The sequence below is a fragment of the Bidens hawaiensis genome, unplaced genomic scaffold (genome assembly GCF_021521415.1).
Source record: "Bidens hawaiensis isolate Kalapana, Puna unplaced genomic scaffold, B.hawaiensis_p1.1 tig00012418_1, whole genome shotgun sequence".
Lineage (NCBI taxonomy): Eukaryota > Viridiplantae > Streptophyta > Magnoliopsida > Asterales > Asteraceae > Bidens > Bidens hawaiensis.
In genome coordinates, this window is record NW_027492014.1 from 489,115 (window position 1) to 561,203 (window position 72,089).

A 72,089-nucleotide genomic window follows, 5' to 3' on the forward strand; every position below is an offset into this window, starting at 1 on the left:
TATCAATCTATCTTTTAATCAAATAACTAATTACCTACATTATAATGATTCAAAATATGCAGGTATTTATCTCAATATATTCAAAATTTTAATATCTTTAATGAAATCAAGTCTACTTGTTTATAAATCAATATATACACTTTGAGTGTAGAAGATAAATGTGGTAAAATTCAAAAAAACGATATTTATAGGCCTAATAATAAAGACAAGAAGAAATTATGAATGAATAGCAATTTTATTCACATGTATCTAATCAACCTCCATAGAGCCATGGAGTTTTCATCAATCTCTTTCGAAACTATAATACAAAAGCGTTTTTTTATTTATGTTAATTTTATATATGGTGTTCTTCTTTTATATATGTCCTTCATAATGGTTATCAACTTTTGTTAGAATTTGCTATTTTATTAAAATATATAATTACAACTTATAAATCACCAGGTGCATCTTTAATCATTTAATTTCTATACCTTAATTGTATTCTTTCGAAGCATCCCATGCATCACACGGGTTCTAAAGCTAGTTTAGTATAAAGAAAAAACACAACACCATAAAGCATATATAAGGAAAACAAAAACAAAACTATAAATAATAATTAAGTAGAGGAGAAAAGAAAAGAAAGTTAGTACCACCTAGGAAGGTCATTCCTGCTTTAATGAGGTTATGAGTTTAAATCCTATAGAAAGCAAAATCTAGTCGCCAAAAAAAGTACCACCTAGGAAGAATGACAAACAAAAGATGACACCAAGGCAAAGGTAATTATGAAGACTATACGCTTTCTAAATATCTCTAAATTTTATCCGACGTCTACAAGAATGGTTATGATTGATCATGTTATTATGAAGGTGAAAGTCTAACAAATCATGTTTAATCCGCTCATCTAGGTCTGTTTGTTTGCATGCTTCTTAGCGGGTGTAAATGTTACAATAGCTTCGATTCATCCAAGTGGTTTCTTGGATCCGGTATTGATCGAAATAAAAGATTCCCATAACTTCTTGGACCTAAAACTGTAGCACATGACCCGACCATTGATGCAATGTCTGTCTGTGAAAGTTCATTGATTATGAGCTACTGTTTGGTCCCATTATAACTCATTAGAAGTTACCATGATGAGAAGACCATATGTTAGCCAAATTCTTAGGTTTTATATTTATGAACTAACCATGCACGTTTGTTGTTCTTGTATTTGACTAATTTAAAGTTTAGATATTCAAAAGGAATTATAAATGCGTCTCGTCATTTGACACGTTGACAACACCTACAACTATTCCTATAAACTTTTTCCCGTCAGTTCATTTTATTCACAAACCTCCTTACGTTTCCACATCGTCATACTTTAACTTTAGAATTTAAATGGGCCGTAACGTATCAAGGAGAAACCACCCAAGAGCCCAATGGACTTACATTTAGGGCCATCATCAAACAAGCCCAACAACATTACAACCCAAACGAATGTACTAATGTACTATATTGATGATACGTATAGGCGTATAGCCATTTAGAGTTGCACATTCCGGTTAACCGAAAACCGGTTTTCTTCCTAACCGGTTTTTTTTGGCGGCAAATAACCGGTTAGACCGATTAATCGGGTCGGGTACTAACCGGTTTTGAAAAATTAATAAAAAAATGAAATCGGTTAACCGGTCGGTTATTAATCGGTTAAAAACTGGTTTTTTATAAAATAATAAAAAAAAATCGGTTAACCGGTTTTGAAATCAAGAATATAAACCGGTTACTAACCGGCGGTTAGGATCAGTTAGTAACCGGTTAGGATCCGACTGGTTAGTAACCGGTTAGCTTTTCGGTTAGGAACCGGTTAACCGGTTAGTGTGTGCATCTCTATAGCCATTAGCCACAATGTCCAAAGTTAATTACCAAAATCTGTAGTACGTCTAACTCAGAATTAATTTTACAACAGTCATATAAAGTATCCCCTAACTTTTTTCTATAACAAGTATATAAAGCAGTTATGAAATTATCCATTTCATTCTTTTTTCTCTCTACTCCATCATTAAAACGTAACCAAAAACTACAACTTCGGTTTTCAAAATTGTAGAAACCACTAGGGTTTGGATTTTCGGTGGGTCTTTGACTTGGGTTTAGTTCGGTTTCGATTTTTTTATTTGAGCTTAAAAGTTTTGGATTGAAAAGGTTTCGCCCCAAATATTGAATTTGGGCCCAAATCAATTTGTTAACTAATAACTAATTGACTATTACAATTTACATATTTTGAGCTAAAATAATTAAAAAAGCGTATGTCATTTAAATTAGGGGCGAAAATTCATGACATGATCCAAAACCTGAGACGAAAAAATATAGGTTTTGAGTCGGCTTACACGACCCGTTAACAAATGGGTTGACCTGTTAACCTGTTTAAAAATTTTAGAGAAGTTAATATTTGCAGTTTTAGAGATAAGATAGTGTTAAAATTTAAGTTTAATTCTTAGTTTTTTTTTAATTTTGAATAAATATCTATTAACTTTTAAAAGTAAAAGTAATTTTTTAGTTTTTTTTCTTGCCAATGAATTTATGGTGAAGTGGTAAGGAAGACACTTTGTGTTCTAAGTGACCCATGTTTGATTCATTCCCTCACTATTTAGTTTCATATGCATCTGGTGATTATGTGAGACTGGGTGAACAGGTGCCAATCGCCAATTTGATCAGTGAATTGAGCGAGTTTTACCTAGGGCTGTCATAACATGTCGGACACGACACGATAAGACACGACACGATAAAACACGATGACCTGTGATACTAAACACAAACACAATACGATAACTAATCGTGTTATTTTTTCCAAACACGAACACGATCCTGTTTAGTAACAGGTTAACCTGTTAGACCTGTTAATGGACCTGTTTAAAGACACAATGAATAATGCATGTGTAATGAAACAAAAATTTTTAAAATGAGCATAAAAATCTTAATTAATACATAATCTATGACATTTTGAAACAAAAACCACAAATTAATAACATACTTGAAGCAAAAAAACCACAAATCTTTAACATACTTGAAACAAAAAACCATAGAAGAAAATCATAACATCCATTAAAAATATAATATCCGGTTTTGACGGGCATGAGTGAAATGTTGTATGTAAATATGACTTAAGGTTTAGGACTTTAGAAGTATATATATATATTATAAATTAAAAATATACGCAGGTTACTAACAGGTTAACAGGTCTTTAACCTGCTAAGACACGAATTTAAACATGTCTTAAACAGGTTGACCTGTTTAAGACACGAAACCTGTTAAGCTCAAACCCAAACCTGTTAAAACCCGTGTCGTGTCGTGCCGTGTTAACATGTCCGTGTCATAAATTGACAACCCTAGTTTTACCTTACCGCAATGTTTTGCCTTCGAGCAAGTATTCATGGGCGTTAGCTTAAGATATGCATCAACTTCGTTGTCTTCTCTGTCGTCTTCTCTGGTTTCCGGCAACGTGGTGTTGGTGAATCAATGGTGGAATGCGGTGGATTCAAACTTTTTCCAAATCTCACGTAGGAGATGGTATTCTAGGAGGCGGTTTGGTATCAAAACTCACAGGTCAGATGGATTTGGTTTTAAATCTCACGAGTGGGGTCAGACATATAACACGTTGCATAATATTAGTGACTAGCGAAAACTCACGTCACGAATCCAAATATCACAGCTCCGTAAGTTTTCAATAAATCATTATTAAAAAGTTCTAAAATTTTCGAATAAAATAGATTTCTCTTTACTATTTTAGCTTATTTTAGGAATTTGCCCAATGTATTTTATTAATTTGAAATGCTTGTTCTCTTATGAATTCTATTCGTTTATTCGTTTAACACGTGGAAACAAAAGACGATAACATTAACATCTCCACGTAGGAAAGACAGACACAAACATATAGAGATAAGACTTTGGTCGTTGAGATCTGGATTTGGATTTAATCTCCATTTTAAGCACTCTTTTTCCTTTCTTCTCTCTCCTCTCACCTGAAAAAAAATAATACCACTTTTACCCCCAACTCGTAAGTCTCTCTCTCTCTCCGTCTAAAATATTTAACTTATTATCATTAATATTAATATTATTACATTTTATGCATCTGTTTTTTTTTTTTTTTTTTTGTAATTTTCTTCATATGAAATTCTAATCCGTATTCATGTGTTTCAAGTTTGTTTGATTTTTTCTTGAATTATTATTAATGTTACATAGTTTTTGTTTACGGATCTGTTTTGATCCATCACCATTTATGCCAGATCTATCTTCCTAAATGTTGAAATCTTATTAATCTTAATATCATATATTTGTTAATTGCTTCACCATGTTCATACTAGATCTTAGAAAATGTGTGTTTTTGGGTCAAGTTGATGGATTTCACAAGAATGTGACCCAATTAATTAATCGGTTACCGGTTAATTTGTTCGGTTAGTTCTTCGGTTTTCGGTTTGGTTAATTTCGGTTGAAAACCAAAATCAAACTTGTGTTGAAATTTTTATTTAGAAATACATTAAATAGATATATAAACATATGAAATGGTGATATTAAAATATGAATGGTTTGGTTTGGTTAACTGATGTAAAAAAAAACCGATGGCTGATTTACCGATTTTCGGTTTGGTTTCGTCAGTTTTTCGTTCGTTATTGTTAAGCCCTAGATGTGCGTTTCCCGTGAAATTGTGGAGCTATTTAGTTGGGTTCGGCAGTCATGTTTTCAAAAACTTGATTTTGCTATTCAAAAAGGGCTGATGGGTGCCGTAGCTTGTTGCCAGTTTGCCTTCTATTTGAACGGAAATGTTAATGTTAGTATATAATATTATGATGGGTTGAATCACAAATTTTGATAATGCTGACGTAGTTTGTTGCCAGTTTGCCTTTTTTTGAACGGAAATGTTAATATTATGATCGGTTGAATCACAAATTTTGATAATGTGGTGTTTTGGTTGCATATGTAGTATTGATGGATGATGATGATGGATTGAGTATTCGAAATTGGGGGTATTATGAGCCTTCATTCAAAGAACATCTTGGATTGCAGTTAATGTCTCCGTTAGGCGACCATCGAGAGTCGAAACCGTTTGGATCTCCCCGTGAAAACCCGATCATGATAAACCCGAACGCCAACAATTACCACCACCAACCGCTGATACCGTCGCATTACATGCGAGATAGTTGGATACAAAGAGAAAGACTTCTTCATATGTATCCCGCAAACTCTAATTTTGATATCGTTCATGACACCTCCGCTTCAGGTTCAGGTAATGTGATGCAGCCGATAGAATCGGATCTTGGATTGAATTTAGACGACATTGGTGGCAATGACGATGACAATGACGGTGACAGTGACGGTTATACTGGTGTCGAGTGTCCACCGAAGAAAAGATCAAGATCGGTGGGGAAAAAACCGAAGAAAGTTAAAGAAAACGGAAACCCGACAGGGCATCGAACAAAGGTTATGAAGTGGAACTTGGACATGGTCATAAACGGTGTCGAAATGGACATAACCGGGATCCCGATACCCGTATGTTCGTGTACAGGAACACCTCAGCCGTGTTACCGATGGGGGTCAGGGGGTGGCAGTCGGCTTGTTGCACCACCACCATTTCAATGTACCCGCTGCCGATGAGCACCAAGCGGCGCGGCGCGAGGATTGCTGGGAGGAAAATGAATCAAGGGGCTTTCAAGAAAGTGTTGGACAAGTTGGCTTCTGATGGTTATGATTTTGCAGATGCAATTGATTTGAAGAGTCATTGGGCTAAACATGGTACCAATAAGTTTGTAACAATTAGATGAACATTTGGGGTTTCATATTTTGTTTTCTTCTTCCATTTATGCAAAAGAAGTATATTTGTTGTTGACTCTTTAACAGTAGATTTATAGTGAAAATTCTACAATAACCCTTTGACTAACACTTTCCAGTTTTAGTCATGGTTTTGAAAAAAAATACCAGAAATAGCCAATTTTTTCCTGCCAGAACAGATGGAATTTCAACACCGTCCGACGGAAGTTGTTGACCCGTAAAATCACGTGGCATTAGAGGTGCGCTAACCGGTTTGGGTTGAAACCGGTTCGGTTTGGTCAACAAAAGTCAAAGCCGGTTTATTATCGGTTTCGGTTCGGGTTGAAACCAGTTTCTTACAATGTTACGATCGGTTTCGGTTCGGGTTTTCACCGGTTTTGGCCGGTTTCGGTTCGGTTAACCGGTTTGAAACCGGTTTTTGGTGGAGAAAATTACAAACCGGTTCCGAACCTACGGTTTTAATCGGTTCCAAACCAGTTTCTACATAATCGGTTTCAAACCAGTCCGGCTTCGGTTCGGATTTTGAATCGGTTCAGTTAACTGTTTATTTGTCCACCTCTACCTTTGACTAACACTTTCTAGTTTTAGTCATGGTTTTGAAAAAAAAGTACCAGAGCCATTTTTTTTCAATCGGATCCGACGGAATTTCAACACCGTCCGACGGAATTTGTTGACCCGTAAAATCGCGCCACATGTTAACGTATTAATTGATCCGATGGAATTTTAATATATCCGACGACGGAATTCATCTCCTACCTATCAAACCTTAAAGCTCCATAACTAACATCCATCTCTATCTTTCTCTTCTCTACAAAATCAAGCAAATTCATGGTATAAATCACTTAGTTTTTCGAGGAGAACACAATCATAGTGTTCAATTTCACTCTAGAACTCGAAATCAAAAACCCCTGAATTGAAAATCTAAGGTTCGACAGACAAGTTAAACAGTCGGGTCTGACAAAAACAAAATCTGCAACGTCAAAGCCGACCTTTTTTGTCGGCTAACACACAGATCCGCCGGATAATTTCGGGAAATGTCGGATCCGCTGTAAAACTAAGGCACATGGCGACTTATGATTGGATGCATTATTCCATCTGATCAGAGATGGTTTATGTCAGATCCGGCGGAATTGTTTGGCCTTTTGTTATTTCTAGAAAGTGTTGGTGAAACTTAATAATCATATAAGAAACACTTTTAATAAAACAACAAAATTGTGTACAATGTCTTGTCAACAAACATGGAGCATGAAAAATGGCAATGATAAGAGAATAAAAATGAATGAAGAATACTTCAAACAAAATTTTGTACAACAAATATTATATAACACGAGACAACGATCACGAGGCTACCGATGCTTTCTCGATTACCGCTCTTCTTTGATCAGCATGTTGTGCGACTCCGTTGGCGAGTGCTTGATAACAAAATCGAGTGTTTGTGAGAGATTCTGGAATCTAGTTGGATCTGATGTTTGGATAACTACAGATTCATAAACAAAATTAATGTTAATGAAACAATAAACTAAAGTTTTTTTAAGAAAAGAATAAACTGCGGTTTTCGTCCCTGTGGTTTGTCCAAATCTGCGGTTTTAGTCCAATAGTTTCAAATCTGCGATTTTTGTCCCAATGGTTTCATTTCCCTTGCAATTAAACCTGATCCCACTAACTGCGTTAAGTCTGATCGTTAAACCCATCAGCGTACCCCTCACGTGAGGGGCAGTTTTGTCCTTTTTTCCCCAAATACACCTCAGCTCCTCACACGAGGGGGCTTGCGAATTAGGGTTGTGGTTTATTTAGAGAGAAAACGGACAAAACTGCCCCTCACGTAAGGGACACGCCGATGGATTTAACCACCAGACTTAACGGTGTTAGTGGTGTTGGGTTTAATTGCAAGTGAAATGAAACCGCAGGGACGAAAATCGCAGATTTAAAACTATTGGACAAAAACCACAGATTCGGACAAACCACAGGGACGAAAACCGCAGTTTACTCTTAAGAAAAATACCTTTCACAGTATCAACGAAGAGAATAAATGGGTCGACGTCATCAATAGGCGAATGTAAGTCTTCGTCATCGCTAAAGTCGTCATCTGAGTCATCGTTATAGTCATCGGTTGACCTGAATACCCTTACCTGAACACAAGTTAGTTGGATGTTACATCATTGCATAACTAAACAAAGTAACAGAAATAAATAAACTATAAGTCTATAACAAACCTGTTCACCGAGCTTTTGAAATCTCGAGCTATTAGCTTCATCACCATCTTCATCATCAAATCCCATTTCCTTATCAGACCCGTCATCATCATCGGTTTGCAAACCACCATTCATGTCGTCGTCGTCATCATCAGTATTATCGTCATCGTCGTCATCCTCAGGAACTTTCTTCTCGGCTTCTGTTCATTTTATTATTATATAACTTAAACCGAAAAACATAAAGGTATATTCATAAACTGGTAGTAAAAAGTAAAAACCTGCTAGTTGATCCTTGTAGGCAGCAAGCAGATCAAGCGTTGCTTTAAAAACACGCTCTAACGCCTCCAATGGCAACTGATCAGCAGAAAGTGAAAGCAAAGAAGTCAACCCCAAACAACAGATTTTCTTATCGGTTTCCCTCTTGAAATTTACCCGCGCACCATTCTTTTTAGTTTGTTGCAACATTTGAAACCAAAGGTTAAAGATCTCGGTAGCCACACCGAGCTTTTGCAGTATATTGAGTGTCAAAGATGGACTGTAGTATAACGCATCAGCAATCTGCACGAAAACGCACACATTATAATTAGCCAAACAAAAAAACATTAAAAAGAAAAAGATAACGCCAGATTTAACTTACAACTTCCATCAAAAGGCACTTTAAAAGCGGGCGTTCGGTTCGGTGCAACCGTTCAACGGTGATTCTAATGAACGGTTCGACCCATTGGTTGACCTGGCCCCTGCAGTTTTGTAGCACTACTGATATAAGCTTCGGTGCAGGTTCAATGTCATTGTCTTCCAAGTTTTTATCATTCATTATCTGGAATAAAACTTATATAAGTATGTAGGCTTACAGAGAATAATCTTTCAATTTTTAAATAAAGAGTAGAAAATTTATACATTCGAAAGCATAGTCCATAAACTTTGTTGGTAGTCAGGCTCCTTGCATGTTAGATAGTGCACCGTACTTCTGGATATGTAGTTGTCCAAAGGCACAAACAAGAATATCTACAATAATAATAATTAAAATAAAAATATTAAAATGTAAAGAAAGAAATTAAAGTTATTAACATACTTGGAAAAAAATCAACAGCCCATTCAGCAAGAGCTTCCATTAATAATGGCCAAAGACTCCACATATCCGTGGATATTGTAGGTGAGAAAAAGGTCATGTATGATACAATTTCCAAAACTTCTTCAAATACCTCTGCAAGAAAACTTATGTTTAAACTGCAAGAAAATGAAAATTAAAAAAGTAAAAAAAAAAAAAAAGGTTACCTTGACCATCGGTAGTAAGCATTCGACGCATGATCGGAAGTAAAGTTGGCTCAAAATGAGCAAAAAGGTGAGGAAGCTGGCTAACTGATTCAAGAATGGTGCTAATAGCACGTAAGCATCCAACGGCTGCTAATGCACCAGGATCATCAGCTTCAGCATCATCAGCTTCGGTTGTGTTGATGCACTTCCAAAATGTAGCAGCCTGTAGCGATAAAACGTTAGTGTGCGCATAAAAAAAAAGTTAAAAAAAAAAAGATTTATATAAAAATGCATCACCAGATTCTGGCATAAGCCGACAGCATATGGTGCCATCTCCTCACCAAACTTGTCAACGATAGTCTCAAGTGTGAACACCAAATCTTCGTTTTCCACTTCATTCATAAGCTTGAAAAATTCTGGGAAAAAAACAATGTGGAAATTAAATAATGAATTAGTTACGCGAATGGTCTTTGTGGTTTGCCATATGGCACGTATAGTCCCGAAGTTTCTAAAAAGTATAGTCCTTACTGTTCACTCAATTGTAACACAGATGGCCTTTGGAGTGGATGAATGTTAACTTTTCCGTTAAATTTGAAAGAAATGACCAAAATACCCTTGTGTAAGAAGATGGAAGGGACCCACTTAATGTTATAACATATATATTCAGGTGTCTTTATTTTACTATATCAGGACCACCCATTTTAATAAAAGTTTAACATCTCGCTTAATTGATATTTTTAGCGACAATGGTATTTTGGTCATTTCTTTGAGATTTAACAGAAAAGTCAACTATCTGTGTTACGGCTGATGAACAGCAGGGACTATACTTAGAATTTTAAAAGGTGGGGACTACGCATGAAACACGAGTAGGGCTATAAACGAACCGAACGTCCAGCGAATGTCCGGCGAACCGTTCGGCAGGAAGTTTGTTTGTGTTCGTCCATTTAATAAATGAACAAACATGAACAAAAAAAATTCCGTTCAGTAAGCTTAACAAACGAACACGAACATAGGCCGCATTCGTTCAATAGCGTTCGTGAACGTTCGGTATTGTTTTTGTTTACGTTCGTCCGGTTATGTGACTTATGTCCGTCCGTTTAAGTTCATGTTTAAATATTCTACTATTAATATTTTTATTTATTGTTTTACTATGTAAACTGTTAAGTTTTTTTGGATATTTTGGGTATAATTCCGAATTTGTGTGGATTTACGATTATTATGCTCGAATTAATATGTCATCGTTTATTTAGTTTGTCTGTTAGTGTCGTTTCCGTTTGTTTGCTAGGGCCTGTTAGGTTTGTTTATGTTTTCTGTCCGCCGGCGTCCAGTTACATCCGATAGTGTTCATTAGTGTCCATTTGTGTTTGTTTACAATATTAACGAAAGGAGACAAACGAACATGAACAAGCTCAATTCCTTAATGTACGAGAACACAGACATGAATTTTTGTTTGGTAGAGTGTTCGTGAACCGTCAGTTTGTCCGACAAAAGCTTAACGGACAAACACGAACAAGGTCTCGTCCAGTTCGGTTCATTTACAGCCCTAAACATGTGCAAACTACAGGCACTATAATTCTATACGTGTAATTAACTACAAAATAATTAAATAAACATATCAGGGATAGGAGTAAATATAAAATTATAAATAGATATGTGTTACGGCTGATGAACAGCAGGGACTATACTTAGAATTTTAAAAGGTGGGGACTACGCATGAAACACGAGTAGGGCTATAAACGAACCGAACGTCCAGCGAATGTCCGGCGAACCGTTCGGCAGGAAGTTTGTTTGTGTTCGTCCATTTAATAAATGAACAAACATGAACAAAAAAATTCCGTTCAGTAAGCTTAACAAACGAACACGAACATAGGCCGCATTCGTTCAATAGCGTTCGTGAACGTTCGGTATTGTTTTTGTTTACGTTCGTCCGGTTATGTGACTTATGTCCGTCCGTTTAAGTTCATGTTTAAATATTCTACTATTAATATTTTTATTTATTGTTTTACTATGTAAACTGTTAAGTTTTTTTGGATATTTTGGGTATAATTCCGAATTTGTGTGGATTTACGATTATTATGCTCGAATTAATATGTCATCGTTTATTTAGTTTGTCTGTTAGTGTCGTTTCCGTTTGTTTGCTAGGGCCTGTTAGGTTTGTTTATGTTTTCTGTCCGCCGGCGTCCAGTTACATCCGATAGTGTTCATTAGTGTCCATTTGTGTTTGTTTACAATATTAACGAAAGGAGACAAACGAACATGAACAAGCTCAATTCCTTAATGTACGAGAACACAGACATGAATTTTTGTTTGGTAGAGTGTTCGTGAACCGTCAGTTTGTCCGACAAAAGCTTAACGGACAAACACGAACAAGGTCTCGTCCAGTTCGGTTCATTTACAGCCCTAAACATGTGCAAACTACAGGCACTATAATTCTATACGTGTAATTAACTACAAAATAATTAAATAAACATATCAGGGATAGGAGTAAATATAAAATTATAAATAGATATGGGTAGTTACATATCATCAAGTAGTTGTGGAAGTAAAGGCCTAATTTCATCAAGATCTGTAAAATATAATATAAATATATAAATGTATTGTCGTTAAACAAACCTTATTTGATGTGTGTTACCTGTGCAGGCTTCAACAAAAGATCTCAATCCAAAAACAGAATCCACACGCACCGGAAGCTCCGGGTCCCGCATTCCAGCAACAACGCTTTGTAATGCTTTGCGAAAATTATTCGGGTCTGAGAATTTAATATGGGCATGTTGTCCTGCAACCTATGCAGCCTAGAATTCAAAAATAAAAATTTTAGTATCGAGTTTTTTACTTTATATTCTTTTCAAAGAATAAATAATATCGAATAATGAAGTTCAGTTTACCTTTGCTCTGATATGGCCCATTGGGTTGTTGAACTCAGGAAAAACATGTTGCACTAGCATGGGCTCGAGCTCAGATTTATATGGTTCAGTGCGTTTCAGTTTATCACTCAGAGTTCCAATTGCAAGAAGTGCACCGTCCTTTTGTCTGTAAGGTTTAATCTCAATCGGTGCTTGCTGGTATCTGATTAAAGAATAACATATTACAAAATTAACAGAATTCTGCATAGAAAATAATAAATATGATACATAGATGACACAACTTACAAGACATACCTATTAAAAATCTCCACAATGAATAATATGAACTTTTGAAGATTTTCTTTTCCACGCTTTCTCACCAACTCAGTCACAAAGTCCACTGCTGCAGTCCTAGAACTGTACAGATCTTCAATAATGTCTGCAAAAAACAAAGTGTTAACAAAATAAATATTGACAGCCAGATAATAAAAATATTGATGACTCAGTGACTCACCATAACCCTTTCTCACATACTCGTGTGGATCTTCGTCCCAAAGCTTTTGATCGGTGTCATTGAAACACATAAGTGGAAATATTATCTCAAAAAGAACCACATCAAGCCTCGTTTGAAGTAGACCATATGTAGTATTCTTTGAAAGACTGCATGCAAATTTATTGAATTTACTACAACGTCATTAAATGTAAATAAAAAATATTATAATTACCTATTAGATAAATACTGCAAACTCAGGTTAATGAGTCTGTCAGGTAAGTAACCACCAACGCGGACCGCATTTAACAAATTCAGATGGCATTCCAAAATTTTCCCAGCATAGTTTTTCTGAAAGTGCTGTGCAAAAGCTTTGCTTTCAGGGCTTTGCAATTTTAAATCCCCAAATTTGCAGCAAAGAAAAGTCAACTTTACATAGTCAAAAGGTCAAAACTTTCAAAAACGTTTATAAAGCTCACCGAGTATAGAGACGGTTCAATATATGAGCGGTCCACTTTTTCACCTTCCACCATCCCCATGACTTACGTAACTCTGGGTCAACGGGTTGGCCCTCTAATGGAACAGGTCGCTCCAATATGTTTAAGAAAAGTACCATCCAAGCATTGAATACATTTTGATCATACAATTTCTTTGGAATCTCAAGCTGAACAACAACGTCATACAACATATTTCTTATATTACAAATTTACAAGTGTATAAATTGGAACGTGATGTTAATAAACTGAATAATTTAATGATGTAACTTACATAAATGGAAGACCAGAATATTTTGCAGATTAGCTTAATCAAATCTGCAACTTCTATTGATGGATTTCCTATCTGAACAAGCCTGCTAAATATATTGAGTAAATGAGGAAACGTCTCCTCAACTACATGATGAAATGGTGTCCTCTCCTCATCCGACTTGAACCTACAAGTACCATATTATAAGTAAATACATTGCTTCAATACATCTAACAACTTAATGAAAATCTTGAGATTTTAAACAGCATTTCACATACTCGTATTTTCTAGCAAGAATTCGTAGCACAAATAGAGCACCATAAACTTGCTGGTCCTGTAAATTATGCGTCACCCACTGCAAAAGGCCTGGCCATTGCTCAGGATAATCTGCATGTATGATTGTCTTGAGACATTCACCTAACTGTGCCCTGTAATAAACAGAATCGGTTGCTTACTATACAAATATTATGATAGCCATTGGGCAAAAGAAGCAATAGTTAAAGCAACCATTACCTCAACAATGCAGGAACTTGTGCTAGAAAAACAAGTATGTTTTGCCTCACTAAGTCTTTATCACTTGGTGAAATCTTGGATTGTTCCTCTACAAAACACACAGTTATTTATGCAAATTTGTTGGATCCATTAGTGAATTGTCATGCGATTGTATGGCATTATCAAGTACCTGGATCAAGAGGTGACCAATTTTGTGCTATAAAGTTCTTAAAATGAATACTGGCAACCTGCCTAACTGCCATATCACAATTTCCATCCACGATAATCTGCAGCAGTCTTACCAGATGCTGAGGAGTATACTGAAACTGAAAACAAAATCATGTTCACCCTAACAATTCAGTTCATCATTAACAAAACATAATCAATGCTGTAAAAATCGGTATTAGTCGCCGATTAATCGTAACCAGTAAGTGACTGACGCAATTTCAGCTAATGGACTCAATAATCACTAGTCTGTCAAATCCGGTCAATGTCGGCCCAACTCGTTCAAATTTCGGTCAAAATTTGTTCAAAATCAGTCAAAATTGGTCAAAATCTTTGAAAAAATATAGTTATCAATCCGAATAACAAGTTTGAAAAATTATAAATATAACTTTGAAAAATTTTGTGGTGTGTGTATATATATAATTTTGAAACTTTACATGTAAAATTCCAATCCGATTAATCCTGATTATTCGCTAGTCGTACCCCACCGCCTAACCAGCCCCTAGCGAGTTCTACTAGGAGTGCAGACGAGCTAGGCTCGTTCCGATCTCTATTTCTAAAGCTCGAGCCCGGCTCGTGAGTAGGTTTTCAAGCTCGAGCTCAGCTCGGTTACTATTTAATAATTAATCCTTTACATACTTATAATTACTTTAATAAACTTTTTCCTTAATTATAATTTAATACAACATAAAATATATTATTTAGTTATTTTTCCATAACATTTTTATATATTAATTAATAATCATTATATATCGTAAAAATTATATAAATGACAGGCTTGTTTAGGCTCAATTATATAATCTACACTGAACATAATTCGTGAAAATTAGGTCAAAATCGACTCCGCTAAACGATTACGACTAGCAATTGATAACAGCAATGAAACAGTTGCACGCATACAAAATCAAAACTAACAAGACAACAAGCAATTGTAATTTATAAATCATATTCTAAACTAACTAAGCATAATCAGTGAATAATAATAATAATAATAACAAGCAGTTGTAATTTATAAATCATATTCTAAACTAAGTAAGCATAATCAGTGAATAATAATAATAATACCTTAGTGAGAGTGTGCTCAGCAGCTTTGCGTTCGGCAGGATTAGGACTAAGTGCTGCATTCAGAACAACGGCCAGAGATTGAAGATCCATAGATTGCAATCGGAACTGGTTATTATTATTATTAAGCTTAAGTTGTTGTTGTAGCCTAGGGTTTATAGAAGAAGAATGAGGACGGGGTGCTACTGTATTAAATTATATCATCAGGGTTTAGAGGTGACTGTAGCAGTAGCAGACAATTAGTGTTAGTTAGTTGATGACTTGACGCCCAGGGCCGGCAGGCAGTCAAATTCGAGCTAGACTAGGCTCGAGCTCAGTTTTTTTAAATTACACAAAAGCTCGAACTTGGATGGTTTTGATATCTATTTCTAAAGCTTGTGGTTGAGTTGTTAGTGAGTTTTAAAGCTCGAGCTTGGTTCACATTCAACTCGTTTACAAATTTTTATAGATTTATAACTAGTGTTTTACCCGGCGTGTTCAGGTTGGTAAAACCTGTGCGGTGATAAAACATAAGTGTTGTCGATTTAGAGCGTTGAAATGTTAATTTGACACGAATTCAACATGCTTATGATACAAGAACTAAAACCAAAAAGTATATGAAAATGGAGGTGGACCAATGGGTTGGCGTTAGTCGGTAAAACTTGGGTGTTGGTTAAACACGAGCGTTGTCGAACCTGGGTGTTGAGACGGTGAATCTACGCAAATTCGATCGGTTTTTGTTATGTTCGTGACGGTTTTAGAACTAAATAAATACGTGGTGAGCCCACGGGAATTCGGTCGGTTTCCGTCACGTTTATTACGATACCAAAACTATAAAAGATGGCAGTCTGTCGGTTTTCGTTACGGTACCGGAAGTAAACGAAAAAAAATGCCTTGCCGAATATGGTACCGCCAAGTTGCCCAACGGGGGCTTGACGACACCAAAGTTATCAATTGTATTATATAATTGTTTTTGTATTTGTTTTTCAATTATAATTTTATTTATATCCTTTTTATTATGGTGTAGTGGTAGGAAGCTTGAGTTTTTCAGTGAAGACTCAGGTTTAATCCTCACAAACAACACTTTGGGGGGGGGTACGGGTGGCTCAATAAACGAAGATTAAGATTTTTGTGATCTCCAGTTCGATTTTAAGGGCGTCCGGATTTTACCACCAGTGGACCTTCAGACGAGTGGATTTTCCATAACTGAAGATAATTTTGAGGCGCTTAAGGGCTCCGTACGGCTAGGTTGGGCCATTGGCGGTGACCTTTTGCATTGGGTCATCCTGTACGGAGTACCTAGGTATTCTTTGTTTGTTGGCTGTTAAAAAAAATAATAATAATTTTATATATACATAATATATATATGTGTGTGTGTGTGTGTGTGTGTGTGTAAACGACATACTCGCTTAGGCTTGCGAGCCGGATCAAACTCGATAAGTGAAGTTTTAATTGCGTTGTGTGTAACTTCACTCTAACAAAGAAATAACTTTGTTTGCCACTTTGCTCCAAACTTTTATATACATCGTTTTTAAACAATTTATAGCATCTCCGTTTGAATAAAACAAGTCAGTTATTTATCAGAGTTGGACATAATTACTTTTACGTTATGGTGAGACTGTCCTTGACACAATTACTTTTATGTTATTGATTTTAATTGTTCAAAATATGATTAACTGATACTAAAAGTGAAAGTTGGAAGTATTGTAGATGTCATCTACTTAAATACCCAAAAGAGCATTTAGCCTAATGGCATCAAGATGTTAGATAAGGTTTTATTTTTACGAACGGTGAATGATCAAATTCCATGGGTGACGAAAAATAAAAACGTTCAAAAAGAGATAAAATTGTTGCGAGCATTTTTTGTCTCTCTTGGAAAAGGACTTACATTGAATGCTAAAACATAAAATTGTTAGACTATACGTAATGGTTAATGCCTCTTAAGAAGCCTTTTCTGTCATACTATCATTTCTTTTTTAGCAAAAGAACATGTGTAATGGTTAATGTCACTTAATGTCCCTTCAATTATTACCACTCCAAGCCACATATGACTTTATAAGTATATAAAGTTAATACTTTTTATAAGCATAATTCCAATGATCCAACCTGATATAGAGAAATTTATAAATCAGCATAGCAGTCAAAAGGTTGGATGCAACTAAAAGAAAAGCTCAATATCATACATATATAAAAAATGTTTCACCAAACCCCATCTAATTCACTAGTAACATTTTTACTCTAGGTTAAGTGTCACAACAGCATTGATGATCAACAAAATGCAAGAAACCATTGAATCTAAACCCGGCTACTAAAACTCGATTTTGGGACCGTTAAGATTCGAACTTGGGAACTTGTTCAATCTTGTTGAAGACGGGCTTTGGATGCGAATAAGGACACAGAGGCGACATTGGAAGTGATGGTATGATGGTATTTGTATGGTCATGATGCCTCTTGCGAACCATTCTCATTGCCGGTTTTCTAGCTTCTAGTGCATTGTCCTCTTTGTTAAGAACCGGTTTTTCTTTTGGCGTTGCTTGACATGAAAACCGATCATCTTGCATTTTTTCATCCTGTATGGTTAATCGATTATTATTATTATTATTATGGAATATCATGTATTCAACTAAGACATATAACAAGTTGAATAAGGGGAAAAAGGCTTACTTTAATGAGGTGGGAAGAGTGAGGCATAGGACACTGGACCGGTCTATCTTCATGGGACGGTTCGCTTGGGTGTTGAATCGGCCAAAAGTCAAACTCGGGTTCTAGATCAAAACCGTTGACTTCCACGTTTTCGATCATCAAGTTGCCGCTACTCTCTCTAGTGTCCTCTTTTGGCTGAATCACCACCCCTTCTTTCATTTCCTGTGACATTTTAGATCATAGCACATAAAATATAGCATTTGAAAATGGTTTTAACATAACTACATAAGCTAACACAATAAGCACTCACAAGATCAGCCAAGAAAGAAAAACCCATATCAAGAATTGACATTTTAGATCATAACGCAAGCTCAAAACATCAGAAAACACACAAAGTCTCAAAGATTAGCCCTAAAAAAGAACCCATGTCAAGAACTAATATTTTAGACTATAAAACAAGCTCAAAACATCAGAAAATAAATACAAGTCTCAAAGATCAACCAAGAAACACTAGCCCATATCAAGCGTATAACACAGACTCAAAACATCAGAAAACACTCAATTCTCAAAGATTAGTCAAGAAACAAGAACCCATATTAAGAATTGACACTTTAGATCATAACACAAGCTCAAAAACATCAAGAAAAACACAACTTTCAAAGATTATGAATGAAACAAGAACCGTATCAAGAATTGATATTTTAGATCATAACACAAGCTCAAAACATCAAAAAAAAAACAAAAAACAAAAAAAAACACGCAACTTTCAAAGATTATGCAAGAAACAAGAATCTGTATCAAGAATTGACATTTTGGATCATAACACACGCTCAAAGCATCAGAAAACACGCACGGGCAAGGGCGAAGGTTAGTGAGGGCTTGGGGTCCCCCCCCCCCGGTTTTTTTGCGTAGTGCGGTAAATTTACCTGTTTTCTGCCGAAAAATTTTTTAGGTGGTGTAAATTTACCCGTTTTCAACTTAAATTTTGAGCCCGACCACCCTCGGTTATGAATTTTTTTAATACATTTTGTATTATAACACAAGCTCAAAACATCATAAATTAAACACACAAACTGACAAAAAGCCTCAATAAATGGTGTGTAAGAAATGCAGCAGGATGTGAATGCTAGACAAACTAACCCTCAAATGAAAACCCCATTGTCAATAAATGATAAAAAAGAAAAAAAAAAGATCTTATAAACAAATACAAACTGACATATTAAGGTGAAACAATGCAAGTAAAAGATAAGAAGACATACAAGGATGCTAGAAAGTAAGCAAGATGAGATAACAAAAGACTTACAAGGTCATCTTCTAGTGAACACCCCATATAGACAACTGACATTTTAGATATCATAACAAGATCCAAAAACACCACCTAAAATAAACACAAAAAAGACTAAATGGGCAAGGCAATAGTAAAAGTGGAAAAAAGATTCTTAATAATCATTCTAGTCCTCTGATGGCTACTGACCATTCTTCCTTTCTTTCTTTATTTGGGTCCATATCATTTCCTTGTGCGTGTGCTCCCTATGAGAATACCAAGGACACTAAAGTGATTGTATATCTAACTATAGTATACTGATTTTATCTTATTATTATTATTATTATTATTATTATTTTTGTATTTTACAAGTTGCTACAGCAAAACTTGTTTTGATTATTTAAAGATAAATTGCATCTTTAATACAATACGTGTCCGTTAACACTACACGAAATGACACGGAGTTAAACAAGTTTCGTGTCTTAAAGAGGTCAACATGTTTATGACACAATTAGATCCATGTCCAAACAAGTTAAAACCCGTTAACCTGTTAATGACCTATTAATATTTCTACTTTTTTTATATAAAAAAAAAGTAAAATATATAGTATAAGCCTTAGTTACCTTGCGCCCCGTACTTGAATTTTGTTTCAAATATGTTAAGAATTATGTTTTTATGTTTTTAATGAATTTTTTGCAACTTTTTTTTTTACCATATATGTGATATTTATCGTGCCCCTAACCAGGTCCCAAAACAAGCCGTGTCGTGTAACCTGTTTTTGAACAGGTTCATGTTTGAAAACTCGTATACCAGTTGCCACGCACGAGCCCATAGAATAGAAAGGATTTAGCCCCCTCTCTAGAAGATAAGAAGAAGCAGAACACGCCATCACCTGCAGCCCTTTCCTCTACCGGGGACTTCAACGAAATGAAAACGGGCGGCATCACCGTATTCTCCATTTTTGATGCCCTGGTTTATATCCTCCTGGAGTACTCCTATGGCCGATCTGTCACCCAACCAAACGGTATATGCCTTAGTTACCTTATGCCGCGCACTTGGATTTTTGTTTCAAATATGCTAGCAAATTATATATTAGTTAAGCCTATTATAAACTTTTGGCAACTTTTGTTTTACCATATATGTGATATTTATCGTGTCCCTAACCAGGTCCCTAAACAAGTCGTGTCGTGTAACCTGTTTTTGAACAGGTTCATGTTTGAAAGTGTATGCCACGTTCGTCAAGCAACGTATGTAATCGTGTCGTGTCTCTTATTGTCATATTATCTTTTAAATTAAATCCTTAACCCAAACACTCCATATCTATGTCAAATAACAACTTTAGAGCCCATCCCAAACACACCAAAGACATGCTTTTTCACTTTCCCACCTTTTTAAACCTTTACTTTAACAACAGTGGATTTTAGTTTGAAAATGGATACCAAGTTTGTTGCTTTTTGGATTTTGCTTCTCCTTGGATTTGTAGAGTACACAAAATCATTAAAGTTATAGACAATCGTTTCCAAATTAAATATACACAATCACCAGCTTTTGTTAACTTTTGAAATTAGGGTTCTTAGATTTTCCCAATCAGGTTAATATTTAGCGCCAAAAACGAGACGAGGCCGAGCCTGAGCTCAACTTTTTTCAAGCTCTTTTTGTAAAGCTCGAGCTCGGCTCTAAGTCATTTTCCAAAGTTGAGCTCGGCTCGAGCTAGGCTCGTTATTTATTTATTAATTAATTTGTGTACATTTTAAAATATTTTCTAGCTAAAGCTAGGCTCATTTTAACCTTAAGAAGGCTCGAGTTTGGTCCGTTTCAAGCTCTTTTTTTTAAGCTCGAGCTCGACGCGTAAGTTGTTTTTTCAAACTCGAGCCCAGTTTGGGCTAGACTTGATTTTTAGTTATTAATTAAGTTGTGTACGCTTTAAAATATGTTCTAGCTAGAGCTAGGCTCATTTTAACCTTAAGAAGGCTTGAGTTTGGTCCGTTTCAAGCTCTTCTTTTTAAGCTCGAGCTCGACGCGTAAGTCGTTTTTTCAAACTAGAGCCCAGTTTGGGTTAGACTTGATTTTTAGTTATTAATTAAGTTGTGTACGCTTTAAAATATGTTCTAGCTAGAGCTAGGCTCATTTTAACCTTAAGAAAGCTCGAGTTTGGCTTGTTTCGAGCTCTTTTTTTAAAAACTTGAGCTCAATTCGTGAGTCATTTTTTCGAACTTGAGCTTAGCTTAGGCTAGGCTCATTTATTGTTAACTAATTGATTTGCATGCATTTTAAAATATTTTCTAGCCAGAGCCTGGCTTGTTTTAATTTAAGAGAGCTTTATTTCGGCTCGCTTCAAGCTCTTCTTTCTAAAGCTCAAGCTCGACGCGTGAGTCATTTTTTCAAACTCGAGTTCAGCTCGGGCTAGGCTCGTTTATTAATTATTAATCATTTATATACATTTTTTTTATTTTCAAGCTAGAGCTCAGCTCGAGCTTGTATGTAGTACCTTAAACGGACGGAAAGAGTTACTTAAAAATGCATGAGGCTCGTTAAGACTCAACCAACCTAAATGATCTTTTCATACAAGGCTCATTCTCGGGCTCAATAAGACTCGTTTCGTTTTGACCTTTTTACACAGCCGAACTCAAGCAGCTCGTGATCAGCTCGGCTCGTTTGCACGCCGGAGAAAGGGAGAGACAGGGGACTATTGATGGCTTTAACTTTCAGAAATTTTTGAGTCTCGAAAAGGTGGCCGAGAATTGAGGGGTGGACTGTAAACAGTGGGAGTCAAGGTTAAGATTTGGAATTAGAAATTTAGAATTGAAATTAAAAACATTAATAATAATAATAATAATAATTAATAAAGGGTCGCTTTCATTAATCTCGATTGTATCTCCGAGTCTCCGACAACTTAATTACTGTAAAGTGACCGACCGGTCACTAATCACTTTCGTTTTGGGAGATTGTTTCATCTTCTGTATGTGAACTTTTTCTTTTTAATTAATAATTAAGTGCTTGCAAAACTTAACAGAAAATTATATAAATCATTAATCTATGTATGCGATATATTATTTATGGTGTTAGGATCAAATGCAAAAAACTTTTTAACATGATAAACATAGAAATGACTTGAGTATTTATTATTAGGTTATAGCTTTTTTTTAATTGAACGATCAAAAAACAGAGAATTGTTTAAGTATCTCATATGGGTGAGTGGGTGACCCAGTGACAAAAGGTCACCGTTAGCTAACCCAATCCAGTCATGCGGAATCCTTAAGCACCTCCAAATTATCTACATTTTTGGAGAAAATCCACCATCTGAAGGTTCACTGGTGGTAAAAGCTAGACGTCCTTAGGATCAAACAAGATATCACACATATCTCGGTCTTCATTCATTGAGTCACCATGCCTTCCCCAAAGTGCTGTCTGTGAGGATTGAACATGGGTCTCCATTAAAGAACACATGTTTCCTACCATTACACTACATTGGAAAGTAACTACGGTATAGCTTTTTTTAACTAGAATAATTATTATTACATTACTGTATTTAGTTGTAGCGCAATAATAAGTACGCCAGTGTTGGCGACGTAGTGTTATTATTTTAGTTCTTCGTATATTTCTCAAGTTAACAATTATTTGTATCGATGGTTAAGTGGTATATTTATCCTACAAAATCTAGAACTGTCTGTTCCTTCATATGGACCGCACAAAGCTTCACTCTTTCAAGAAACGAGTTAACCCATTCACAATACAGCATAAGCCTCAATATACGTATATTTGGATTATCTTTAAAAGGACTTCACATGTATAACCATGGGAAGGTGAATCTTTTGTCGTGTTTCTGCTTTTACTCGTGTAAAAACGTATACATCAAACATTCTAGACGTCGGAGGTCTCACAGATAAATATTACATTGTGATAAATTTCTCACTTGTACCTTCAAGTGAACCTTAGATTGATGAATGATCTTTAAATAATTTACAATTATGATTGTTAGTAAACAAATTCTAATAGTTTCAAATAACTAAAAAGTAAATACAAAATAACATAAGAACTTCAAATCCCATAACAAATAAAAAAAATATCTCTATAACTTCTTAAAAATCCAAATGTTCTATTCAACAAGAGAGATAAAAAGCGCAACACACATACCCAGTGCCAATGAGATTAATTGTATCACACTAGTTTTCACCGATGAACTTCCGTTATTCATTTCTGCCATCACCCCTACCGCAATGTATATGAACCCTCCTGCTGTAAGTCCCTACAATTCTCAACCGAAAACAGTACCCGAGTTAAGTCATTTTATAAAAAATAATATATTCTCTTCCAATACATAACACTAATAAAAAAATCTGAAAGAATCATCATCTGCATCAGCATCAGCATCGTACTCAGTAAATCTCACCAATAGCAAAGCTATGGTAGGGTCTGAGGAGAGTAAGATGTAGATGGTCTTACCTCTACCCCGTAGGAATATGGAGGTTGCTTCCGGTGAGAGTGAAACCCTTGACCCGATAGTAGTTTTGCATCAAGCCTTGGACATAAGGCACATAGCACTCAACCATCGGGAACACTCACCGACAGATTGGTGCATGTACCCTTGTCTTCTGGCTATCAGCGCACCGCATGATGCCTGATTAACCTTCCGCTACTTTTAACGTTATTTTCACGAAATTAGTAAAATAACGTCAAAATTAGTGCAAATTCAACCCCCCCCCCCCAAAAAAAAATCCCATATACACATTATATGCGCGCACATGAAGCAGGGCACAGCAAAATGCGAAAAAATTATACCTCAATTAAAGATGATTGCCCTGGATCTTGTCCCAATGACAATGCCTGATACATAGTCATGTTTATATTATTGTTATATTTTTTTTTGTGATTTTTAATAAATATAATAATATTAATATTAAGTAACTAACCAATGCAGTTCCTGCTAATGCCACCAATGCAGATAGGAAGTTAAAGAATAGGGCTTTCGATACACTAAAACCAGATCTCACCAAGATTCCAAAATCGCCAATCTGCGATAACTAGTGTTTAATGAAAATAATAATAACAATCTAAATATTTGATTAAAACCATTACAATACCTCTTGAGGAAGCTCATGTGCAAGTAGGAAAAGTGTTCTTGACCACCCACCAACCGACCCGTATAGAAGAAAAGCACTTCTAAAGCCATGCCATCGGTAAAATTATGCTGCAAATGGTATCATTATTTTTTAATCATAAATGGGAGAAACGAATGAAAAGGTTAAGAAACACATACAACACCATCCGAGAATAGATTAAGATAACCGAACACCAGACTTGATGAGTGTGCAGGCTTGTTCTCAATCTCGGGCTTCATACTTTCGGGCCCGTTTTCAGTAGTTTTTCTCTGCAAAGTAGATTTTGATATAGATGATAAATATAGCGCGGGGTGAACCGGTTTTGATACTTTTTCTTATCTAAAGCCACCCTTCAGACCCGAACCGAATCGATACTTTTTAAAAATGACCCTTTTGTACCGCTATTTGGTCAGAACCTGTTTGACCTGAACCAAATTAATACCTCTCAAAAACAGCCCATTTGACCCGCTATTTCCGTTTGACCCATTATTTGGTTAGAACTCAGAACCCGCTTGACCTGCTATTTGAGCAGAACCCATTTGACCAGACCCAAATTGATACTTTTTTAAACGACCCCTTTGACCCGAACCAAATTGATACTTTCTTTAAAAAACGCCCCTGTTTGACCCACTCTTTGGTCCGAGCCCGTTTGACCCAAGCCAAACTGATAATTTGATGCTTTTTAGGACAACCTTGTTGGCTCTTTATAGTATTTGGTCAGAACCCGTTTGACCCAGAACAAAATGATACATTTTAAAACGAACTGTTTGACCCACTATTTGGTCAGAGCCCATTTGACCCGAATCACATTGATAACTTTTTATAAACTCATTTGTCCTATTAGCTCAACCAACCTGACGGTTTCCAGGTATAAAAATAAGCAATTAACTGATGGCGACACGCATTTTATCATATAAAACGTTACAAGTAGTATTTTCTTCTTGGATAAATTACTAAATTATCAACTGCTTAAAAGTTAAAACACAATGCATGATTAAGTTATACCATGCGAAGAACCGAAGATTCACTTTCTTTTTCTGTTTTTAAAGATTTATCTGATGCGGTTTCTGATAACTTTTTGTCGCCATCACCTTTAATATCCTGCACCGATTCATTCTTCTTATGGTGATGGTGATGATGACCCCATGAATCACCTCCACCTGACCTTTCTTCAACATACCTAACAATCTTTTCCACAAGAAGAAAAATAACAATTCCAACTGCAAAAAAAAAAAAAAAAAAAAAAACACACATACACACACACACATTAATTAAAAGCATTACACATTACATTAATATCACTTACACAAAATGTATCATTACTCACACAAAATGGATAATCCAACCGACAGATCTTCGATCGAATGTGCATGTGAATGTGAATGTGAATGAGAATTATGAACATGATCATCATGATTATGAGAATGTCCACCACCTGATAAACACATTCAACGACCGACAACAAAGATTTGAGCTTTATGATTAATATCATTTCAAGATTTGAATTTCATGTTTGATCATACCGAATGCATGCGGCAATTGATGAAGAAAAGCATCCCCGAGCATAGCTCCTGCCTAAAATACCAATAAAGATTCAAACTTTATCAACCGAAACACTAGCACATGTAAGAAGAAAATGAATATCAAGAATCTTACCCCAAATACAGCCAGTGAATCAACAAACGCCTTTGAAGGTTTTCCTTGAACTACAAGAATTTACAAATTTAGGTATATTTCGTTCGATAGAATTATAGAAATGAAAGCTAATAGTCAATCAACTCACAGAATATCAATGGCAGTAGAATTAAACAGATTAGAGAAGCCAAGCTCACCAACAGTGAGCACCCCATTGCTTGAATCCAAAGCCCTAAAAAATATCAACAATGATCATATATTTTCATAAATTTCAGTGAGTTCATCTAGGGCTGTAAACGAACCGTACGTTGGGAAGTTCGTTTATGTTCGCTCGATTAACAAATGATCGAACATGAACAAAGAATTACGTTCGATTAACTAAATGAACGAACATGAACAGAAGCCATACTCGTTCTATTGTGTTCGTTTATGTTTGTTAATATTTGCTCATTAAAGGTTTTTAATATTTTTAAAAGACGTTTCTACTCTTATCATCTAGATTTAAGCAAAACTATTAACTAAAAAACAAAAAATATTCATGAGTATTATGTAATTAATTTATTGTAAATAAACAGATGAATATGAATGTAAAAAACACAAAAACTTGGTAACCGGGCCGATCTGTTGACACCGACGATTATCGGTTAGTCAAATCAAATAAAACCGCTCACGAACAAGAAAAAAATATTAATCGGTTAAGTGTTAGTGAACCGTTTTCTTGTCCAATAAAATCTAACGAACGAACATGAACAAGACCCTGTTCGGTTTGGCTACAACCTAAGTGGATCTATGATAGAAACCGGAAAATAAAAGATGAAATTGATAGATTTTAATCCAATTCGAGAAGGATTATGTCTCCAAATTACAAAGGTTAAGAACCCTAATTTTATAAATAAAACATGAACAACCAAACAAAATGCTAAAACAAATACTTAAACTAAAAGTTAGTGGGGGGTTATTCCCACTTCCTGGTTTAGTGGATCACCCCCCACTTCCTAAACTTTCAAATGTTTTCCCTCCATTTTGATTCCCTCTATCCAGCTTCATAGGATTCGTATCAATCTACCTTTCACAAAAAAAATGATAATAAAAATTGTTTGATAAAAGCTTAACAAACAAACATGAACAAGGACCTGTTTGGTTTGGTTACAGCCCTAAGTGGATCTATCTTTCACCCGACAAAAAAAAAATTGCCAGATAAAAGCTCAACAACGAACGAACATGAACAAGACCCGGTTACAGCCCTAAGTGGATCCACCTTTCATCCAAAAAAAATAAAATAAAAATTGTCTGATAAAAGCTTAACGAACGAACATGAACAATGCCTTGTTCGGTTCGGTTACAGTTCTAAGGAGATCTACCTTTCACCCAAAAAAAAAGTCCGACAAAAACTTAACGAACAAACATGACAAGACCCTGTTCGGTTCGGTTACATACCTAGCGGATCTACCTTTCACCAAAAAAAAAGTCCGACAAAAACTTAACGAACAAACATTAACAAGACCCTGTTCGGTTCGGTTGCAGCCGTAAATGAATCTACCTTTCACAAATAAAAAAAAATCCAACAAAAACTTAACGAACGAACATGACCAAGTCCCTGTTCGGTTCGGTTACAGCCCTAAGTGAATCTACCTTTCACCCAAAAAAAAAGTCCAACAAAAACTTAACGAACAAACATGAACAATACCCTGTCCGGTTCGCTTACAGCCCTAAGTGGATCTACCTCACCCAAAAAAAACAAAAAACAAAAAGTCCGACAAAAACTTAACGAACAAACATGAACAAGACCCTGTTCGGTTCAGTTACAGCCCTAAGTGAATCTACCTTTCACAAATAAAAAAAAAGGTCCAGTAAAAACCTAACAAACAAACACGAACAAGACCCTGTTCGGTTCGGTTACAGCCCTAAGTGAATCTACCTTTCACAATTTTGTTCCAATAAAGTTTTCTTTTTGTTCCTTTACTAGATATTTTATCTGGATAACATGTTATCTAGGATTTTTTTTTAAATAGTTTGACGTTGCATAATATTTTTTTTTAAATTGAAAAAATTAGTAAAAATTGAGAAAAATATAAAAAAAATTGTCCAGTAAAAACCTAACGAACGAACATGAACAAACCCTTTTCGGTTCAGTTACAGCCAACAAAAACAAAAAAATGCCCGATAAAAGCTTAACGAAAGAACATTACCAATTCCGGATAACTCCGAATCACCACCATGATAATGATAATCATGATCATGCTCATAATGAGACATAAACTCCATCTTCAAATCCTCCTCTTCCGCCAACTCTTCCGCCAACATCTTCTTCACCCCCAAATCACCATGGCCATGATGATGACCATGATCATGATGATGATCACACTTATGAACATGAACTGATTGATGCCCAAAACTCAATTCCAAGCAAAACCCACCTCCCAAAACCAATATTATCAACACCCAGTAGATCCAATTACAAAACCCATTCACAAAAACCCTCATTTTCAAAATCTTGAATTGATGGGTATTTAGGGTTTCACGAAGATCGGCGTTTGCAGGTGCCTTCGATGGTAATGAAGCAGATAATGATGAAGAATAATATTATTATGGTGAGGATTATACCGAAGGTTAATGGGTCCATGGATAACAGTCTCCGGCGGTGGTAATTGAAGATGATGGTGGTGGTGGTGGTGGTGGTGGTGGTGGTGGTGGTCTCCGGTGAGGTGGGTTTGGCCCAAATTGGAAAGAGTGGGTTGATAACGTAAGTTGGGTCCACTTAAGTTAATGTTAGTTAATTTATATTTGGTTTTTGTTTTTTGCCTTTTTGTGATGTTATTACTTATTAGGCATTGAATGTTGTCAATAAGTGGTATTAACTCATCACTTAAAAGTAAAAAATATTGTTAAAACTTTGATTTTTGTTGTAAGTTGTAGGTAGAGGTGCGCAAATAAACCAGTTAATTGATTTGATTGATCAGAAAATCAAATTGAAATCGAACCTGTTTGAAACCGATTGTGTAGAGACCGGTTTAGAACCGATTGAAACCGAAGGTTTGGAACTAGTTTGTTATTTTATCCACCAAATCTAGTTCCAAACCGGTCAAAACTCGAACTGAAACCGATCAAACCGAACCGCAAACGATCATAACCTGGTCAAGAAACCAATCATAAACTGATTTTGACTTTTATTGGTTTTGACTTTTATTGACCAAACTAATTTTGAGTTTTAAACTGGTTTGTACACCTAGAGTTGTAAGTTGGTTAAAAAAAAGAGTTTAGTTGTACTTATAGCAAAATACATTAATATTAATATAAATAAATAAAAAACAGACATATTTCAAATGTTGAAGTATTTTCTTTAAGTTATATTCATTATTTAATATTGTAGGCATAGTTATTATTTAACTTTCGACTTTCAATTTGTCTTTGTGAAAAACGGCAAAAATAAGTAAAAAGTACATGGAAAAGAGCCCCTTTGACCGAGCATTTGAGTATGACCGATCTTACCCACTAGCCCAAGTAGGCCTGAGTTAACCAAGTCCGATTTTCTGTCCGAGCTGAAGAAAATTAGTTTATTTCCCTCCAAAGTACTTGGTCGCTTAGGGTGAGTTTTGAAATACAGTTTATAATTTATACAAGTGAAATCAAGTGTAAATCTATGATGATTGGAAAAGCATGATTGTTCTTGAACATTTAAGTGAAAATTAAAAGTGTTATGATCATTTAAAATAGTAAACTAAGAGGTTTGTAACATTTCACGTCATTTACACTACCTAACGGCTAAATTTTCAGTTAAATCTATTAATTAACCGGTGTATCCTTATTAATATAAAGCAATAATATTTTTTTTAAAAGAGAAATACCTAAAAGGTGACCGGCTGAGCCTTTGAGAGATCCACCTCGCATGTCAAAATCGGGGTGTTGCTTAGAGGTTCACAAATCGGGTTTTTCAAATACCGGTTCTGGGTATGGAACATGGTATTGGAAAATCGGGTATTGGCAATACCCGTTTCAGATTCGGGTTCAGGTATTATCTCTTAAACCATATTCTATGCATCGGTTTATGGTCGGGTATAAAACTGGGTATTCTAAAATTTGGTACTTGAATACCCTATTTCTTGGTATTGAAAAAACTCTATTTTATGGTTTTTATTTGAATACCATATTTCTATGTATTGAAAAAAACTCTATTTTCAGGTTTATTCGGGCTTTTTTCGGGGTATTTTTTAGGTGTATATTCGGGTTTTTTAAGGTGTTGCACTTTTCTAGGTATTTTTGCGTACCCTATCTTTACCCTACGGGTAGGGTCGGGTACATGTTCGTGTATTAAAAACTCGGTTTCGGGTTTTTTTCCGGATCCAGGTTCGGGGGTTTAGTGTATTTCTAGACTGTTGCTATTTGCGTAGTACTAGAGGTGTACAAAACGGGTTTTTCAAATACCCGGGTTCGGGTATGGAACCGAGTTCAGGTATAACCGGATATTGGAAAATCAGGTATTGGCAATACCCGGGTCGGGTTCGGGTCCAGGTATTCTCTTTAAAACCATACCCTATACATCGGGTTCGGGTCGGGTATAGAACCGGGTATTTGAATACCCTATTTTCGGGTATTGAAAAAACCCTATTTTTGGGGTTTTTGGGCTCTTTCCGGGTTTTTTTTCGGGTATAGATTAGATTTTTTTAAAGGGTTACAATTTTTAGGGGTATTTTTTAGGTATTTTTCGAGTATAGATCGGGTATTTGAAAAACCCGATTTCGGGTATTGGAAAAACCCGGTTCCGGGTTTCGGGTATTACCGGGTATACATCGGGTCCGGTTCCGGATACGGGTTTTGGTACTGAAATACATACCCTATCCGTACCTACGGGTAGGGTCGGGTTCGGGTATTAAAAACCTGGGTATAAAAAACCGGTTCCGGGTATTTTTTTCGGGTCTGGTTCCGGGTTCGGGTGTTTTTGCACCTCTACGAGTACTGTATTAATGGACAATTAGGGTATTTTGGGCCTGGAGAAAATGTAAAACCTTACATATAATTGTGCTGTGGCTTGGGCCCTGATGAAACTACAACAAGGGTGGGTGGTTGGATTTAGTACATTGGTAGTATGGTAGGGGCCACCTAAAGCATTAAGCTTGGACTGAATCTCCTGGATTATATAACTCGCCACCGTCTTCTTGCCAGTGAAAATATAATGTTATGAGCTTTCCAAATGAACCAAAACCGACCGAATCAATCTTTTAATCGTACCTGACCATTAAATGAACTCATGTAAACCCATCAATTTTATGTTGGCCGACACTAAATATATAATATATGAATCGACATCATGAACAAAAATACGAAAACAATACTTTTAATAAATTACATCACTAAAACTATTAAGCAATTATTATGAATCAAAATAAATGTTTAGGAACTTAACATCATTTATAAAATATATAAGTAAATAAAATCATCAAAAACTATAATACATCTCTTTAAATTACACATTATTACCTTTTCAAGCATTCAAATTTTAAAACTAAACTAAAAAAAGCTTTAAAAGTAAGTAATAATAAGTATATATATTTTGTAATCCTATTAAAAAGTAATAATATGATAATTATTAAAATACATTATTGAATTCAAAATTTAAAACTGAAAGCTTTAAAACTATGTAATAAGTATATATTTATTCTGTAAAATCCTATTACAAAAAAGTAATAATATAATTATTATTAAAAAGATCTTTTAACATGTTATGAAGACAGAATTACATGCTTAAAATACTCTCATCGTTAAAGTGTCACGCAATTGCCATATAGACCGTAAAATTTTAACTAAATACCCTTTTATCTAGGGATGAGATCGGTACCGAAAATCCCGGTCCCGAAATTCACAAAATTTTGGTACCGGTACTGAAGGTAAAAAAGTTTGGGAATCCCGGGTACCGGTACCGATACTCAAATTTTGGTACCGATTCGGTACCGACGGTACCGAATCGGTACCGATTTTCGGTACCGACGGCACCAAATCGGTGCCGATTTCAGTACCAGTACCGGTACCAATCCCGAAATTGCTCATCCCTACTTATATCTTTGGTGTAGTGGTTTAAACTAGCAATTAAACTAAAGAAAAAACAAAAGAAAAATATTAATAAATTTATGTGATTGATTGATTGATTGGGGATTGACCTACCTGCCAATCCCCACCCCCAGCTCCGTTAAAGGCTTCGTGGATGAGGCTTTGGTGCTCTATGCTAACACCCGCCTAGAGTGTTTGTGGCATTAAAGTGTGACATGGCATGCCATTTAACACCCTCACACTTTAGTACACGTAGTCTTAAAAAATATTAATGTATTTAGTACTTGCAAAATATCAATAACTAAAACATAATTATTTTAAGTAACTCATGTCTCTTGGATGAGGGTGGGTCCAATAGCAAAGCCAATAGGAGTTAAAGTGGTGAAGCTCGTCTTAACGTTAAGGGTTTGAGCCCTGCTTATAAGGTTATGTGTTGTGTTGAAGCTATCTTTAAGATTCATTCTATCATATTGTGTCATATGGCGCTGGCTGGACCTAGCCCTTTGCCAATTGTCACTCATGCCACCGTTCACTTGAGCCCGTTGTGGTCCGCTAGCCATTCGCGCCCCTATCCCTTCACTTTTTGTCTATCGTAGCCACTAACCAGCTCGCGTGTGTCGTTGAAGCCACTGTTTGCTTGATACCCGTTGCGGTTTTTGCAAGTGACGTGGCTCAGTTTATCTGTTGAAGTCATAATTCATTGACCACAACGCATAGAGTTAGGTAATTTAATATGGTGTAAATTAGGTGCATTTAGTTGCTTTAAAAAAAACACAAATTCTTTGTAAATAAAAATGATATTAAGATATATGCTATTTTAAATCTTATTGCAAATAAAAATAACTAAATGCATTACTTGCTATTACATTTCACAATATAATATACAGATATTTCATAGTGCAATTTTTAATTGAGCCATTTCGTTATCAACTAATTTATATATTTAAATTTACGGGTGAAATTATGCAGTGTCACTTGTTAAATCATATTTTCAAGTGACGAATTCAAAATCTTTTGTTAGTGGTTCAAATATGCTAAAAATTGAGAGAGCATTTGAAATATCTGACTTCACGTGCCATCAATGTTGATCATATCTAGAGGTGCACAAATCGGGTTTTTCAAATACACGGGTTAACCGGGTTCGGGTATGATCGGGTATTGAAAAATTGGGTATTGGTAATATCCGGGTCGGGGGGATCGGGTCTGGGTATTGTCTCTAACAACCACACCCTATGCATCGGGTTGGGGTCAGGTATAGAACCGGGTATTTGAATATCCTATTTCCGTGTATTGAAAAAACCCTTTTTTGGGGTTTCCGGGTTTTTCTCGGGTATAGATTGGATCTTTTTAAGGGGTTACAATTTTTAGGGGTATTTTCAGGTATTTTTCAGATATTTTCCGGGTATAGATCAGGTATTTGAAAGAACCCGTTTCGGGTATTGGAAAAACTCGGTTCCTAGTATGGAACCGGTTCCGGTTTTCGGGTATTACCAGGTATAAATCGGGCCCGGTTCCTGGTACGGGTTTTGGTACTAAAATGCATACCCTATCCGTACCATACGAGTAGGATCGGGTACGGGTTCAGGTATTAAAAACCCGGGTATAAAAAAAACCAGTATCATGTATTTTTTCGGGTCCAGTTCCGGGTTCGGGTTTTTTATGCATCTCTAATCATATCCACCGGAAACTCGTAGATTTGTTTCTGTTTGTCTCAGTAGAGATTTCCAAAGAAGTCACCTTCATTGTTCTACGCCGCCTGACCACTTTAACTATGGAGTTATTCTCTTGTTCACTACCATTAAGCCCCAAAATGATTGGTGATATTTGAGGCGTGAGATTCTTTATCTCGTAACATAATTATGTGATATTCACCTAAGGTGCTAAGAGATTGTAACAACTTAGGCAAATCGGACATGATCGATTCTTGGTGTATGATGAAGGCTCCGCCTCAAGTGGATGAATGAAGAACTTCACAAATAAGCGTGCTCATCTGGGAGTAGTACTAATATGAGTGGCTTCTGGCTCATTGGAAGTTTCTAACGGCGCAACAAAAAACAAATCATTAGCTTGTTGTGTGTAAGGCGTACAATATTGGTGCTGTGAGGAGATCGAATGCTAAATTCGTGTACTTTATGGTGGTTATGTGTTTTCTGTGATAACTTATTAACTAGGATTTCAAACTTCAGCTGTGGAATCTCACTCTAGTGTTAAAGTTGAATAACGTGGAGTTGCTGGTGTTGTCAAAACATTTTTGAAGAAACACTAACCGGACCCCGGGCAGATTACGGGTAACCTGGGGGTTAGATAGATGTTTCCCACGAGGGTTTAGACCCTGTAAAGATGGTTCTTCTGATAACCTGCAAAACAGACACCGTGAGCTCGTCACTGAGAAGGGGGGGTTCCTCCTTGTGACCACCCTCCGGCGTGAGAATCAGACTAGATTGCTCTTGAATATAAATGTATATTAAAAGAATTGCTAGAGCAGATATCAGGTATAATATGATGATAATGTGATAAGATAAGATGATCATATCATTTGGGGTATTTATAGCCGAAGGTAGGTTTCCAAGGAGGTGTAGCCGGCTGAATAGTATTCCTGTTCTACCAACTGTGGCCTACGCACGTGCCCTGCTGGTAGTTGGTGGGTAGGCAGCGGCTGATAGTGACCAGGCCTGCTGTGTACTATTCCTTTTCCACCAACTGCCGGCTATGCACGTGGTATGACAGGAGTTGGTGAGTAGGCAGCGGCTAATAGTGACATACAGTACAAGAGCATGCTGCTCGCCATACTGTTGTCAATAAGCTGTCGTATCTTTAGTCAGATCTTTTGCCCATACCTCGTCAGGTACAGTACAAAAGATCTTCCCGTATCGTACGGACTGGCTTTTGGGCGGGAGTATTCCCCCTCCCGCCTTTGTGCGGGATTGTTCCCGGCTTTGCTCATTCCTTCAGGTGACACTGAGTGATTGAGAGCTAAGTGCCTTGTGCGTGTAGCCTTGCTGCGCGGGTGGCCTTCTCTGATGGCTTGTATCCGCAGCTGCGGGAACAGGCAGAGTACTTCACCATTGGGAGGCATTTCCTGCGGGAACAGCTTGCGTACTGCGCGTAAGGACGTCACGTCTCTGAGCATGGTGGGTCCTGCGGATCCAGTTGGTTTCTGCGCAGACGTCCCTCTTCAAGGTGAGTCTTGCGGGTCCAACTGGGCTCTGCTGGGACCTACCTCTTCAAGTCCCCCCAGTCCAATGTTCTTCTCATGAATGTTTAATAAAGTGATGTGAACTTTTGGACTTAAGCAAAGGGTTTTGAAAAGGGTTTAGTTTTAAGGTTTTCCATGGGGATTCTTCCCGCGGAAGTCCTTGTCACTTGCAGAAATTCCCGACTTTCCTGCTTGATCTTTGGGTATGATGCGGGTAGGTCTGTAACCTCCTCGCAAGTCAGGAGCGTTGAGTCCCACTTGTGTGGATTCTCCATGAGGTTTTGGTAGTTTTGAACATAGTGATCAATTATGTTAAAACCACCAATTCCATCCTGAAGCTTCAAACAATGTAGTTCTCGACGTTCCCGCTATGCGGGGATGTTATTTCCGTTTCCGCAAGCATTGCCCAGAAGATCCTTCTTGGTTTCAATTCCCTGCGGAGCGCTAGGTATGTGAAGGGTTTTGCCTTGACACTGTACCCGCGCTCGTCTTATGGTTACTTTACTTCCAAGGTATTCCTGGCGTCAATTCCCTGCGGGTGCTAGGTATGTGAAGGGTTTTGCCTTAACACTGTACCCGCACCCGTCTTATGGTTACTTGGTTGCCAAGGTATTCCTGGCGTCAATTCCCTGCAGGTGCTAGGTATGTGAAGGGTTTTGCCTTAACACTGTACCCGCACCCGTCTTATAGTTACTTGGTTGCCGAGGTATTCTTGGCTTCAATTCCCTGCAGGTGCTAAGTATGTGAAGGGTTTTGCCTTAACACTGTACCCGCACCCGTCTTATGGTTACTTGGTTGCCAAGGTAAGGGGTATTTTCCCGCTTACTTTTGAATCTTTTTGAATTTTGAAATTCGAAGAGTTGGTGAAAGGATAAGAACAGTCCAAACCTCTGAAACGTCGTGCGACGGTTTCTTCTGACTGTGTCAGGACGTGCAGGAAGTTATGGTGACGTGACAGTACCTGGTCATTCCAGACGCTTTTTCAGGCGCGTGGGCGCGATTTTTCGGGCGCGTGGCCGCGAAATTAATGGTACGCGTCCTTTCAACAGCTGTTGCCAGCTTGCTTTTTGCCACGTGTCATAGTTTCATTGCACCTTCGATTTCTCTCTCCTCCGCATTAAATTCATCGCATTAATTGCGATTAGTATATAAAGGGGGAGAGGGTTCTTTGTAATCCACACTTTCACTTTTCTCTTCATCTTCAAAACGATTTCCGGCGAATACTCACCTTTCAGTCGAGCATTCTCTTGAAATCGTTTTCTTCTTTCATCTGCAAGATGTCTTCTCGTGATCTCGAATCTACAGCCCAGGAGGCTGGGGTGTTTGCCGATGACAAGAGCACTGCTGGCGAGTGCCAGTGTGCTCTGCCTGTCGATCTGTATCAGTACATCGTCAGGAAGTTCATGCTCGAGTCTCTCGAGCCTGAGTTTCCTGAACCCCACCAGACGGTGTATGATGCCCCCAGAGGCAAGATCGGGGTTTATGCTGCATTCTTTGTCTATGGGAATCTTAGGTTCCCATTGACAAAGTTTGTTTACCGTGTCTTGGAAAGGCACGGTGTGCACCTGACCGAGGTGCACCCGATGGCGATCGCGAAGATTCGCCACTTCGAGTGGGCGTGCCGGATTCTGGGCATTGAGCCCTATGTCGACCGCCTGATGACCTTCTACTCTTGGAGGTGCATCCAGGGGTGGTATACGTTGATAACCCGGATCAAGGGTTTGAAGATTTGCGCAACCGAGCGCAGTCTTCGTTCGTGGAAGCGTGAGTTCTTCTACATCTCCGCTCGCGCCATCCCCCTTGCCATGAAATTCAAGAATGGGCAAGCACTTCCCAGCCTTCACGCCTCCAACTACCAGGAGGCGGAATGGTTCTCGAAGATATCCCGAGTCCAATCTCCGGTTTACCGGTTTGCGGAGTCCGGGATGGTGATGCTCGGGATGAGCCGGGTGTGGAAGGATGCGGATGCGCGAAAGATCCCGATTGTCCTCGAATACGGTTTGAACTATGTTCCTTACGGTATGCTCTGTTTCTTTTTGTTGATTTAGAATTTCTTCTAACTTCTTTCCTGTTTATTTCAGAGGGGAACGACTTGCAGTCGCTCCTGTATCCGCGGGAGGCTGACAGTCCCGCTCGGATGGGTACTCGTGCTCTAGATGAGAACGAGTTGCCCATCCTAGAACAAACGGCGGATCGGTTCGTGGAGGTCTACCCGCTAGGCCACGAGATCCTGAGCGCCAGGCGGCCAGGTAAGGCGCTATTCAACCCTCGACCCCTCAATGTTGAAACCTCTGCTGGAATTCCTCTAATCTTATGTTCTGATGAGGAATCCGCAGATGGTTCTCCGTTGGTGCGGAAGAAGAAGGCCGCCGGCGGGAAGGGAAAGGAGAAGGTGGCCTCCACTGCCGATCCGGTGCCTCGGTCTGATTCGGAGACCGAGAGCGAAGAGGTGGCGGGGAACCCCGGTGGTGATAAGACCACTGCTCCGGAGGCTGCGACGATTGTCACCTCCGGAGAGCCCCGGATGACGACGGTGAGCGGCGCAAAAAGGCCGGCTCCATCGGGTTCGTCCCCGCCTGTCCGCACTTTCAGGCTCAAGAAAACCCGTAAGTACAAACTTTATTTTTAACTTCATAGCTTAATATCATTAACACTTATCTTCTTTGTGCAGGCGTGGATGTTAACGCATTCCAGGGTGGAGCGCAGAGGAGTACCCCTCCGCCCATGACGGTAGGCTTGGTCAGCCTACCTGAGGCGACGACCCAGGCGGCTGCGCCTGCGCCTGCTTCCGCTGGTTCAGTTGCTCACTCCGTTGAGCCGACTGTTCCAGCTGTGATGACATCACCGCCGGCTGTCAGTGCCATTTTTACCGCATCTTTCACTGAGCCGGCGGTTACTTTTGCTGCGGATTCCGCAGCGGCGACCGCGGCGGCTTTTACCATGCCTCCTCCGTCATCGGCAACGACGGCCGATCCTGGATTCCTTGCTTTATAAATCTTTGTGCGGGTAAGACCGCTACTTTCACTGGATTCCTTGCTTTATAAACGTTATATGACTTGCATACTTTAGTTTAAATTAGCAATTTTCCAAGTGTTTAGAATAAGTTAACCTTTGAACGTGGTAGATAATAGGTTGAAGTTTTGCTTCCTCTTTCGTGATTGTGCGGGTAGGACCGTCACTTGCACTTAGTAGGATGGCTAAACTTTACCATCTGACCTGCGTGGAGGTTTTCCTCATCTTTTTTGAAATTTCTAAGTGTTTAGGATAAGTTAACCTTTGAACGTGGTAGATAATAGGTTGAAGTTTTGCTTCCTCTTTCGTGATTGTGCGGGTAGGACCGTCACTTGCACTTAGTAGGATGGCTAAACTTTACCTATATCTGACCTGCGTGTAGGTTTTCCTCATCCTTTTGTTAGAAATTCTCTGTTTTGAATAAGTTAACCGTTCGACGCGCGGTTGTCAATAGGTTTGGTTTCCTCTCATGATTTGTGCGGTTAGGACCGGCACTTTCATTTTGTTGACCAAAGTTTACCTATGACTGACCTGCGTGAAGGTTTGTCGTTTTTTGGGTTTATGCGGGTTTTGCCGCCTTCCCCACGCAACGACTTTCACACATGTATGCGGTGAAAACCGGCATCAGTGTTGAATAAATTAACCGTTCGACGCGCGGTTGTTAATAGGTTAGTGTTCAGTTTCCTCTATCATGATTCATGCGGATAGACCGGCACTTTCATTTAGTGGGATGACTGAACTTTACCCTTTAACTGACCTGCGTGAAGGTTTGCCGTTTTTTGGGTTTATACGGGTTTTGCCGCCTTCCCCACGCAACGACTTTCACACTTATGTATGCGGTGAAGACCGGCATATCCGTGTTGGAAGTTCATAAAAGTATAAATGTAAAATCATCAGCGTCGATGTTCTAAGGAGAATCATTTCCATTAGAAGTGGCTCTGGGCCTTTTCTTTACAAATTTGGAATTGATCTACATGCAAACTGTGTAATTGAGCTCCCTTCCCTGTTGCTGGGATGGGAGTGCCATCGAGCCGATATGCACCTGGTTCGGGATCTCGTTGTTTGCGCAGTATGTAGTCTCCAACATTGAAGCTGCAATTTTATTCGTGTTTTCCCCAACTGGGGTTCTACACGCATCAGCCTGCTCAGCGTTCATTGCGCCACGAGGTGCGCGAGCGTCCCATCTCTGACAAATGCTTCGACCATGTCCTTTACGTCTGTGCATTCTTCAGTGTTGTGGCCTTTTGTCCTGTGAAAGTCACAGAATTTGCTCCGATCAGCATTGGGACGATGTCGGATTATTGGAGCCTTTGGCCATGGGAGCTCCTCAGTGGCGAATATCTCGGTGACGCTTTTGGTGAGTGGCGTCCATCTGGAGTTCTGGTTCGACCGTACGTTATCCCTTCCGCCTAACCGATGTTGCAAGCCGGATGAGGTGTCAAAGTTTACCCTTGACTGCCAAATGCCTAGCTTCCGCTTTTTGTTTAGTCGGGCGGTAAGGACGTTGTCTTCTCTTGTCTTCTGGGTGTAGAGGTTTGTGCTCTGTGGGAGATCTCTACCCAGTTGCTTCTCCGTTTCCGCAAAGCGTTTAGCTGCTGTTATGATGGCATCCCATGTGGATGGCATGCCATCTTTACCCGTTAAGGTGCGGATGAGCTCTGGGTCGTTCGCGCCCTGGATGAAAGCAGCGCGAACAAGATCTTCGCTGATATTACCCAGACTAAGCTTCTTTGAGTTGAAGCGAGTGATGAAGTCTAGCAAATATTCATCTTCCTCTCGAATGCATTTGAGGATTGTCCATTGCTCCTCGGTATACTTTCGTTGTTGGCTGAAGTGTTGGCTAAACTTCTGTTGGAAGTCTGCCCAGTCGTAGATGTGGTTGACCGGTAGACAATCGAACCACGCTCTAGCTGGCCCAACAAGCGTCATTTGGAACATGTAACACCACGTAGGTTCCGTCCAATTGCTGACGGTTGCCCCCGCTATGAATCTGTTCAAATGATCATCTGGGTCAGATATACCATCATATGTGCCTATGTTGGACATTTGTTTGGCACTTTTTGGGGCAATTGCTTCCGCAATGTCCCCTGCAAATTTGGACGTTCCCGCATTTGCAACAGTTGGTCTAAATGTTTTGGAGAAGTCACGTGGGCTTCCACCTGTGTTTTTTGGTTTGAAGGCTTCTCCAAAACGCCTTCTCGGTTGGGAGTCCGTTTCCTTACGCTTCCCTTTTGCCCTATGGCGAGGGTTCGCGTCGGTGTCGGATTCCTCCGAGTCATCGTCCAAGTATTCTTCGAATTCGTCAGCCTGTTGGACGGAACGCAAGCGTTCGTCCAACTCAGCTTGGAATTCCTTCTGGCGTGCCTCCGCCCATGCCTTAACTTCATCGAGTGTTTGGCGGGGGAGTCTTGTTCGTTTCTCTAACTGGGTATCGGTGAATCCCAGTGAGCGATTATTTACTGCACTTGCCTCAGCTTGGGTAACTGGGGTAGTGTTCGTAAAATTTACTTCACTTGCCCCGGCTTGGGTAACCGGGGTAGTGTTTGTAAAGACTGTGTAGTCGCCGGTATTCCCCCCAGTAGCTGGGGTTGTGGTTACCGGAGTTTCTTTAACCATCTTTCCAGAAGTTTGAAAAAACTGAAAAGAAATGTTCTAGCTTTTATGCACGGATGGCGCCAATGAAGAAACACTAACCGGACCCCGGGCAGATTACGGGTAACATGGGGGTTAGATAGACGTTTCCCACGAGGGTTTAGACCCTGCAAAGATGGTTCTTCTGATAACCTGCAAAACAGACACCGTGAGCTCGTCACTGAGAAGGGGGGGGTTCCTCCTTGTGACCACCCTCCGGCGTGAGAATCAGACTAGATTGCTCTTGAATATAAATGTATATTAAGAGATTGCTAGAGCAGATATCAGGTATAATATGATGATAATGTGATAAGATAAGATGATCATACCATTTGGGGTATTTATAGCCGAAGGTAGGTTTCCAAGGAGGTGTGGCCGGCTGAATAGTATTCCTGTTCTACCAACTGTGGCCTACGCACGTGCCCTGCTGGTAGTTGGTGGGTAGGCAGCGGCTGATAGTGACCAGGCCTGCTGTGTACTATTCCTTTTCCACCAACTGCCGGCTATGCACGTGGTATGACAGGAGTTGGTGAGTAGGCAGCGGCTAATAGTGACATACAGTACAAGAGCATGCTGCTCGCCATACTGTTGTCAATAAGCTGTCGTATCTTTAGTCAGATCTTTTGCCCATACCTCGTCAGGTACAGTACAGAAGATCTTCCCGTATCGTACGGACTGGCTTTTGGGCGGGAGTATTCCCCCTCCCGCCTTTGTGCGGGATTGTTCCCGGCTTTGCTCATTCCTTCAGGTGACACTGAGTGATTGAGAGCTAAGTGCCTTGTGCGTGTAGCCTTGCTGCGCGGGTGGCCTTCCCTGATGGCTTGTATCCGCAGCTGTGGGAACAGGCAGAGTACTTCACCATTGGGAGGCATTTCCTGCGGGAACAGCTTGCGTACTGCGCGTAAGGACGTCACGTCTCTGAGCATGGTGGGTCCTGCGGATCCAGTTGGTTTCTGCGCAGACGTCCCTCTTTAAGGTGAGTCTTGCGGGTCCAACTGGGCTCTGCTGGGACCTACCTCTTCAATTTTGAACATGTGATATTCTTCTTGAGCTTCATTGTCTTTTACTTCATGCCGCCACTATCTATTATAACTACGTTAGTGTCTATATATTTCCACTAACCCGATACAACACAACAATACATATTGGGATCAACATTCTCTTTGTGCATGAAAACGTCCTGATAAGTCAGTTTCGCATTCTTCATGTTCCACCAACGTCTCAATATGATGACATCTTCACCAAACTAGTGGGATGTAACGCACCCGTTTGAATGTTTATCTTCACCCTCCTACAAACTACTAGGATGTAATAAACATCGTAACTTGTAAATTAAGATTATTTCCGTTAACTCATTTCATCTTAATCTTAAATATATATAAACGAAATATTTAAAAGCTTTCTGGTTGCTTCCTACATTATCTCAAACAATCAGATTGTTTTATTTGTAAATTAATACCTCTAATGCATTTGACCCGAATAACAGGTATGAGTCTCATCAAACCCAAATAACCTTAAATGAGTTATAACATCTCATTATATTAAAAATTAATCTAACAAAATATTTAAGATGAAAATACTATAAAATAGGGATATACTAAATTAATATCCAATTTTTTAAAAGTTATTATTTATATTAAGAAACACTTTTATAGTAAAAAAAAAAATAATAATAATAATAATAATAATAATAATAATAAGCGGGTCATGGGTCTCACCAATCTCAGATAGCTTTTAAACGGGTTAAAACATCTCATTTATTTGTGAAATCCTAAGTATATTATTAATCTCTTACAATAAATTAAATTAGAATAAAAAAATATATAAATATTAGAAACGCAAAATAAAAACAACCCTGTAATACAGGTGACTAAACGTATTATATTAACATAAAAGGTTCCAATTCACGTAGGCGTGCACAAGATGCCACCAACTCCTAAAAGATCTCAAAACTTGAAGTGTATCTTTCTATTTATTATACAAAACATAAAAAAGAAGAAGATGTATATCAATAAAAGACTCCCAATTGGCCAAATTCTTAGGCTGAGGGGCGTGGAGCGCTAGAAAGGGCGCAAGAGGCCAGCCGCTCGCGCCCTGGGGCGCGAGCACCACACCACCGAGGCGCGAGAGGGGCGCGAGAGCGGAAAAAGAGACAGGCGCAAGGGGGTTAGCGGGACCTGTGGGGCGTAAATGGGCTTGGGAATGGTGAAAAGAGCCGTTGGAATGGTGAAAATGAGCCGTTGGCTCTTTATTTAATAAAAAAAAAAATTTTTTTTACTCTATATATATCTATATCAAATACAAACCAACAACAATATAAAACATACAATTTTCTCTCTATTAAACCTATATCAAACCCAAACCAACACCAATATCACATACCAATATCACATGGCTGGAAATTGGTACCCAAACCTAGAATCAGATTACAGTTACGACGATTTATGGTCGGCACCGGACCAAGCGATGTTTTATTCGGGGTCGCAACAACCATCCGGCTTTCAACCATCCAACATACAACCGTCTCCTAACTTTGTAGTTCCGGAGACACAAGAACCAGAAGGTGAAGCTGCGGGACAAAGAAGACGCGTCTACCGGAAAAAACAAGTTGCAACGGACGGGTCGGGTTCGGCTTCGACCGGAAGGACGAAACGGAAAATCACTCCGTGGTCATCGGATGAGAAGGAAGCCCTGTGTCGGGCTTGGATAGTCACTTCTGAGGATCGGCGTTGCGGTAATTGTTTTAACGTTTTTAAAAATGATTTTTAATAAAAAAGTTAAATGACTTACAAATTTATTTATGCATTTTGCAGCGGACTACCAAAAGAGCAAGGTCTTTTGGACAAAGGTTAGAGAGACGTTCTATTCGCTCGTTGGGAGTACAGAGCGGAACGCCGATATGATTTCGGGTCGGTGGACCGAAATCAGAAAATTTGTCGGCTTGTTTACTAATCTGTTCCACAGGAACGCCGGTCGTATGAGACCAAGTGGCAGTGACGATTTGGCGGTTTATAATTTCACTGTCGAAGAGTGGAAGCAGGAGTGCCTGCGGAGGTATGGGACGGTGAAGACGTGGGACGATGTAAAGGTGTGGGAGAGGTTGAGAAGGTGTTCTAAGTGGGTTGAGCTGGTGGCGCCGGACGTTGATGCGGAAGTAGGGCCGAAACGGACTAAAACTAGTTCGTCTGGAGCGTACAACACTTCCGCCGGGTCGGATTGCCGGGTTGGATTCGACCTAAACGTTGCGGGGGAGGAAACTTCTTCACCGCCGAGGAGGCGGCCATTGGGAAGGGACGCCAGGGGCAAAAAACCGGCTGAGGGGGAAGCCGTAAACATCAACGATCTTGTTGAATCCCTCAATAAATTCAACAAAACCATGGAGGTGGTCTCTAATGACAAAAAGGAAAAAAAAAAGAATGAGAGATTTGGAATTCCTTACAAGAGACTTCAGTAACCTAAATCCGGTCGACCAAATGCTGACGGAAAAACAAAAGGAACGTATCCGGAAGAGGTTGATCGAAGAAGACCAAGCCGAAGAATAAGAATAATGTTTTTTTTAGTACTTTAATTTTTTTTTTAGATATTAATGTGTTTTTTTAATTAATGTGTGTTTTTTTAAATAATTTATGAGTTTTTTTAATAATACGTTTTTTTAATACATTTATAAAAAAATAAAAAAAAAAAACCGCTCGCGCCCCCTCTCGCGCCCCTCCACACCATGTCCCGGGGCGCGAGCACCACTACCAACACCCATCTTATCAAGTTTCTCTCTCTGCCACACGTCACAATATTATTGGCTGGCGCCCCCACTCGCGCCCCCTCTCACGCCCCCCACACCCCTCAGCCTTATATATTAATGTTAGACTCAGCCAATCGAAACACAAACATAAAATGTCGTAGGCACACAACTTGACATTGGTCAAATCGATTCTTGTGGCTACTAATCCATACACGTCAGCTAGCTCCTAACCAATTTAGTTGATGACAATATAATTATCATAAATAAATTGTAATTATGTGGTTGTAGATAGATGAAGCCTATTCTGGTAGGGTTTCCACCATGCATCATATATAGTTCGTTGTAATAAATTAATAATTAAGTAAACACTAGTATTTCATGACCGGGTGTATTACGGAACTCAGTGGCGGATCTAGAAAATAATTTCATGGGTAGCGTAAAAGTTTTTTTTAACTGTACATTAAGAATTTTTTTTACCGGTTTCGCGTTTATGGGGTCTGATTACGCGTTTCGCACGTATCGGAGCCCAGTAATGCGTTTTGCTCGTGTAAGTGTCTGGTTACGCACTTGGCGCGTCCCGGCTCGGCTTCGTGTTACAAGCGTATCGGCACCCCGTTAACCTATTTGCAATGGCGGATCAAAACAAGTTGGTTTATAATGGGCCGCATCAAAATAACATAAACTTGTTTGCTTAGTGATATTGTAAAATTATTCAAACTTATTAGCTTACTAATACAATGATTTTATTGATATCTTTCGATCAGATCAAACGCATATTGTTAATGAGTAGTTTTAAAGTTTACTCAACAAAAATATTGATAAACACAATATTTAATTAAAATAAGAAAATAAAAGAGTCGCACATGTTTGAATTTGAAGTTGGAATATTTAAACTTGGTGATTAACCGATGTTATCATTTTTTTTCTTTGACATTCTAAAAGGTTGCTAATAAGAGATAGCTTACTCATTTTCAAAGTTCCCTAAACAAAATTTGAACCAAAAACCTAATATCAATTCCAATTTACACATAAAGCTAAAGCCTAAATCCCTAATTAATTCCAATTTAAACATAACCCTAAATACCTAATCAATTCCAATTTAAACATAAACCCTAAATCCCAAATTAATTTCAATTTAAACATAACCCTAAATCCCTAAATACAATAAATCTCACAGGAAAGATGGAGAGGCCGAAGATGGAGTGGCTGGTGGTGGATTGGCGGTAGGTGGCGGACTGAGGTGGAGGTGTCGTGGTGGTGGCTGGTTACAGTGTCGTGAGACTCAGAGGCTGAGTAGAGTACTAGGTCTGAGGTCTGCTCCCTTTTTTTATTGTATTATTTGGGTTATTGGGTTTTTTGCATTGAACTGGACTTTTGTTGAGTTTAAGTATTAAATTGGCTAGGCTTAAAATACATAAGGATAACGTTATTTTTTTTCAGGGGTAACGAAACACGAAAACCGACCATTTTTTTTACACTACCGGTAAAACGTTGAGGGGGTAGCGGAGGCTACCCCTCCTCATATGGTATATCCGCCACTGACGGAACCGTTATACAAATTTTACGTGTAAAACTGTGAAAAAGGTTATCGTGTTTGAAAGTTTATTAAAATATATATATATTCTATGCAAACCCACATGTTATAGCGAAAGCGTTGACATTATTTGAATTTTTTTGTAAAAAAGTGAAGCGCGATGTAGCAGTACCGTTAAACCGAACAAAAGACATAAAAACGTTGAATCACGCACATGCTCTGTGACGTGTTAATTCACAACCCATAAAAATTATTTGGTACTAATTATACTAATACTCTTAAGGAGATATTTTTACTTTTAGTAATTGTTTTAAGGAAAATACAGTAAACAAAAATATTTAAATGCAATAGAAGCCTCTACACATATATGATATATTTAAGACTTGTACGTATATTAAAAAAAATATGGATGCCACATGATCCATTCATTGGCCTACAAAGTGTAAACAGCCAATCAAAATGCTCAAACAAGTGAAACCTTCTCACATACATTATTTGCTAAATACGACATAGCTAATTGTGTCATACGAGCATGTGTAGCGGGTGTTAACCCACTTTCATATCACCTCCGATGGCACCAAACACCATTGCGATCCAAGCATTGAGGGGCGCCACAGTAGGGCTGGCAATTCCTGTCTTAACAGGTTTAACAGGTATGAAACGACGCGCTGAACACAAGTATCAAACATGAACGTGACTCGTTTAACGACTTTATATGTCATGACTATAAGACAGTTTTAAGTTTCATGTACCAATAAGGGAATACAATGGAATCTATCCTACTAATTTCAATTATTTAAGAAAACTAAAAAATCATATACAACACTTTTTTGCTTAACAGGTCTTATCGTATATTTAACAGGTACCTAATTGCCAGCCTTCGCCACTCCCTTAGGCACATGTTCATTGGCGAGCGCTAGCCCACCATCTCATAAGTAGGGTAAAAATGAACAAATTGATTATGAATATATGCGAGGAATCGCGTATGAAAGATTTTTAAAAAGTAAAGAAATTTAATTGATATATTTTGCCGAATTATATGGATGCGGATGGTGGCTTCACGCTAAAACATGATAGCAAGAAAGTTTTACTATAGCTTTAAAAATAACATGTTAATGTTAGGATGGATTAAATTATGTATACCCATTTGTCTTAGAATGTAATATACTAAGAAATGATTCATATTCGATTCTTATAAAACAGTAAGTTAAGATAATGAAATCTTGATTTATGATTTTAAAACCAAAACGTTATAAAATAGAACTTTTTATCATAATTTGCAGAACTAGTAGTTAGTTGTCCTAGATACCTTTTAAAGGTTAAGAAGTTATCATTCTATCAAACAATCTATATACAAACTGATTGTATAAACTTATTAGTTTATTGTAAGTGTTTTAAGTGCGTAAAATCAAGTCTAACTTTAATCCAGTAAATAAGAGGCAGCAAACTCTTGATTATCTTCTCCATGCATCCACATCACCTAGTACGTCATTCTATTGTTTCTATTGTTCCAACTTGCATGCTCTCCTCTTCGATCAAAATAGTATAAAGTTTTGAATAAAAAAATATATTTAATAAATTAAAAATGGAGTATTTGGCATCTCTTTCTCTCTTCCCATGTCTTTATATATATTTTGTTGAGACTTATGCTCTCCCTTCTTCTTTAACTTCACCAACATTTTCCTTCATACCAATATATATGGGAGGAGAAGTGAGTCTCTCTCTCTCTCTCTCTCTCTCTCTCTCTCAAGTCATATATATTAGACATTTTATGCGTACATACATATATACACAAGGCATGTATAGAATGAAAATCTATTTGAGTTGTGAAAACCTCATGTAACATCATTTTTTGTTTTTTACATATGTAATATATGTTGTTACATTTAATACAAAACATCAGAAAAAAATTTGTTTTGTATTTTTTTTACATTTTTTTAACTTTTAAAAACATTTTTCAGGTGAGAGAAAATATAACTTTATCTTTACATTTTTTATTTTTAATCGTGAACCAAAATATTCAAAGTTTAATTAAAAACATATGATTAAGAATGAGTTTTCTTTACTCAAGTGGGTTTTTATTTTGTCTTAACCCTACACACACACAGACACATAGACACACGCACACACATATATAAGGATGAGTTATTGTACAATAATGGCTTATCGTACATTATTATGTACGCGACCTTCTTGGTACCCCACTTGTTGTGGAGAAGGCTTTGACGCCGTTACTCCGGTGGTGGGCAAAGGTAATATACTCCCAATTTGGAGGTGGTGTGGAGCCTGGGCTACCACTGGGGACAAGGGTGGCGCCCAGGCCATCTTGTTCCCGGCCACAACACTTGGTATATGATAGTAATCCTTTATACTCATCTTGATTATGTTTCTATAAATAGTTTATCAGTAATACATAATGTCTTACGAGGAGGTATGTACTAGGTAACATGCAAATGTATGTACAAAAGCAAGCTGACTATCTTATGTTGTGTTTAAGGTGATGTGGCCAAGATTGGTGGCCAGTAAGCTGCTAAGGAAAACATTAGGATCTAACAACTTTGTTGCGGACTTTCCCGGAAACACATGTTCTTTTGTTGATCTTCCTAAGATGGATCTCGAACCCGTCTTGAGTCCTAAGATTGTCTTGACTGATCACCATGATACGCAGAAGTTCAAGTATGATGCCTGTAAACATGATAAATATTTAACTTATATATACATGCATCTAGGGCTGTAAACGAACCGAACGAACATGAACAAGGCCTTGTTCATGTTCGTTTGTTAAGAAAATAATGTGTTCACGAACACTTACCGAACGGGATTTTATGTTCGTGTTCGTTCATTAAGGAAATTAATGTGTTCATGAACGGTTCACGAACACAAACGAATACAAATAAAATCGGAAGAGCCTAGAGATTGAGATCGATGTATTCATCAGTGTGAATAATGAAAGCCTGTAAACGAATCGAATGAACACAATCAAGAACATGTTCGTGTTCATTCATTTAACTTTAAAAGAGCACAGACACTTAATCGAACAAATATTTATGTTTATGTTTGTTTATTTAAAAAGAGACATCTATGTTCGTTTATTTAAAATCTAAACGAACATAACAGAACAAAGATAAACGAGCATACATGAACAAATGTAAATGAACACAAACAAACATAAACGAACTTAAATGAAAACACTTTAATAAACACAAATTAACAAATATAAAACCTTTAAGCAGATGACCTTTCTGGATAATATTTAATTATTTTCTATTAATACATAAACGAACATAAATAAACAGACATAAACGAACATAAATAAACGAACGTTCATGAACATAAATCAACGAACGGAACATGTGTTCATGTTCGTTCGTTTATTAAACGAACACAAATTTTTTTGTTCATGTTCGTTCGTTTATTAAATAAACGAACTTCCCGCCGAATGGTTCACGATAGTTCAACGAACGTTCGGTTCATTTACAGGCCTAAATTGCATCAAACCTTTCTTTTGTGTTTTAGTCGAAGGTTAATTTGATATAGAACTTGTTAACTAATTAAGTTTGTGTTCTTTTAAACATGAAGGGTATTCGCAAGTACATGGAACGTTGGCGGTGTTGCGCCTACTGACGATATAAATATCGATGAGTTGTTAGATACATGCAACACTACATGCGATATCTATGTACTAGGGTATGTGATCTCTTAGAGCATCTCCAACACCATACTTCACAAAACCTTCATCTCAGCATGCCACATAAAATTTCAAACATTTAAAAAAAACACTTAGTTGTTTCCAGATTCTACGACAACAAACCTATACAAACCCCGTCAAAAAAAAGGTTTTAAAATTATACATATATAATGTCTATATATGCATATGTGAGAGGGGGGGGGGGGTAGTCCGCCAGATCGTCTTCAAAACCAGACCTCGTCCATGGACTTCAGCTGAACACCCCCCCCCCCCCCCGAGGCATGTTGGCGATGCTCTTAGGAAATAGCAACCTAAGACGTTTTTAGTTACATTAATATCTGATTGCACACATGATCATGCATGTTTTTAAGGTTTCAAGAAGTGGTTCCTCTAAAAGCTTCGAATGTCTTGGGGCCAGACAAGAAGAAAATAGCTTCGAAATGGAACTCTTTGATTAGGAAAGCTTTAAACAAGAACTCACACAACCAATACTACAAAATCAATAGCTTGAGCAAGAAGCAACAGCATGTGATGGAAGGCAAGAAATCAGATATTGAGACTAGCAAGATCCAACCCGAGTTTCGGTGTCTGGTCAGCAAACAAATGGTTGGAATCATGATATCGGTTTGGGTTCATAGCGATCTTCATCCATTCTTCCGAAATCCAAGTGTCTCTTGTGTTGGTTGTGGCATCATGGGGTGCCTTGGCAATAAGGTATATTATACTTAAGAGAATGATTTATTAACAGTTGTATTTTATGCAACCTACCTTTATTATATATAATATCTTGTATTTTCTCTTATACTTGTTGTATAATCATAGGGCTCGGTTTCAGTTCGGTTTCAGTTTTACAAGACAAGTTTTTGTTTCGTATGTTGTCATCTGGCATCAGGAGGGAGAGAAGGAGACGAGAGACTTAGAAACGCCAATGCTGCTGAGATTTTATTGCGAACATGTTTTCCAACCACTATGGGACCATCACTCGACCTGCCCAAAAGGATTCTAGACCATGAGTACGTTTTGAATTAAATAGCTAACATTTCAAATAATCGTATATATGTTTGTTTTTGTTCTAAATAATAATTGATCACCAATGCTATTAATTAACCAAGTTCCATAGATTTTGCCAAAAATAATCATTATTTCAAAAGGATATAACTTTTTCTTTGACGTTTAATGGAAAATGATGGTTTGTTTTTACAAAACAAAAAAAAAAAAAAAAAAGAAGAAGAAGAAGAAGTTATATTGAAATACTAATAATTAAGTTGTCTTTGGTTATATATATATAGTCTTTCATTTATTTGACTACTGCTCAATCATGTTAATTTGTTAATAGACTATAAACCAAGTTGTGGGATTAATTTAATCAAAATTATTTTCCAATAATAAACTAAATAAATATGAATAACATATATAATAATATCTTACTCATTTCTATATGATTATTCATTGAAGAAATTACAAAGGAAGAAACAAAAGTATCTTACTCGTAGATATATATGTGATATAAAGACATTAAATTTATTTATGATATTTGCTTATTTAACTTTCAATTTGTACAAAATACGTAATTTACTTTGAAAAAAAAAATATTTATTTGGTTAACGACAACTTTTTATGATTGTTTAATTTATAAATAGACAAATTGATATTAAACCATGACTGGAAAGCTTAATAGTTTAAAAACAAACCCAAGGTGAAATATTTGTGACTTTTTAATGAATATAATGGCTTCAACTAAAAAATTGAAAATTATAATATTAGGCAAAAACAAAGAATGTTTAAATTATAATATTTTTAAGCAAAGAGTGTTTAAAAATAAGTATTACACATGGATTATGCCTCTTAATTAATCAACAAGCACATGCCTTTTTATTATTTCCTTTTTTTGTTTTGCTTGTTTAATTCTAACATTTATATCATTTTTTTTAAATATAACTCGTTGTAACATAACTTTTATACTACGGATGATATTATTTTTATAAACTTGTTTTACCTTTTAAACACTTAATTTTAAATCTCAACTTCAAATATCTAACAGATTATCAAACTAGCTCGATCTCACTAAAACATATGTCTTTAATATGTATAGAAAATAATACCAACAAAAGAGGACTTGAATGTTTAATTTTCGTGAAAAGCATGAAATGTTTTATATTATTGATTAGTTGTTGACAAAAAGCCAATCTTGTGGTCAATTATTAAATTATTTAATATTAATCACCACCCCAAGTAGTGATTAGTGGATTTTCTTCTTTTGTTGGTGTATTCTGCTTAGGCTGTGTCGTGGCCTGTGAGATAAGTGGATATAATTAGTAAAAGCCACTTATCGTGTCATATTACTTAAAAGAGTCAATAAATAGCTATTTCCTATTTTTTACGTTATGAGATAACTAGCATTAACATTGAATTTAAAAATATTTTATGTTTATTTAATTTATTTAATGGTCACATGACAATTGAGTGCAAATTCATTAAAAAAAAAAGGTAAGTGATAGTACCATTATGGGGTGGCGTCTACCCTCCACGACGCCGGCTCAAAATGGTCGGGGCAGTGTGGATGGCAACGTCATGCCTATATCATAGATGATACATCTACGATACATAGTCTTATCATCGTTGTCACTTAAATAAGAAAGAACCAATTTTAAAAAAGAAATAACCTAATATTAAATAATTATTAAATAATTGGTTATTTTTTTCGAATTGAAAAGTGTTCAAACTTTTATATCTACCTTACATTTTCTCTCTTCTAGAAATCTATTATATAATATATTTCTTAATCTCATGAAACTTCTGATTTTACTTTTACAAGAACATCACTTTTTTATCAATATTTTTGCGACATTCTTATAATTTAACTAAAAAGTCATTCTTATAATTTTAAACGCTAATTTCTTAAATTTAACTATCACTTACCTTTTATTTATTTCTATTCTTATAATTTAACTAAAAAGTCATAATTTCTTAAAGTTATCTGTATTTTTAAAAACTTCTCACATATATGGTATAATTATAAGGAATAAGCGTACATGTAATTTTATGAATAAGTTTTAAGATTTAGAAAACGGGTTGTATGAGTCATTTAGAGTTTTAGGTTAATACCTTCATTTTTTTTCCTTAAAATTGAAGAATTTGATAATTTTACCAACTAGTATGTAGGCGCTCTAAGTTTGTTACACGATGCTTATTTGTCTTATTTTGTTGTACTAATGTCAAATACTTCTTCTATAATTATAGTCGTATTATATTGCTGGGAGACCTAAATTACCGGATTTCCTTGTCAGAGAGGGAGACAAGATTACTGGTAAATAGAAAAGATTGGAATGCGTTACTTGAGAATGACCAGGTAACCAATTTAAAAAAAGTGCAGTGTTATTTTCGTCTATGAGTTTTCATCACTTATGAAACTTTAGTCTAAAAACATTTTTTTATGTTTATGGGCCCTTGAGGTTTCCGATTCTTGCCATTTTCGTCTATTTTGTTAACCCATTCACCTTTTTTTTAACTTGAAGGGCATTTCTGTCTTTTTTACTTATTTGGATGAAAATGACAATCGTGACCAAACTTCATGGATGATTTTATAAGATGAGTATATCAAACCATATTAATATATTTTATTAATAATAACTTATAAAATATTTATTTTACTCATATTTTTACTAAAAATATAAAATTGCTTATTTAGCTATTTCTTAACTAGTTTTTTTCCTCTTTTTTTTTAATACTATTTTTGGGTTTTGATGATTGGTTCTTTTATTTTTTTTATTTTTTAAATAAAACTAATTACTAATATGCTACGTTTTAAACAACGAAAGCTTCGAATGGAACTCATGGATGGTAAATCATTGGAAGCTTGGCATGAAGGAACAGTCAATTTTGCTCCTACTTACAAGTACCAACTAAATTGTGATAAATACTATGGATGTAGCGATATTGGTACCAAAGGCAAAAAGAAACGTGCTCCTGCATGGTAGTATTTCTCCTTAAGTTTATGAATCACTAATTTCTTTATTTTCACTAATTCATGCAAAAAAGTATATTTACATTGTGAGAGAAACTTCAAGAAATCATTATGCATATAGGTGTGATAGGATAATTTGGACGGGCGAGGGATTAAAGCAACTAATGTACACAAGATGTGAAACACGATTGTCTGATCACAGACCCGTGAAAGCTATGTTCTCTACTGAAGTTAAAGTTTCACGATTGAGGTGCCAAAGCCTTTGCTTATCACATAGGTTTGGACCACGGCCAAGTACCAATATCGCTTTCCATTCTGACGATGTATACATGAGTCGTTCTGACCGGTTAAGCTTCAATATTAAAAGTAAAATGACGCCGTGACAGTGAATATCGTTGCGATTTGTGTGGAAATAATTAGTAATCAAACAAATACAAGGATGCAAAGTTCATAGTTCTAAGCCCTAAAATGTCCACATCATTTTTGTTTTTTGTTTTGAGTGGGTGTATGTAATGCAAGTAGAAAAGTATATGAGACAATAGCACATGTCTGTGTAATATAGAACTTTGAGATTTGTTGTTTTTGTCCACCAGCTTTGATTCCAATATGATTGTAGTTGGCCTGATTCTAAAGGAGTTATTTGAATATAGGGAGTTATATTATTGGAGCATAGATTCCAGTATTGATAGGATGTTCGAAATCATAGCTTCATGTGATTGCTTTTTGGCCTAATAGTTGGAGCAAACCACCTATCGTGAAGATGGTGAAATCTTATCTAATCTTAATCTTAATCTTAATCTTATCTTAATCTACTAATAAACAAAAATATAGATGATGATGTGTCATAACAACATTAAATCATAATTTCTAATCTTTATTCTCCTTAATCCTTGCTATCTATTTGTCATGGGTTAAAATCATTTTGACAATTGGGTTATAAAATAGTCAATTCTTCATTCTAATCTTAATCTACTAATAAACAAAAGTAATGATGATGATGTATCATAACCACATTAAATTAGGTATGGCAATGAAACCCGAACCCGATGGGAAAACCTGAAACTCGACATAAATGGGACGGGTAATACCTGGCCCGTTAGGGTTTGGGACGGGTTTGGGATTAGTTTTGAAATTTTTTGCGGGTTTGGGATTTCTAATATACCCGATTACCCGACCCGATAACATAGACCATTTACCCGATTATATACCCGATGTACCCGATATAATTTATTATATTATATATCTACTATATTCTGAATCTATTATTTGTCTAAACTTGTTTATGTCAATTATTTAAGATATTTTACCTATATGGTAACCATCTTTGTAATCGGTTAGTTATATTTTGTCTAAACCCCTGTAGAAACCTGACGGGTTTTGAGCCGGATATACCCAACGGGTATTTTATCAAAACCCGATAGAAAACCCGAAACCCGATGGGAAAACCCGAAACCCGACGGGTAATTACCTGATTAAAATCCGACGGGTTTGGGACGGGTTTGGGATGGACTTTTATAACCGGGTATGGGTTTGGGAATACCTAAACCCGACCCATTGCCATCCCTACATTAAATCCTAATTTCTAAACTTTATTGTTCTTAATCCATGTTACCACGGGTCATGAGTTGAAACTAATTTAACAATTGGGTTATAAAATAGTCAATTTTCTGTTCTAATCTCACTCCTACTACCTACAATGGGTCATGGGCCAAAACCATTTTGGCAATTGAGTTATAAAATAGTCACGAAATTAAAAAGTAAAATATTGATGGGGATCAAACAAGTAGAAATATGAAAAACAAGTAGAAATATTAACGAACAATCTTTTTCTAAAGTTGTTTTGTTCCTTCGATGTCCATTTTTTTCTCATGAACATTATATGTGCATTATTCAGGGTAACTGGTAGACATAGTTTAAATTTGTTTATATTATATGACAATTTGAATACTTGTGATAAAATAATAAATGTTGTATATAAAGAGATTTTATCAAAATTTATAAATTTGAGATTTCAGACTTCTTACTGTTTGCATAATATATTTTATTTCTTTTTTACTTTTAATTTTGTTCATTTATTTCAAATAGCAAATCTTATTTTTTATCATTTAACAAATCCAATATAATACACGGGTTCAAAAGCTAGTGAACGAATATAAACATATATAGTTAATTACACGGATGCTCATTGTGGTTTGCATGGATTTCACGTTTGGTCCCTAACTTTGATAAATTACATGCACGCTCCCTAATATTTTGTACCTGGTACACTCGTACTCCCTTGAACGTTATAGTTTTTCAGTTAAGTGGGTATGCAATTACTATTATACTCTTAATGATAAACAAAAACCATAAAAAAATTTAAATGGCAGTGCAGGTTTCTTCTCCAACACTATAACACCATCTAGCCCTAGCACTTCCTTCCAAGTTAATTCATTCGAAGTGGTTATTTATTTTAATGATTTATGGATTTATGTAATTTAGTAGGGGTATTTCAATCATTTCACACATAACTAACTGGAAAACTAACCTTCATTCATTCGAAGGAGCCCCCATGTTATGCTTTACAAAATACTAGGGAGCATGCATGTAATTTATCAAAATTAGGGACCAATGAAACCCGTGCAAACCACAGTGAGCATCCGTGTAATTAACTCTAAACATACATGACCGGAACATAAGCTTACGTTTGTTCCCTTAACTAAACTAACAAAAAAAGCTTTGACACATTCATAGTTGTGTTAATAAACAACTTTTCGATCGAACGCTAATAGATGTTTCATACACTTACCTCTAAAGTAAATTATAATAAGCTATAATTAAAAACAGACTACTCAAGACTAACATAAAAGCTATGATTATAGAAAAGTTATAAAGTTAAGTTAGCAAATTGATATTACTTTTTGCATCAATTCATGTGTCCTCCTCGGAGTCATCTTTATCATAACCACTCTCATCCTACATATCAAAATACAAATACAAAATGCAATCAATATATGTTGCTAGTTATGAACAATCAGTCATGCCTAAAAGAAAGAAAAAGTTTCAATTACAAAAACCTAAAAATTTCGGGAGCAAGTCAGTGGTGTGAGCGAGGAAGAAAGAAAGAAAAAAGAATTGGGGGAGCGGTGGAAAGGTAGCAATCAGGTGCAAAATCAGAGACGTGTTAAGCACTTGTACTACACGCTTAAAAAACGGTAGCACTACAACAATAGTCAAATGTGAGTAAACCGTTACTTCTAAATTTATATATATATATATATATATATATATATATATATATATATATATATATATATATAATTCGTTTGAAATCGGTTACTGAAGAAACACTAATCGACCCCGGGCAGATTACGGATAATCTGGGGGTTAAATAGATGTTTCCCACGAGGGGTTAGACCCGGCAAAGATGGTTCTTCTTATAACCTGCAAAACAGACACCGTGAGCTCGTCACTGAGAAGGGGGGGTACCTCCTTGTGACCACTCTCCGGCGTGAGAATCAGACTAGATTGCTCTTGAATATAAGTGTATATTAAGAGATTGCTAGAGCAGATATCAGGTATAAGATGTAAGATACAAGATAAAATGAGATGATCATACCATTTGGGGTATTTATAGCCGAAGGTAGGTTTCCAAGAGGGTATAGCCGGTTGAATAGTATTCCTGTTCTACCAATTGTGGCCTACGCACGTGCCATGCTGGTAGTTGGTGGGTAGGCAGCGGCTGACAGTGACCAGGCCTGCTGTGTACTATTCCTTTTCCACCAACTGCAGGCTATGCACGTGGTATGACAGGAGTTGGTGAGTAGGTAGCGGCTAATAGTGACATACAGTACAAGAGCATGCTGCTCGCCATACTGTTGTCAATGGGCTGTCGTATCTCTGGTCAGATCTTTTGCCCATACCTCGTCAGGTACAGTACAAAAGATCTTCCAGTATCGTACGGACTGGCTCATTTGGGCGGGCGTATTCCCCCTCCCGCTTTTGTGCGGGATTGTTCCCGGCTTTGCTCATTCCTTCAGGTGACTACTGAATTATTGAGAGCTAAGTGCCTTGTGCGTGTAGCCTTGCTGCGCGGGTGGCCTTCCCTGATGGCTTGTATCCGCAGCTGCGGGAACAGGCGGAGTACTTCACCATTGGGAGGCATTTCCTGCGGGAACAGCTTGCGTACTGCGCGTAAGGACGTCACGTCTCTGAGCATGGTGGGTCCTGCGGATCCTGTTGGTTTCTGCGCAGACGTCTCTCTTCAAGGTGAGTCCTGCGGGTCCAACTGGGCTCTGCTGGGACCTACCTCTTCAAGTCCCCCCAGTCCAATGTTCTTTTCATGAGTGTTTAATAAGTGAGGTGAACTTTTGGACTTAAGCAAAGGGTTTTTGAAAAGGGTTTAGTTTTAAGGTTTTCCATGGGGATTCTTCCCGCGGAAGTCCTTATGTCACTTGCAGAAATTCCCGACTTTCCTGCTTGATCTTTGGGTATGATGCGGGTAGGTCTGTAACCTCCTCGCAAGTCAGGAGCGTTGAGTCCCACTTGTGTGGATTCTCCATGAGGTTTTGGTAGTTTTGAACATAGTGATCAATTATGTTAAAACCACCAATTCCATCTTGGAGCTTCAAACAATGTAGCTCTCGACGTTCCCGCTATGCGGGGATGTTATTCCCGTTTCCGCAAGCATTGCCCAGAAGATCCTTCTTGGTTTCAATTCCCTGCGGAGCGCTAGGTATGTGAAGGGTTTTGCCTTGACACTGTACCCGCACTCGTCTTACGGTTACTTTACTTCCAAGGTATTCCTGGCGTCAATTCCCTGCGGGTGCTAAGTATGTGAAGGGTTTTGCCTTAACACTGTACCCGCACCCGTCTTATAGTTACTTAGTTGCCGAGGTATTCTTGGCTTCAATTCCCTGCAGGTGCTAAGTATGTGAAGGGTTTTGCCTTAACACTGTACTCGCACCTGTCTTACAGTTACTTGGTTGCCAAGGTAAGGGGTATTTTCCCGCTTACTTTTGAATCTTTTTGAATTTTTGAAATTCGAAGAGTTGGTGAAAGGATAAGAACAGTCCAAACTGTTGAAACGTCGTCCGACGGTTTCTTCTGACTGTGTCAGGACGTGCAGGAAGTTATGGTGACGTGACAGTACATGGTCATTCCAGACGCTTTTTCAGGCGCGTGGGCGCGATTTTTCGGGCGCGTGGCCGCGAAATTAATGACACGCGTCCTTTCAACAGCTGTTGCCAGCTTGCTTTTTGCCACGTGTCATAGTTTCATTGCACCTGCGATTTCTCTCTCTTCCGCATTAAATTCAACGCATTGATTGCGATTAGTATATAAAGGGGGAGAGGGTACTTTGTAATCCACACTTTCACTTTTCTCTTCATCTTCAAAACGATTTCCGGCGAATACTCACCTTTTCAGTCGAGCATTCTCTTGAAATCGTTCTCTTCTTTCATACCTGCAAGATGTCTTCTGCTCACGATCTTGAGGCTACAGCCCATGAGGCTGGGGTGTACGCCGAGAACCCGTCATCCACGTCCGACAGGGATGACAAGAGTACTGCTGGCGAGTGCCAGTGTGCTCTGCCTGTCGATCTATATCAGTACATCGTCAGGAAGTTCATGCTCGAGTCTTTCGAGCCTGAGTTTCCTGAACCTCATCAGACGGTGTATGATGCCCCCAGAGGCAAGATCGGGGTATATGCCGCATTCTTTGTCTATGGGAATCTTAGGTTCCCCTTGACGAAGTTTGTGTACCGTGTTCTGGAGAGGCACGGTGTACACCTGACCGAGGTACACCCGATGGCGATCGCAAAGATTCGCCACTTCGAGTGGGTGTGCCGGATTCTGGGCGTTGAGCCCTTCGTCGACCGCCTGATGACCTTCTACTCTTAAAGGTGCATCCAGGGGTGGTATACTCTGATAACCCGGATCAAGGGTTTGAAGATTTGCGCAACCGAGCGCAGTCTTCGTTCATGGAAGCGGGAGTTCTTTTATATCTCCGCTCGCGCCATCCCCCTTGCCATGAAGTTTAAGAATGGGCAAGCACTCCCCAGCCTTCACGCCTCCAACTACCAGGAGGCGGAATGGTTCTCAAAGATTTCCCGAGTCCAATCTCCGGTTTACCGCTTTGCGGAGTCCGGGATGGTGATGCTCGGGATGAGCCGGGTGTGGAAGGATGCGGAGGCGCAAAAGATCCCGATCGTCCTTGAATACGGTTTGAACTCTGTCCCTTACGGTATGCTCTGTCTTCTTTGTTTATATAGGTTTGTCTTCTAACTGTTTTTCTTTTGTTTCAGAGGGGAATGACTTGCAGTCGCTCCTGCATCCGCGGGAGGCTGATAGTCCCGCTCGGATGGGTACTCGTGCTCTAGATGAGAACGAGTTGCCCATCCTTGAACAGACGGCGGATCGGTTCGTGGAGGTCTACCCGCCAGGCCACGAGATCCTGAGAGCCAGGCGGCCAGGTATGGAGTTATTCAACCCTCGACCCCTCAATGCTGAAACCTCTGCTGGAATTCCTCTAATCTTGTGTTCTGATGAGGAATCCGCAGATGGTCCTCCGTTGGTGCGGAAGAAGAAGGCTGCCGACGGGAAGGGGAAGGCGAAGGTTGCCTCCACTGCCGATCCGGTGCCTCGGTCTGATTCAGAGACCGAGAGCGAGGAGGTGGCGGGGAACCCTGGTGGTGATAAGACCACTGCTCCGGAGGCTGAGACGACCGTCACCTCTGAGCAGCCCAGGACGACGACGGTGAGCGGCGTGAAGAGGCCGGCTCCATCGGGTTCGTCCCCGCCTGTTCGCACTTTTAGGCTTAAGAAAACCCGTAAGTACAAACTTTACTTTTTAACTTCATATCTTTCCGCCATTATACTTATATCTTCTTTGTGCAGGCGTGGATGCTACCGCAATCCAGGGTGGAGCGGGGAGGAGCACCTCCGGACCCATGACGGTAGGCTTGGTCAACCTACCTGAGGCGATGACCCAGGCGGCTGCGCCTGCTTCGGTTGGTTCAGTTGCTCACCCAGTTGAGCCAACTGTTCCAATTGTGATGACATCGCCGGCTGTCAGTGCCATATTTACTGAATCTTTCACTGAGCCGGCGGTGACTATTTCTGCGGGTACTTCCGCAGCGGCGACCACGGTTGTGAGTTCACCTCCGGTGAGTTCACCTCCGTTGGTTTCTACCGCGGCGGCCTCCATGCCTCCGACGTCGGCAGCTACAGCCGATCCTTCGGGTATGCTTGGGGCTTCTCGCCAACCTCTGCCTCATTCCCATCTGCCTGACCTCTTGGATGGATTTCCCTTGGGTTCAGGTGATGGGTTTTGCGGCTATCGGCCTGTTGTCGACCCTACAGGTGCGTAGGGTTCTTTTGGCCTTTTTTTTTTATATATATATCATCTTTTCCTAACTGCTTTTTGTTTTTTGCAGTATCGGATTCCAATGAAGTGTATGTTCCACGCTGGAACATCCGCCGAGGAACAACCCTTCGCACGCCTGTGGAGTACGTGGAGTGGGCTCGTCACGCAGCTCCCAGTGGTGCGTTGGGGGAAGCAATGCTAGCTACCAGGAGGGTAGGCTAACCAATGAGCTGCGGATTCTCCTGGCCCGGATGCAGCCGCGCGTCGAGCTGCTTTGTCGTGAAAACGACAAGTTAAAAGCAGCTCGCATCCAAGAAGTAGCTCAGGCGCGGGCTGTCCGGGAGGAGAACAAGAGGCTTACCGCAGTGGCTGCGGAAAAGGAGAAGGCTTTCCAGGCCCTCGAGGTTGAAGTTCAGGCCCGTCTCGAGGCCCGTTCCAAGGCTGCCCAAGCTGTTAACGAACAGCTTCGGCTGGCTAAGGAAACTGCACGGAACGCAACTGAGAGGGCCACCAAGGCTGAAGCTGTTGCTGAGCCTCTACGCCTCGTGAATGAGGAACTTAAAGCCAAACTAGAGGCGCTCCAACAAGCTCATGATGCCTTGGCGATGGAAGACGCCAAGAAGCTCCAAGAGATCTTGGACCAGAGGGGGGTGCTTGACCATACTGAGCGGAAGCTAAAGGACGTTGAAGAGGCTGCGGCTAAAGAAGTGTTGCTTGCCAACCTTAACAAAAGTGAAGCCGAACGCGCCCGTAACCAAGCTCAAGCTGCCCTCCAGGAAGCTCTGGTTACCAAGGAATGGCTTCTTCGAGAAGCGTTGTCTCAGGTAAGCTTAGCTTCATAATGTCTTCACGCTTTTCTTTGTAAATAGAAAAGGTTTTGATACTTGTATATATATTTTTTTTGTAGGTTGTGCATCGAGTCTTCACGGACACATCATACGACGATGCCATGAGCGCAGCCCTCAATGCTTCTCATGAGGATGGGGAAAAGGCCGGCTTCCTGCTTGGTCTAGGGTTCGTTGAGAAAGGCATCCCGCCTTCCAACTTCCCTTTGTATGATGTGGATACTGAAGCTGTTTATGACCAAGCAGTGAATCAGTATGCCGCCTTCCCGCATCCGGTGGTGGAGAAGGTGAACGAAGTTGCTGCTGCTGATGATGGGCTAGCTACCCTTAAAGCTTTCCTTGAACCGCCACGCTCTACTGATGGTGCTGGTCCAAGTGGAAGTGGTCCTGAAGCTTGATCCTGAAGATCCCTTCCCACTGTTAGGATAGGTTTAGCTTGTATAGATTTATATTCTTGTAGGCGGGTAGTTACCCGGCCCTTGTAATGAATATTATGAAATATAAATCTTTGTGCGGGTAAGACCGCTACTTTCACTGTATGACTTGCTTTGTAAACGTTATATGACTTGCTCATGCATACTTTAGTTTAAATTAGCAATTTTCCAAGTGTTTAGAATAAGTTAACCTTTGAACGTGGTAGATAATAGGTTGAAGTTTTGCTTCCTCCTTCGTGATTGTGCGGGTAGGACCGTCACTTGCACTTAGTAGGATGGCTAAACTTTACCTATATCTGACCTGCGTGGAAGTTTTCCTCATCTTTTTAGAAATTTTCTAAGTGTTTAGAATAAGTTAACCTTTGAACGTGGTAGATAATAGGTTGAAGTTTTGCTTCCTCTTTCGTGATTGTGCGGGTAGGACCGTCACTTGCACTTAGTAGGATGGCTAAACTTTACCTACATCTGACCTGCGTGGAGGTTTTCCTCATCTTTTTAGAAATTTTCTAAGTGTTTAGAATAAGTTAACCTTTGAACGTGGTAGATAATAGGTTGAAGTTTTGCTTCCTCTTTCGTGATTGTGCGGGTAGGACCGTCACTTGCACTTAGTAGGATGGCTAAACTTTACCTACATCTAACCTGCGTGGAGGTTTTCTTCATCCTGTTAGAAATTTTCTAAAGTATTTTGAATAAGTTAACCGTTCGACGCGCGGTTGTCAATAGGTTCGGCTTCCTCTCATGATTTGTGCGGTTAGGACCGGCACTTTCATTTAGTTGGATGACCAAAGTTTACCTATGACTGACCTGCGTGAAGGTTTGCCGTTTTTTGGGTTTATGCGGGTTTTGCCGCCTTCCCCATGCAACGACTTTCCACGTAATTATGCGGTGAAAACCGGCATCAGTGTTGAGTAAATTAACCGTTCGACGCGCGGTTGTTAATAGGTTAGTGTTCAGTTTCCTCTATCATGATTCGTGCGGTTAGGACCGGCACTTTCATTTAGTGGGATGACTGAACTTTACCTATGACTGACCTGCGTGAAGGTTTGCCGTTTTTTGGGTTTATGCGGGTTTTTCCGCCTTCCCCACGCAACGACTTCTTTCACACTTATGTATGAGGTGAAGACCGGCATATCCGTGTGGAAAGTTCATAAGTATAAATGTAAAATCATCAGCGTCGATGTTCTAAGGAGAATCATTTCCATTAGAAGTGGCTCTGGGCCTTTTCTTTACAAATTTGGAATTGATCTACATGCAAACTGTGTAATTGAGCTCCCTTCCATGTTGTTGTGATGGGAGTGCCATCGAGCCGATATGCACCTGGTTCGGGATCTCGTTGTTTACGCAGTATGTAGTCTCCGGCATTGAAGCTGCAATTTTATTCGTGTTTTCCCCAGCTGGGGTTCTACACGCATCAGCCTGCTCAGCGTTCGTTACGCCACGAGGTGTGCGAGCGTCCCATCTCTGACAAATGCTTCGACGATGTCCTTTACGTCTGTGCATTCTTCAGTGTTGTGGCCTTTTGTCCTGTGAAAGTCACAGTATTTGCTCCGATCAGCATTGTGACGATGTCGGATTATTGGAGCCTTTGGCCATGGGAGCTCCTCAGTGGCGAATATCTCGGTGACGCTTTTGGTGAGTGGCGTCCATCTGGAGTTCTGGTTCGACTGTACGTTATCCCTTCCGCCTAACCGATGTTGCAAGCCGGATGAGGTGTCAAAGTTTACCCTTGACTGCCAAATGCCTAGTTTCCGCTTTTTGTTTAGTCGGGCGGTAAGGACGTTGTCTTCTCTTGTTTTCTGGGTGTAGAGGTTTGTGCTCTGGGGGAGATCTCTACCCAGTTGCTTCTCCGTTTCCGCAAAGCGTTTAGCGGCTGTCATGATGGCATCCCATGTGGATGGCATGCCATCTTTACCCGTTAAGGTGCGGATGAGCTCTGGGTCGTTCGCGCCCTGGATGAAAGCAGCGCGAACAAGATCTTCGCTAATATTACCCAGACTTAGCTTCTTTGAGTTGAAGCGAGTGATGAAGTCTGGCAAAGATTCATCTTCCTCTCGAATGCATTTGAGGATTGTCCATTGCTCTTCGGTATACTTTCTTTGTTGGCTGAAGTGTTGGCTAAATTTCTGCTGGAAGTCTTCCCAATCGTTGATGTGGTGGACCGGTAGACGATCGAACCACGCTCTAGCTGCCCCAACAAGCGTCATTTGGAACATGTAACACCACGTAGGTTCCGTCCAACTACTGACGGTTGCCCCCGCTATGAACCTGTTCAAATGATCGTCTGGATCAGATATACCATCGTAAGTGCCGATGTTGGACATCTGTTTGGCACTTTTCGGGACGATTGCTTCCGCAATGTCCCTTGCAAATTTGGACGTTCCCGCCTTTGCAGCAGTTGGTGTAAATGTTTTGGAGAAGTCACGTGGGTTTCCACCCGCGTTTTTTGGTTTGAAGGTTTCTCCAAAATGCCTTCTCGGTTGGGAGTCCGTTTCCTTACGCTTCCCTTTCGCCCTATGACGAGGGTTTGCGTCACTATCGGATTCCTCCGAATCATCGTCAAAGTACTCTACGAATTCATCAGCCTGTTGGAGTAAACGTAAGCGTTCATCCAACTCAGCTTGGAATTCTTTTTGACGTGCTTCCGCCCATGCTTTAACTTCATCGAGTGTTTGGCGGGGGAGCCTCGTTCGTTGTCTCTCTAACTGGGTATCGGTGAATCCCAGTGAGCGATTATTTACTGCACTTGCCCCAGCTTGGGTAACTGGGGTAGTGTTCATAAAATTTACTGCTCTTGCCCCGGCTTGGGTAACCGGGGTAGTGTTCGTAAAAACTGTGTAGTCGCCGGTATTCCCCTCAGTAGCTGGGGTTGTGGTTACCGGAGTTTCTTTAACCATCTTTCCAGAAGTTTGAAAAAACTGAAAAGAAATGAAGTTCTAGCTTTTATGCACGGATGGCGCCAATGAAGAAACACTAATCGACCCCGGGCAGATTACGGATAATCTGGGGGTTAAATAGATGTTTCCCACGAGGGGTTAGACCCGGCAAAGATGGTTCTTCTGATAACCTGCAAAACAGACACCGTGAGCTCGTCACTGAGAAGGGGGGGGTACCTCCTTGTGACCACCCTCCGGCGTGAGAATCAGACTAGATTGCTCTTGAATATAAGTGTATATTAAGAGATTGCTAGAGCAGATATCAGGTATAAGATGTAAGATACAAGATAAGATGAGATGATCATACCATTTGGGGTATTTATAGCCGAAGGTAGGTTTCCAAGAGGGTATAGCCGGTTGAATAGTATTCATGTTCTACCAACTGTGGCCTACGCACGTGCCATGCTGGTAGTTGGTGGGTAGGCAGCGGCTGACAGTGACCAGGCCTGCTGTGTACTATTCCTTTTCCACCAACTGCAGGCTATGCACGTGGTATGACAGGAGTTGGTGAGTAGGTAGCGGCTAATAGTGACATACAGTACAAGAGCATGCTGCTCGCCATACTGTTGTCAATGGACTGTCGTATCTCTGGTCAGATCTTTTGCCCATACCTCGTCAGGTACAGTACAAAAGATCTTCCAGTATCGTACGGACTGGCTCATTTGGGCGGGAGTATTCCCCCTCCCGCCTTTGTGCGGGATTGTTCCCGGCTTTGCTCATTCCTTCAGGTGACTACTGAATTATTGAGAGCTAAGTGCCTTGTACGTGTAGCCTTGCTGCGCGGGTGGCCTTCCCTGATGGCTTGTATCCGCAGCTGCGGGAACAGGCGGAGTACTTCACCATTGGGAGGCATTTCCTGCGGGAACAGCTTGCGTACTGCGCGTAAGGACGTCACGTCTCTGAGCATGGTGGGTCCTGCGGATCCAGTTGGTTTCTGCGCAGACGTCTCTCTTCAAGGTGAGTCCTGCGGGTCCAACTGGGCTCTGCTGGAACCTACCTCTTCAGTTACTATTTATGGTGTTTTCCTTTATAATATTGGGTTATTTCAATGCTTATGTCTTAGTGGTAGTTATGAATTCTTATGAAATCAAACTGTTTGGGCCCAATAATATTTCAAAATCATTATATTTATATATGGGGCAAAATGTTCGCAATGAACAAATTCCCACTCAACATTTATTCCTTTTTAAAGAGTGTTTTTTAATCAAAAATCAACATCTTCCAAGAAAACAAGTTATATAAATAAACTCATAAAAATGGCAACAACAGTTTACCTATGAATCTACGACATCTTAAATTTTATTTACCAAACCCATGATTAAACACAAAAGCAAATCCATCAAGATCATTCATGTATGAAGAAAGAAAAAGTATGTCTTTTCAAATCCATCAAGCTCTATGTTGGTTCAAGATTAGCTAGAATCAAGTATGTCTTTTCAAATTTTAAATACCCAACACAAGTAAAAATGCCCTTATATAAAAAAAAGTTCTCTCTCAGCATGACCCCAATAAAACATATTATTAGGTTAATAAAACATATTAATAGAAAAGTCCATTACTTTATTGGCCCAATAAAACATATTATTAGGTTATTTAGAAGTTCATTACTTTAATACGGTAGATTGCTTGATATTTAATTAATTTGTTTAGATTTCAAGAACTCTTAGGTCCTGTTCGTTTCAAGAATTTGAAAGTAATTATAAGAAATGAGATTTTATATCCCATAAATTAATATGTTCGTTTTATTAAATAAAAGAATGGGAATGAAAACTAAATCCCATCAAATCCCACATTTCATAGGATTTAAAATCCCACATATTATATAAATATTATATAAGGATTGTTATGGAAAATAAAGGATTGTTTTATTAACCTTAATCACTAGGGGTGGCAAATGGGTTGGGTTGGGTCGAAACGGGCCATGAGTCGGAACGGTTAGGGTCAGAATGGGTCAACTAAAAAAGGGTTGTTTTGGTTCGGTCGGAACGGGTTAGGGTCAAAAGGTTTGGGTCAAAACGGGTTTCGGGTCAGTTTTTTTTTGAAGAACGAGGGCAAAGACGGAAACGTTTTAGTTATTTTACATTTTTTCGTTTTTGATTTATATTTTGAGTTATGATTTAGTTATAGAGAGGTTTTTATTGTTAATAAAATCCCCTAAAAAAAATTCAAAAAAAATTAATAAAAAAATCATAACTCAAAATATAAATAGAAAACGAAAAATGTAAAAAAACTAAAACGTTTCCTTCGTTGTCCTCGTTCTTCGAAAAAAAAATAAAAAAAATATAACCGAGAATGAAGATTCCAATTCCAATACATATTAACCAACCAAACACATAAAAGGGATTCTCAAACATTCCATTCCATTCCATTCCATTCCAATTCCAATTCCAAATCCAAATCCAAATCCAAATCCAAATCCTTTAAAAAAAGTCCGTGAAACGAACGGGCCCTTATTGGTTTCTTATCAATTAAGTTCACTTGTTAAAAAAATTATATTTATAAGTACTTAAATAACTTTTTTTTGTTTTTTTTTTCAAATTTATGCCCTCATTGAGAACATGCTCTAGATGTTTGACGATCAAGCCCTGTATAGGGTCTGAGACGATAGAATAGCTTGAAAAAACGCATAAAAGCTAATATAATTATGAAACTCATTTCATCTATTACTAAGGGAAAGCAACCCCCGGATATTGACCTACCGGCAACTTCGAACTCTCACTCTCCTTCAGCCGATTCAGATACCGAATCGTATCTCTTGGAGAGAGGCGCAGAAGCTCTCCCTTTGACTCAGGGGGCCCTTCGCCCAATACGATTCAGTCGATACAGAGTCTCTCCAAGCGTCGAGCAGGGCCTCATTCACTTGATTCATTTGACGAATGCCTAATCCTCCCTTTAGGGCGTACAGACATCCTCTATGTAGAATTGTAGAGATGCACAAAAAACCCGAACCTGGAACCAGATCCGAAAAAATACCCGGAACCGGTTTTTTTTACACCCGGGTTTTTAATACCCGAACCTGTACCCAACCCTACCCATAGGGTACGGATAGGGTATGCATTTCAGTACCAAAAACCCGTACCCGGAACCGGACCCCATTTATACCCGGTAATACCCGAAACCCGGAACCGGACCCGATTTATACCCGGTAATACCCGAAACCCGTTTCATACCCGGAACCGGGTTTTTCCAAATCGGGGTTTTTCAAATACCCGATCTATACCCGAAATTACCCGAAAAATACCTGAAAAATACCCGAAAAGACCCCTAAAAATTGTAACCCCTTAAAAAAATCTAATCTATACCTGAAAAAAACCTAAAAAAAGCCAAAAAAAACCCAAAAAAGAGTTTTTTCAATACCCGAAAATAAGGTATTCAAATACCCGGTTCGATACCCAACCCGAACCTAATGCATAGGGTATGGCTTTTTAAAGAGAATACCCAGACCCGAACCCGACCCGGGTATTGCCAATACCCAATTTTCCAATACCGGTCATACCCAAACCCGGTTCCATACCTTGTGCACCTCTAAATGTAGATTAGTAGATAATACACTCTTTTTTAACTTGAATAGATCAATAGCTAATGAGTTGAGCCCATAATATAAGGTTGATATGGGCTTGTTTTATTAAGATTCTTAAAACTACATAATATATGATAATAATGTATACAATTATAAAATGTATATACCGATTCAACTACGCTAATATCAAACAACAAATAATAACAAATAAATATTATATCGAATATCAAACAACAAATAATAACAAATATTATATCGAAACGATTATAAGCTAAACAAACATAGCATTGTCACATAGGATTGTAACTTCGTTCATACAACTATAACACAAATCAAACACGTACCTATTGCATCAAGACAGTATCATACTGTATTCGCTACACGAGTGGAAATTGGATTTCTCGACTTCATAGCCTCCATTTGACGAATCGCACGTGCTGGATTTAAGCTCTTGTGACACGTGGCCATACAATTCTTGATTGTTCTACATCGGTACAAACGCCTGTCGTTCTCGGTAAGCGCCCGCAACCTCTCCTCCATGTAATCATCACGGCTGTCAAGCATCCGTGTACAAAATCAAGCCATGAAAGAGACCAATAAAATATGAGAAACTACCAAAATAGACATGTTTGACCCAACTCTCTTTAAAATAAAGATATATACAAAATAATAGGCGTAGCCAACAGAATTTCAACAGACAACAGATCCCCCCCAAGTAAAAGTGAGTTGGCACCTCCTTTATTTGACGTGTTTCAACCATGTACAGAGGTGCCTGGTCGTGAATAAACGGACCGTGATAATGCTATATCTAATAAGGTTCTAGAGGTGCCTGACAGGGCTTGCCACGACACCTTCCTAGCCTAGGAAGACAAGGCTAGGGAGCTAGGTTGAAATACATGACATGCACCTCTGGAGCCTTATGGAGCATTATTAGATAAGGTGTCGTCTTAACTACTCTTAGAAATTTGGGTCAAACAAACCTATTTTGGTAATTTTCACATAAAATATGTATAAACGTATCAACTTCTTGAATAAAATATATATGAACATATTAACTTTACAATTACCCATGACATATCTAAACGTACTAAATCAAAAGCTTATTGAAATTATCTTAGATGAATGTCATTTGACCAAGATATTTTAACTATCTTGGTATATACATGTTCAATAAAATTGTTTTATTATTTTATAAAATAGATTGTTCAAGGTTTACGAGGATATTACCTGTCCGAGATCCAACGATGCGCGTGCAACAACGCTGCCGGCCCATCAAACTCCTCCGGGTTCCACCAGTAAGACGGGCAAGAAGTGCTACAACAAGCACACAATATACACTCATATAAACCATCAAGCTTCTTTCTTTCTAAAGGTGTTTGCAAGTATTCTTTTCCCTCTGGTGGAGGTTTTTTGTCTTCAACCATGGCTCAATCGACCTACAAACATCATGTTCAACTATATATAACGATTGGAGGTCCAACCAAACATGAACCCGAAAATTTGACACGAACCTTGAAAATCGTGTAAGACACATAAACGTAAACACGACTATTTTAACCCCGAAAATTTTTATTTATTATTCTTTTCGCATTTAAATTTGTATTTTACAGCAAAAGTACAAGTTTGCACAGAACAATTACATTTAATTATAAAATTTTAAGCTATATATTTTCTTTTTTAGCTTCTAAACTCTGTGATAAGATATCCAGCAAATTTTATTTATGATAACATAAAACACATTTTCAACCATTTATAACCTAACATTTAGAGGGGTTTCAACAAGTCGTGTTCACGGGTCCAGCCCGACCCGAACCCGAAAATCTTGTATCGCACGTGAGCCCAAACACGGTTTGGCACACAAGTTTTTTATTTATCATTTCTTTCATATATTTATATATATGAACGTTAAGTTCACATTTTTTTTAAAAAAAATATAAGTTTGTATAGAACAACTACATCTATTATAAAATTTTATTTCAATTTCTTCTTAGTTTCCAACCAATTTAATTCATTTATTTATTAAATAAAATACATCAAAAATAAAAACTAAAAGTAATTGGGTTAAACAGGTAAACCCGCGAACTGACCTATTTAACTAAACAGTTCATGTATTCAACAAACTGACCCCCACTCATTTGTACCAAACCCAAACCCTCGGGTTTCGTGTTAGCTTCATATCATGCCAGATATTCACACCCCTACATTCACACCCCTACTTATCGAGAAAATACAACAAAACAACTAAACCAAATTAAAGGATCAAATGATCTTACTTGTACTGCTGGTAGAAATTTGTGAGGTCAACAACAAGATCTTTGATCACATACATATGCGGCAACGGAGTAATATATGTAGCCTTACTCGTGTCGGTATCAATCGGCTTTAAACATGCAACTGTGTTAGTACCATTAATGTTCATAGCACAAGAACCACATATTCCTTCTCTACATGATCTCCTATAACTCAATGTTGAATCATCATCTGCTTTTATTTTTTGAAGTGCATCCAAAACCTACAACAAATGATCACAAAATTCAAGAATCATCATGGACCTTCAGCTCATTTAATTTCACACCATCAAACAGTTGACCACAAGACACTAACCCCCGTTTTGAAGAAAAAAGAAAGTATCAAATTGGTCAAAGGGACCGTTTGTACAATATCCGAGAACAATACCCAGACGGCCGTTCCAATTATAGGGGGCCGTTCGGATCATAGGGTCAGACTTAGGGGTGCAAGCTAGCCGAGCTCTGGGCTCGCGAGCTAATCGAGATTGGCTTGCGTAAAAGCTGATTGAGCCTAAGCTCGCGCCTAAAAGTGAGCTTGTTTAATAAACGAGCCCGAGAACGGGCTTTACTTATCGAGCTCAAGACGGCTCCGAGCCTCGCGGCGATCAGTTGGACCTTTGAATCATTAACATCTCTTTTTTTATTGACTTCCTCCTTTTTTTATCCGCAGGAGGTTCACTTCAGGTTGCTGTTCAAATGAGTGAAGTTATTGAATTCTAATTAGACCTAACAAGAACAGAATCACGCTCTGTAGGATTTGAACCTACGACATCAGGTTTTGGAGACCCACGTTCTACCGAACTGAACTAAGAACGCTTTCTTATCACAGTAGATACGACTAAAAAGAAAAGGATTCTTTTTGTACCCCCAAAACTAAACATGCATAAAGTCTCAGAAAATGAAAAATGATGTATGTCCGAATCGATCTCAATGGATCCCTCGTGACTGCCCAGAGGAGAAGAATAGGTAGGGATGACAGGATTGGAACCCGTGATTTGACCCAAAACAAAGGCGCAGCTTGGAGCCTAAACGAGCATGCCTTTTGTATTCTGTAATGATATTCGTACTATATATAAAAATATATATATACACATATATCTATATAATTATTAATTAATATATATAATTATAACTGAAAATTTTATATAATAATAATAATTATAAACATATAAAAATTATTAATATATAATAAACCAGCCGAACTCGAGCTTGAAAACTACTCACG

General features: G+C 38.5%; 1 protein-coding gene, 1 long non-coding RNA gene, 1 other non-coding gene and 4 pseudogenes across 6 annotated transcripts in view; 2 read left to right on the top strand and 5 right to left on the bottom strand.

Moving 5' to 3' along the window:
- The first annotated feature begins 4,932 nt into the window (after positions 1-4,932).
- Positions 4,933-5,765, top strand: LOC143540954 (protein BASIC PENTACYSTEINE1 pseudogene; annotated as a pseudogene).
- Positions 5,766-7,110: 1,345 nt separating this feature from the next.
- Positions 7,111-15,292, bottom strand: LOC143540979 (importin beta-like SAD2; annotated as a pseudogene). Its single transcript, XR_013136678.1, has 21 exons — positions 15,078-15,292; positions 13,978-14,113; positions 13,809-13,896; positions 13,574-13,723; positions 13,320-13,482; positions 13,031-13,215; positions 12,787-12,960; positions 12,576-12,721; positions 12,377-12,500; positions 12,104-12,284; positions 11,851-12,010; positions 11,744-11,784; positions 9,516-9,635; positions 9,240-9,441; positions 9,029-9,168; positions 8,862-8,957; positions 8,602-8,781; positions 8,243-8,522; positions 7,986-8,164; positions 7,775-7,901; positions 7,111-7,249 (listed from the first exon to the last, which is right to left on the bottom strand). The product of XR_013136678.1 is annotated as an importin beta-like SAD2 (transcript).
- A 1,913-nt stretch (positions 15,293-17,205) lies between these two features.
- LOC143540955 (uncharacterized) lies at positions 17,206-19,110 on the bottom strand. The gene is made up of 3 exons (XR_013136672.1): positions 19,000-19,110; positions 17,718-17,918; positions 17,206-17,623 (listed from the first exon to the last, which is right to left on the bottom strand). It is a non-coding gene; the product is annotated as an uncharacterized LOC143540955 (long non-coding RNA).
- A 3,906-nt stretch (positions 19,111-23,016) lies between these two features.
- On the bottom strand, positions 23,017-28,210 carry LOC143540956 (IAA-alanine resistance protein 1-like; annotated as a pseudogene). The gene is made up of 11 exons (XR_013136673.1): positions 27,884-28,210; positions 25,843-25,926; positions 25,716-25,765; positions 25,583-25,634; positions 25,387-25,494; positions 25,065-25,279; positions 24,218-24,328; positions 24,042-24,148; positions 23,871-23,972; positions 23,740-23,784; positions 23,017-23,206 (listed from the first exon to the last, which is right to left on the bottom strand). The product of XR_013136673.1 is annotated as an IAA-alanine resistance protein 1-like (transcript).
- A 20,054-nt stretch (positions 28,211-48,264) lies between these two features.
- On the top strand, positions 48,265-53,883 carry LOC143540967 (type IV inositol polyphosphate 5-phosphatase 9-like). Its single transcript, XM_077033904.1, has 8 exons — positions 48,265-48,279; positions 48,325-48,524; positions 49,428-49,535; positions 49,908-50,250; positions 50,359-50,549; positions 52,777-52,885; positions 53,355-53,509; positions 53,622-53,883. Exons 1-8 carry the CDS (start codon positions 48,265-48,267, stop codon positions 53,881-53,883), a joined length of 1,383 nt encoding a protein of 460 aa, XP_076890019.1.
- A 15,056-nt stretch (positions 53,884-68,939) lies between these two features.
- Positions 68,940-72,089, bottom strand: part of LOC143540968 (succinate dehydrogenase [ubiquinone] iron-sulfur subunit 3, mitochondrial-like) — a 3,948-nt pseudogene continuing 798 nt past the window's right edge. The window contains exons 2-4 of the transcript XR_013136676.1: positions 70,850-71,088; positions 69,804-70,012; positions 68,940-69,129 (exon numbers count right to left, since the gene is read on the bottom strand). The product of XR_013136676.1 is annotated as a succinate dehydrogenase [ubiquinone] iron-sulfur subunit 3, mitochondrial-like (transcript). The remainder of the gene's footprint in view (positions 69,130-69,803; positions 70,013-70,849; positions 71,089-72,089) is intronic.
- On the bottom strand, positions 71,607-71,680 carry TRNAW-CCA (transfer RNA tryptophan (anticodon CCA)). Its single transcript has one exon. It is a non-coding gene; the product is annotated as a tRNA-Trp (tRNA).

What these genes read in the sequence shown, in the direction of transcription:
- LOC143540967 (XM_077033904.1), top strand. An exon ending in TGCGATATCTATGTACTAGG is followed by an intron (nt 49,536 to 49,907) that starts GTATGTGATCTC and finishes CATGTTTTTAAG; the next exon opens with GTTTCAAGAAGTGGTTCCTC. An exon ending in AAAAGGATTCTAGACCATGA is followed by an intron (nt 50,550 to 52,776) that starts GTACGTTTTGAA and finishes CTATAATTATAG; the next exon opens with TCGTATTATATTGCTGGGAG.